Source organism: Lygodium microphyllum, chromosome 15, assembly GCF_053477565.2.
Source record: "Lygodium microphyllum isolate KBCC chromosome 15, Lygodium_microphyllum_v1.1.10, whole genome shotgun sequence".
Lineage (NCBI taxonomy): Eukaryota > Viridiplantae > Streptophyta > Polypodiopsida > Schizaeales > Lygodiaceae > Lygodium > Lygodium microphyllum.
In genome coordinates, this window is record NC_141149.1 from 49,035,494 (window position 1) to 49,107,582 (window position 72,089).

The 72,089-nt window shown below is 40.4% G+C and overlaps 1 protein-coding gene across 1 annotated transcript; it reads right to left on the minus strand.

Moving 5' to 3' along the window:
• Window positions 1-18,575: 18,575 nt before the first annotated feature.
• On the minus strand, window positions 18,576-47,621 carry LOC148024498 (cyclin-like protein). The gene is made up of 4 exons (XM_087694161.1): window positions 47,443-47,621; window positions 46,687-46,942; window positions 21,378-21,432; window positions 18,576-19,707 (listed from the first exon to the last, which is right to left on the minus strand). Exons 1-4 carry the CDS (start codon window positions 47,505-47,507, stop codon window positions 19,067-19,069), a joined length of 1,017 nt encoding a protein of 338 aa, XP_087550287.1. The 5' UTR covers window positions 47,508-47,621; the 3' UTR covers window positions 18,576-19,066.
• Window positions 47,622-72,089: the final 24,468 nt, after the last annotated feature.

Genomic DNA, 72,089 nt, shown 5'->3' on the forward strand with positions numbered 1-72,089 from the left:
ATGTTCCTCCAAATACTGCTAATTGTGGAAAGAAAACCCTCCTAGAAAGACCCTTCAAAAGGACAACAAAGTGTGAGGCTGATTATGTAGCACAGAGATACACTTGACACTACCATGTGTAAGGATAATCACAACCTTTAGTAAGGGTGACCTCATCAAACCTTGAGGGAAAGACAAGGAACGTTCTGACATACCAGGCAAGTCTAGTGATGAGAGCAAGGACTTGTTGAAAGATTTGATACAAGCGCATGTTGAACAAAGAGAACCAGTGAGGGAGGCCATGCTTGAAACAAGAAGGTCAAGAGACAATGCCAAGGATAGGCTTTGGACTTACAAATATCGTAGAAGACCACAAAAGAAGCCTAAGCCTTATAGACGAAGGTACCGATGGAGAGCCAACACGATGCCGCGATGGATATCCAAAGCATTGCTACGTGCTCAAGGGTATTATGCAGGTAAACAATGGATTTGGGTACCAAAACCCCCTACTAAATCACCTCTGTCAGCCGAAGTCCAGGACATATCAAGAGCAAAGAAGCGCAAGAGGAAATCTAAACGAGAATCCAAGTCTCAAGTCAAAAACATTGAAGTGACTGAGCCCCTCACGACTAAAACCAAGAAATGAAACGGGACTGTTCAAAGGATAGAACCTCAGCCTAGCTTGCTTAACAAGCGAATATCATATGTACCTATCGAGTATGCACAAAAGCCACTAGTGCCCAAGGAGCCTTTGATTTTCCAAGAGGATAATGAGCATCATAGGCACAACATTGCTCATGGTAAGGTTAATTGCTCAACAAAGCAAATGGCAGAATCATCTAATAGCCACAAGTAAATTGTCCAACTAATCAAAGCCACTTAGGAGTCCCAAGTCTCCTATACCCTCTTTCCCTAAACAGACACAGGAAGCACAACAACAGTCGTCAAGTGTAGCTGCTCAATCCCGATCTCTATCGCCATCTAAGCTTCCAAATTTCCAAGAGGTGGGACATGACACCACCCTTAGTTCTCAGCCTAAGGGTATGCTTGTGCAATCCATTGTGACTAGCTCATCAATTTGTACAAGTGAATGCTCAAAGGGTAGCAAAAGACACGACCACTTCTGATCTACCTAAGGACTTGGCACCGCAATCCACCAACAATAGCCAATCCACTAAACTAGTGGCTACCGGTTTCAATCAGGAATCAAAGGAGGAGCTAAACAAAGGAGAATTGACTAAGGAGCTAGACTCCCCAAGAGGAGCGACACTCATACTATCACAACCTCACGAGGCTTTTCAACATGTCATAGCTATGTCCCATAAGGACACACTAGAGAAAGAGAATGCTTATACCCAACCAAGCACATCAACGACTGACCTAGTTTGGGGTCCCAAGTCTTCAAGGAATACACCTCAATTTCCTAAGAAAAAGGGGAGGAAACAACAAAAACAACAACAGCAATTGCAAGTGGCGGCGGACACCAAGAAGATCGAGACCAAGAGTAGTAGAGCCGAGGAATAAAACGTCAAGTCCATCCACCAATGAACCCATCAACATCTCTCCTAGCAGGGGTGAAACCTCAGACGCTTCCATGTGTTCTGAGAAGTCAATGGAACCACTACCATCAATGGTTGCTTGCAACACTCAATCCACTAACAATAGAATTTGCATTGACCAATCAAGAGTGGATACAACACTATCACAGCAGGGTAACAAGACTATACCAATCACATCCAAGGGGAACCATGACACAATAGTAGCAAGGCCTAAGGAGAAACATGGAAACCCCGAGGGCATAAGCAATCCTAGCGTTGACCAATCTTGCTCATCTAGGCTGAGCCCCCAGCTATACTAAAGCCTAGGGAAACTCCTAGAACCTTGCATGAGATAGCAACCAAGCAAGCCCCCATTGAACATAGAAGTGTCGTAGAATGATTAACTAAGTTGGATGCTAAACTCAAATTATTCACACGTGTCTACGTCCTTGCAGACATGGCTGCATTCCCTAAGGAGCAGCTTGAGAAATACTTGTCATTTTCTCTATTCTGGGAAGAGCAAGAACATCTTGATGAGCACTATAACAAGCTTCTACATAAGCACGTGCAACTCATCTCTCTGACAAGGAAGCCGACGACTTATGCTTAACTGTAACATTCAACGATGTGCTTTGCCAACCAAATCTCTTAGAGATAGAGCAAGTAAAGTGACAATCAAAGGGTCAAAATCAATTTGAAAAATGTTGATTTGAAAACCGTGTTACAATGGTGAACTAGGAGCCCAGAGCATGACAGTCTCAAAGAGACCCAACCTATGTGGTGCCAACTTCCTTTCAAGTACTGACGCCATTCAGGGTAGGACTTAGCCGAAACTAGCCAAGAGAACTCTCTGGCGGCTGATAAGTTTCTCACAAGGAGGAGCTACATGTTGCAAGTAGACTCGGACAAGGCACCATGCTACTCGATGTTGCAAAATATATGTTGTTATTGAGTAGGCTACCACGAGTATTGGATGCGTGTGCCACACTCCAATACAATCTTGAGTTCTACAATTGGTTTTTATCCTCACAAAGTGACATGGGTTTATAAATGTGTATATAAATAAACAACGATTTTTGTGGCTATGTATAGATAATACCAAAAAAGCAAAGCCAGCACACACATAAGCAATGATAATCAAATGCAGGTGATATGCATCGAAGTCAACACCATGGGATTCATGTAAGTAACGCATCTTTGAGCTGCACCTAATTTTGGTTGAAGCATATGACTTGCATGTACTCTCACGATTTACCAAGTGAATGCAAGATAGCATAGGTCTTTGAATGAAAGCGTTCAATGTCCAAGTCACCACAAGACCACCAACCCCACAAAGAGCCATTACGGAGAAAGCAACAGAAATGCCACGAACAAAGAGCCATGATGGAAGCCCTATTTACTGGAATAGAAAATCACCCCTATAGAAAGCACACATTGCATTTGAGCATGGCCCAACGCATGGTCATTGGCTATTCTCTCTTTCTTGGCCAAACTCTACATCCGGCTCATTGTAGGTGCCACCTCAATTGTACCGATGTCTCACATGTTACAAAGAGGTTTGCAAAATCTCAAGTGTATATTTCCATCTCAACAACTGTTCCTCCAGCATTGAGGCTAGTAACATAATCATCTTTGTAATATCCATTTTTCACAACCTTTGGATCTTCACATTTCTCAATCCAAATGAAAGGCTGATAGCCTCAACGTATTGCAATGGTTGCATTCATTTCATCCACATTTTTTAAAAAATTAAAAAGAAAAAATAGAAAAAAAAAAGAAAAGAAGCACCCATGATCACAACACACCACCTAGGGGTCCTCAAATTAGGTACATACAGTGACCTTGGTCGGTTGGCTCCATCCCTAGTCCCCTAGCCCTTTACACATCACCCACAATTGTTCAGGACACATCAAAGGCATGACATACCTCAGAAGCTCATCTCACCTATGGTTAGACATATCACCCTAAACCATTTGCACAATTCTTTTTCGCACTCCATCTCAGTGTCATTGCAATCAACAGTGGTAAGCAAGGCATGGAAGACCATGGAAAGTACATTGTACTCTTCAACCACTACACGTAGCCACCAGCTACAAAATCCTAAGCCGTCAATGAGCTCAATTATGCTACATCGTGTTGTCAAAATCACAAATGATGTCTCAACAAGCCTTCAAGTATACTTCTCCTCAACATCAACAATTTTTTCCACCTCATTGAACCCTTGCTTCATCCACCCATTGCTATAAGGAACCAGACCAATAGTCTTCTAACTACGTAATATCTAAGTATACACGTGCACTCACTTAATATCTGTACCATGATATATACACAGTTTGGGTCCTCAAGTGCAGGACAATACTCTCAGCTTGCTTACAATTCGTCGACCTGTCTCCCAAACTAATCAAACTCCATGCACAATAAGAAGACTAACATTAACTCCTAGGGAGAGACCATATGAGAGGTTTTCAATCGCAGGTATTGAAGACTCCAACAAAAGTACCATTAGCTATTCATCAACACTCAACTCTGAATTCTTATCCTTTATCATCATGCAAGCCCACCAAAGAATTGTCACGTCCAGAATCCCCAAAAATCAACACCTATGCCAGTCATCAGTGCAATTTCCAACAAAGAACTGCCCTATCACCAATTCCAACAACCCTACCACTAGCTAACCAAGCCAACAACATGCCCCCAACAACCTTCATCCACACCACCACCAAAACTCATCCACGACAAACCACAGATGTCCCTACCACCCACGTCTTCGGTGCATGCCAAAGCCTACTACCCACGACGGTGAGTGCCATGGGACTGACGCTCGTTAGGAGGGGCTAATGTTAACCCTTAGACAAAAAAGGTGGAGAATCTGAAAAATCTAAAGCAGAAGACAAGGCCAAGACAAAAGTGAAACAGAATACGAAGGCGTGCCAAGAAGAATCTAGAAACACAATAAGTGTAGAAAAGTCCTAAATCAAGGAAAAAGCTACACGAGAAAATGTGTGAGTCTATACTTTTGTAAAAAAGCACAAGGAGTACCATGATTTATTTTAAGAGTGTCGAGCTCTCGCTCGTGCAATTTGTAAAGGTAGATGGGCGGTAGGAAGGAATCTAGGAAGATAGGAGGACAATGGAAAAAAGGGCCTATGGACGAACATGTAAAAAAGGGGATAAGGGGATGACCGTCCAAAAGGGATTTAGGGTTTTGTATATAAAGTTGAAAAGTGAATGAGAAGCTTATTCTTGTGTGTAGCAAAAAGTGGCTCTCCTCTTCTTCTTCTTGTTCTTGCTTGCTTGAGCTTGTGCTTGAGAGAGGGAGTGAGTGTGTGAGGGTGAGGGTGAGGGACTGGTGAGGAGAAGCTCTCCATCTTCTCCTCTCTTCTTCTCTTCTCTTCTCTTCTCTTGCTCGGGGCAATGGAGCTTGGAGCGCGGATCTTGAGGATGGAGCTTGCTTGAAGATTGCACTTGGATTGTGGAGCTACCAGAGTGCTCAAGAGAGGAGGTAACTCAATCGAGCATGGAGGTAAGCTTACTACACCCATAGAGATGGATGGAGTGTCGGCTATGTGAGAGGTAGCCATTAGTGCTTGGCTTGGAACACTTGAAGCAATAAGAGGTCCGTGGGTCTTGACGGTTGATCACCTCTACAGTTGCGATCAAAAAACCCCGACCAATCTATCAACCCCCAACGCAATAGATTGATACCCTAAAATCATCTAAGTCCAGAGAGCTTGGCACCCCAGTGGCTGCACGAGGAAGACAACGCACCATCTATGCCACTAGAGCCACCCTCGATACCCCAAAGCAGCACTGGACACACGAATCATAATACAAAGTTACTCTTAGATACACCACTGTCTAGTCCGCTACCCCTCGAACCATCACTGTCTAGCTCAATTCCACCCCAACCACCAGTAGGTCTTAGGCCTTCCTACGAGCAACGTTCATTTCTATCGGTCACCAAGGACCTTGATGGGAATATGGGAGATGACTTGGTGACTTGCATCAAGCTCTTGGATAACACCTTTACCACATTCGCTAGGATCTACGAAAGACTTGACCTTGATATTCATTCCTTATCCTGCACTTGGGAAGAATACGAGTTCATGACTGTAAAATTCCCCAAGGTTGCAAAGGAGTTGATCGATAATGGTGAAATTTTGAAATAGCACGCGCTCATCAGATGGCTAATAACATCATACTGCAAGCCCCAAAGGCCTGTGTCACCAGTTGAGCTTGAGAAACTCACTCGTCTCGCTAACTCTGACTCATCATTCTTGCAAAAATGGTGTAACCTATGCCTCCAATGGGAGAAACGGGGTTGTCAACTAATGACTCATGATGAGCAATGATGTGCCATTAAAACAACTGAGTATGACCCAACTTACGTAGCACCAACCTCTTTCAAGGTCTTGGCCATCACTTGAAACAAACACCTAGACAACCAAGTCTTGGCCCACCCTTACATTGATTGCATCCTTACAGAAGAGGAGCTACATGTGGCTAGCCGCATTAACTCGAGTGATTTTCTAACTGGTGTCCTAACTTACATTACCCAAGTATGCATTAGCCCTCATAATCTTGATCATGCCCACTTGGAATACAACCCTAATTTCTACGATTGGCTTATGCCAGAGTAGATATCACCACACTGTGCTCAAATGCCCTTGCATGTCCCATGCCCAATCCTAGGAAGGATTCTCATCATTTCCCGAGGGGGGGAGGGCGTAAGGTGATTAAGAAAACATAGGCAAGAAGGAAACAAAAAGTCTTAATCAAAGTTAAAAGCAGGAAAGAATTAAAAAAGTGTTGGAAAGAAAATGTCAAAAATGTTTTGGAATGAATAGGCTGCTATTAGAAAAATTCATGTCTCTAATTCAGCTTGTTTATTCTCTTCATGGAAGAAAAATCAATTTCCTACTTTATCGAAAAGCCATATGAGGAATACTAATGTTGGACTATGGTAAATGATAGGTATCCACAATGGCAGGCCAAGATAAAGGTGGCAAGCTCCCTTTCATGGAAGAAGAGCAAACTAGGTATGGCTTGAGTGTCAAGACAAGGGGCTTTAGTCATTTCACCTTCAAACACACGTTGAACCTGGACAAGGGCATCCTAGAGGAACTGGATGTGAAGTAGCTACTGGAGAAATGTGACCTCTGGAAGTATGTGGAGAAAGTGGGGCAAGCAATAGACTATGGCATGTGCACAAAATTCGTGAGGAGTTTTGATGATGCAAGGAATTGCGGCACAATAATAGTCAAGACGACAGGAGAAGAAGAATGTCAAGTGGAGGTGCCCCTAAGCGATGCAATGGTGGAGAAGACCATAGGTTTGGCCCCGAAGAAAGAAATATGCCCTCAGAGAGATGTATATGCCATGCTCGGAGTGAACAAGCATGATGTGCACACAGTGGATGGGATAAGTCTAGCAAACATCCCAAACCCAGAAGTAAGGATGCAAGCAAAGATTGCCCATGCTCTCTTCTCGGGACAGAGGTACAATGCATTGATGAACTAGTCACAGGGTCCCCTAAAGAAGTAGAATCGAACGGGTTTGTGTCCTGAAAACCATCAAGAACTCGGCCGCAGTCCTAGCCACGAGTGCAACACTAGCAAGAGGGGAATCCCCAACCTCAACAGCCATATCAGCATGTAAGAAGCCTGTCTCCAAGGCCTCCACAATCAGATTCAGTGGGGTCTTGGCAGTAATCATCCAAGAAGAAATATGGGACATGCAAAAGAAGTCGAGGAAGAAGTGGGAGAGACACCCCATCAGCCACCTCGCCCCCTAACGTAGAGCAATCAAGGGAGTGAACCATTAGTGACTAGGGAGAAAAGGAGGTGCAAACGACCCAGAAGGAGGCCAGGGCACAAGAGAAGAAGAAGGCCACAAAACCCCAGCAACAGAGGAGGGAGGAGATGATGAAAGAAGAATGAGCGGAACTAAAAAGAACCCAAAGAAAATCCAAAAGGACGGAAGAAGAACGAAGGAGGAAAGAGAAGGAAGAAATGAAGAAGGCGAGAAAAATCATAGAAAGGCGAGGAGGAGTGAAAACAGAGAGCAGAAGAAGAGGCTGAGGAGCTAAGGATAAAGGAGGATGAAGACATGGCGGAGGCCATGCATAGGTCTATCAAGGAGACCCATGGTGCTGGAGAGATGAACCCCTTGGGCCCATGACATGAAGGTGAGCCCACCGGCAACGCAAGAGCAGCCCCTATTGTTGCAGGAAGAGGCAAGGCCCCACTACATCCCCTCCCTTCAACTTTCGCGCCTCAAATCACCACCACCGCCACAACACAAGAGCCAACGCCTGCCATGGACACCACTCAGCTCATGTCCATGATGCAATTCCTGGTCATGAAAGTACAAGAGATAGTGCCAAAGACAGGAGCCAAAAGGCCTCGCCTACATTAGATGTCGAGTCAAGGCAAGACCCAAAGTAGCAAAGGTTGGAAGCTTTGATGAGCTTCAAGCAAGGGTGCAAAAAGTGAAAGAGATGAATGCAGAATTGCGAGAAAACCATCGCAATAGAGACCAGTCATCTGAAGAACAATGCCAAGATCAAGACGATGCCATGGAATTCAAGTTTATGATGGAGCTGGAGGAGAAGGGAAGGCTCGAGGAGATGGAAGCCATGGTGCAAGAAAAGGAAGAGGCAATCAAGGAAGCTACCAACAGGAGCTTGCAAGACAACCTGGAAAACGCCCAGCAAGAGGTGGAGGCACTGATGGCCATGGCCATGGCCAAAAGAAGATTATATTTGGCAAAGCTAGAAATCCACACGCAAATTACTGAAGATCTATCAGAAAGGCTCGCAGAACCCACTAGTAGTTCACCGTGGTTGAGCAAGGTAGAAGGATAAAAGGAGAGTAGCTGAACTGCCAAAACAAAGAAATGACCCAAATGCTGGAAGTGTGGAATGGGCAGGAGCAGGTGGTAATGATGTTGTCTCAAGAGATGGAAAAAGGCAAGAAAGATCTGGAAGAGAAAGCACAGCAATGGGAGAGACACAATTTTGAAAGAGTGTGAGGATTGATAGAGCGTCGAACAGTGACGGAGTGTGAGAGGATGCTCGCAGAATCTAGAGCAAAAGTGTGCTCAGACACTCAAAGGCAAGATTTTCTAAGGGCACGGTGCTTCATGTCACCCGAGTTGAAGGCAAGGATTCAGAGAATGAAAAGGAAGCTGGAGTTGATGACCAAAGCCTTGAGGTATGTCCTACAAGAGTGCGCACTCCCAACCGACACAGGCATAACCAAGGAGCAGCAACGCAATTACTTACGACAATCTGGCCTCTCCACTGATGAGCTCAGGGAACTTGGGTTCGAAGAACAAGAGTAGTCCCATTCACCCCTAGTCCATCCAACCCATGATGAAACAAGACACCAAGGAAGAGTCGAACTTCGAGCAGAAATTTGAAGAACCGCAAACCAAAGATCCCAATCCGCCCTTGCCTGACCTACCCCCAGAAGAGCCAAAGGGTGCCCAAGTCCCCAAATGTATCATTGCTGCCAGAAGAAGAAGACAGGAACTTGTGGAGCAAGTCTAGTAAAGAGCACAAGCACGGCCACGGCAACTTCCTGATGAGCCCATGCCATTATGCGAGGCCTCTTTTTCCTCTTTCTCTACTCTGTAGTAAACATTACCCCCTCCTAGTAGCCGAGTGCCAATCCCATGTCACTAATGGGTGGTGAGTTAGACGATGGTGATAGGGTAGCCGGGTGGCTTTTTGCATTTGTATACAAGCCCTGGTTGAGGATGTGTTGGAGGGATTCATGCTTAAAATTAAAGATGGTGTTGGAGTGAGTCCCTCCAGGGAGCTGGGTTTGGTGGAGATTGTAAAAATTACACAGCGCAACGAACAGAATCTGAGAAAGAGATAGAGATAGAGAGTACACAACAGATAAGAGGAGAATTAGAAAATCTATTTAGCTCCAAACAACTGATACAGAGATGGCTCTATCCACCCATGCGCTTCCACAATGAAGCTTAGATAGCGATCTAGACAGAAGATAGGTGAAGAGCTTAAGGCTAGCTGGAACAACTCTGACGGGGTGAAAGATAGATGATGGATGGATGTGAAGAGGTTGAGCTTTTATAGCCCATGAAGGCGGTTAGGTCGGCATGACCTAACCGACCTACCATATGGGCCTCCACTAGTCGGCCAAGGAATATTTCATGGAATATTCCAGGGACCCCTTTTAACTCCCTTACCTAGCAACTCGAGGCAATGTGCCTCGGGTTGCTACCAACTTAACTACTCAGTCCAACCCAAATATTAGACCCACAATGGTCACCTTTTTGCCATCCGGTCACATAGACCTCATTTGATATACAAGTTAGGACTCAACCAATGTCCGCGCTCACATTGGCTTCTCCTCATAATGGGGGCCTTACAACTTTGAGCACCATGGATCATTGGTGGCATCTTATGAGGGTGGGGCATTGAGCATATCTAACAAAGGTTTGTCTTTGAAATTGACAATGGTGTTAAGGCAAACCCCCATCTTAAGGTTGGCCAAGGGTGGATCTACCCTTGAAATTAAAAATGGTGTTGGATGGATCCTCCTTGGAGAAGCCGAAGATGGTGGACCTGTCCTCAAGGTTGAGGATATCGTTGGACGGGTTTCCTTCGATGTGCCCTCCCCTTGGTGTGACACGATCTTAACCTGCAAGATAAAGCTGTGCACTTCCTAAGGGGTGTGTCTGCCTTACTGTGTGGTATATGGTGCACGTGCTTGTGGGACTGGGAGATGGGTCTAAACTTGACCAAGCCCTTGGTGGTGTCTAACCTTGACCAAGCCCTTGGTGGTGTCCCACACTTGAGGACCCAGTTCGTGCATCATTGTATATGCGGTGTGTCGCTTAAGAGAGACATGTCTGGGAGAATGTACTGCCCTAGATGTGCCCTAAGCATGTGCAGTGGGGGATGGGGCTAGGTATGAAAACCCTAGGTGGTGTGATTGTGGCACTCAAGATGCTTTTAGGGGGGTCCAGTATTTCTACATTTTTCTTTCTTCCTTTTTTTCTTTTCTTTTTCTTTTTTTTTCTTTTCCTTCTTCCTTTTTTTTTGGATGAGATGATTACAGCCGGCATTCTAACACAAGGGTGTGCTCAAGCTATGCCCTGATCTTCCTCGAACGATTTGCGAGGTGGTCTTAGGGACTTAGTCGAAAAGGCGTGGCTCTACAGATATTCCTTGCTGCTAGCCTTCACATTAAGAGGTGTGGTTGACAAGAAAGGATGATTGCACCTCGTAAAGCGGCTATCACTCATGTCCTCAAGGACTTCATACAAAAAGAGGAAAGCAGGGTTGCTCTCATCATGAGCCTAGCCATAGTGCAGCTATCTATTCCTAAGTTAATGTCAAAAAAGAGTGGGGGGAGGTGGGCTTCCTTAGTTGTTGGCTTTTGCTTAAGTAAAAACCTAATGGTCCTAAGGTAGTTACACGTAGTTATAAATGCCAGATCTAGACACGAAGAGAAATCCTTGAGGAAACGGTTGATGGATGGGCGCAAGTCCCCTGCTTTGAAAGTCATGCATCCATCGGGAGTCTTTGTGTTGACATTGCAGATCTTTGAAAAGTCATATCTTCCATGCACATTCCTATCATAATCTACTCCATATCTATGCAGGTAGGGCATGTAGAGAGGATCATTCCGTTCCTCAGGTAGCGTGCCACAGAAGGCCATCCATGCATCAAAATTTGTATCCCAAATCCTCCTCCGCCACTCTTCGGCTGTGCCTCATAGCCTTGGACGATTTTGGGAACCCAATTTACCTTGTTTTGCCAATAATCTACAAGTTCCCACCTCCATTGCATGATTACGATGCTCTGCTCCTCAACCCATCGGTTCGCTAGGGTGTTGCCTAAGCGAATGATCCTTTCCACCACATCCAAAAGTAGGACTCATTCCAAGGCTCATGGGAGGAGAAGTGCAAGGCGGAAAAAAGGAAAATGCACCTCACAAGGGAACAAACCGGGAAAAGATCCAAAAGCATGGGAACAACCAGCAGGAGTCCAAGGCGCAACCATGGAAGCTGCAAAAGAGCCAAAAGCGAGAAGGCGCACCTCTAAATATAAAGGCACATCCAAAATCTTTGTAAAAGAGCGCCATGCTCCCTCTTGTGCAATTTGTAACCATGGACGGGCAATACGACTAAGCTAGGAAGTTAGGGCAAAGGGAAAAAGGACCTAGGCCATGGTTGGCCATGTAAAAAGGGGATGACTGCCCAAGGGAAAGAGGGCATGTATATAAGCCAAAAAGTTAATGGAAACTCTCACTCCTCATGTGTGGCGAAAAGCTTCTTCTTCTTCTTGCCTTCTTGTGTGTGCTTGAGTGAGGGAGTGAGAGAGTGAGGGAGTGTGAGAGTGAGGGAGTCAGTGTGTGAGAGTGAGGGATCAAGGAGAAGCTCCTCCCCATCTCCTCTCTTCATCTTCTTCTCTTCTCTTGTCTTGCGCGGCTACGGAGGATAGAGCTTGACGAAGAGGGATTGAGGTTTCTCGAGCTTACATCGAGGATCGTGGAGCTACCGGTGTGCACGGGAGAGGAGGGTACTCGATCGGGCATCAAGGTAAGCTCACTATACCCCATAGGTAGGGAGAGCGTGTCGGCTATGTGAGAGGTAGCCATGGCCGCTCGGCTTGAAACACTTGACCAATAAGTGGTCTGTAGGTTTCGGGGGTTGAGCGAGAGAGCTCCCTTCAGCATTGGAAAGGAAACATTAGGTCATTTCATTAGATGCAAGGATGAACAAGAGCTTGGATAAGAATTACCTTGGCAGTCCAATGACTCACTGGCTACTACTTACCCCATTTGCAAAGGTCTATTACTAACTTTGAGACTTATCCAAGACACACAAGATAAAGAGGGGTTAATGTCAGCAATTACAATTGATTCAGGATTAGTCATGATGCATTAGGAAGCAAACCGGATATTGACTTTCAATGGACACATGCATACAATGATGGATTGAACTAGTAAAGCCCATGCAATCTTTAATCACTCCAACAAAAGGATTAAGTTCAACAAGTAGATGAATATGAGAGATTAAGATTAGATTGGCATACCTCTTCAGTATTTGGGAAAGGTGGTTGAAGCATAACCCATTATGACACTAATTGCTCCATCAAGCAAGCACGGTTGGTTGGAGCACTCCAATGGATGAAGACTTCAAGCATTCGAATGCTTCCAATGATGATGGGGCTCCCGTGTTTGCTCCTGAACTTGAGTCTTAAAATGGAAAGCTTCAAATGGAGCTTTCATGGCTGTCCACAAAGATTCTCTACATGCTGAGCTCCATGTCTTCAATCTGGGTAGAAGGGGTAAAAGAGGGGGTTAAAGGAGCTTGAGGGGGCTAGGTTCTCAAGGCAAGAGGGCTTGGGCTGAGCTTCAATAGTCTAAGATAGCTTCAGGTGAAGAATCCATGGTTGTCCAAAGTGTCTAGCTATTATCTATATTTCCAAGTTCGTTCCAGGGGTCAAGAGTGCCAAGAAGGGAGAGGGAGAAATGTTAAAGGAGTGCCCTAAGGTGGCCAAGAGTGCCAAAGGAGGACAACAAGAGGGGAGCAAGAGAGCTGGAGCAGGTAGGGGCAGCCCACTACAAAATGTGCCACAAATTGCGGCAGCTACCCTGCATGCCTTCTAGGGCAACAGCAACCCCCCACTCCACTGCTTGATCTCAAGCTAAGGGGGTCACGAAGAAGGTTCCAAGGCTAGGTTTGGAGCAACTCAAACAAGTTCTTGGTGATTTTGGGGTTGGCAGCCATGACAGCTTGCAGGAGAAGAGAGAGAAGGGCTGAGGCAAAAAGTAACTAGGGTTTTGCCCTCTTCTAACTCCTGGTCATTAAACTTGGCTTGGAACCCCTAAATTTTGCATGAAAAGAAGTGACAACCCGCTAGTTTAGCCATGTTACCTCCAGATATATCTGAGTCTCCAGCCATAGCTCCTGTTTGCTCCAAAAAGTCGAGACCTGACTATGGTCCTTCCTGTTGTACCTATACCAGTAACTTGAGTAACTAGGGTTTTGGGATTTGAAAAGGGAGAAAGGGGAAAGAAGAAAAGGACCAAAGCCTAATGCTCTAATACCACTTGTAATGAATGAAGCTAAGAGGAGAGAGTAGAAAGAACTGAAGAGAGAGAAAGAGAGTAAGAAGAAGAGAAAAGAAGACTAGAAGAGGAGAGAGAAGGACAGAAAAGAGGGGAGAAAGAAGAAAGAAGCTATGGAAGCTGAAGATGAAGGTGAAGAATATGTTCTTGATAATAACTAGTTGCCTTAAACTGGGACTCTTATACCTTATATACCCCGATTAGTGTGACTAGGTGTCTAACCCCTAGTTTCTATGTATCCCACTCATTACAAGAATAGATCGTACAATCTTCTCATGTGTTGGTTGGCCATCCTCTTACAACATTACTCTATGAATCTCTATCGTTCTAATGGGCCACATGTGCAGTTTATCCTCATTAAAGATAACATCATGGTTGCGTACTACCTTCTTTGATTTAGGATCCCACAAGCAATAGCCCATTTCATGTGATTCTCCATAGCTAAGAAAATTGCATTTCTTAGACTTAGGATCAAGCTTACTTTGATTATCCCTAGGTGTATGCATAAATGCCTCACAGCCAAAAAACATGCAAGTGATTATAACTAGGTCTCTTGCGAGAGCATAACCCCTTTGGTATCTTGCTATTCAATGGCTTGCCAGGAAACCTGTTGATCAAATGCATTGTTGTCTTTACAATTTCAACCCAAAGTCCATTAGTGAGACCAATTTTAGAGAGCATACTATAGACCCTCTCCTAAATGGTCATGTTCATCTTCTCAACACCATTTTAAAGATTCTTAGGAGATAACTCTCTTAATACCACAACTTGCACAAAATTTCATAAAAGCATACAAGGTGTACTCTCTACCATTATCAATGCTCAAGCACTTAAGCTTCTTGCTTGATTGATTCTTTGTAAATGTCAAGAACTTTTGAAATGCATCCAACATATCATTCTTCTTGTGAAAAGAACAAGCCCAAACCTTCCTTGTGGTATCATCTATAAAAGTGGCAAAGTAAAATGCTCCACCAAATGAAATGGTGGCCATTGGCCCATACAAATCGCTATGAGCCAAATCAAGACATTGTGATCCATTCTCTCTTAATGTGAAATTTTCATTTACTTTCTAAAGAGACAATACTCAGAAAAACCAAGATCAGAAAAATTTAGACAAGGAACATAAAGCTTTCATTCTAGTGATTAGTAAATGCTCTAAATGGCAATGCCATAAAGAAAAAAATAATTGTTCAGTGACAGCTATACAACATGGTCTTTAACACTAGAAACATGCAAAGGATAGAAAGTGTGATATTTCAACCCTTTGGCTACTATAAGAGATCCCTTGTAAATCTTTCACACATGATCACCAAAGATCACTCTATAACCACAATCATCAAGCTATCATGTATTGATCAATTTCAAGTCTAGAATATAACATACATTCCACAATATAAAAGAAGAACCATTTCGCAATAATAAGTGTATATCCACAATGCCAAAAATGTTGCATTTGTTTCTAAGATCGACATATCCTCTTTATCTAGCATCATAAGTAGAGAACCACTCCCTATGTGGAGTAATATGAAATGATGCTCCAAAATCTATATGTCAATTCTAAGACATGCCATTGTTTATGGCAACTAAGAATGCATCGCCAAAAGAGGATAAAAACAAAATGTCACCATTATCATTGCCACAAGTATTCATCTCCTCAATTTTTACCTTGCTTGTTTCTTTGTCATCGTCCTTATTTGCCTTCTTGCCTTTTTTCTTATCCTTCCATTTGAAGCAGTCCTTTTTTAGGCGTCCCTTCTTATTTCAAAAGTAGCATCCTACATCATTTTTGTTACATGACTTGCTTCCTAACGTACCGCTCTCACGAGAGTTACCCTAGCATTTGACCTTCCCCTCACCATAAGTATATTGGAGCTCTTTGTGACGCTACATTATTCTTTTTATTCACCTCCTCGATGAGCAAGTTACCCATGTGCTTGCATGCATCAAAACCATGTGTACTAAGATCTATCCCCAAGCATCCAAAGCCAAGTTATTTTGCTCCAAACCTAGCCACAAATGCCTTCCAAATCACTACCAATGTGGACTATTGCAGTCCCAAATTGAGCCTCAATTGGACTCTGATCTAGATCCCGGCAATGAGTAGTATCTGTAGCAAGCATCAATGTCAAAGGAAAAGCTTGAATCCTCGACATTTGCAACAAAGCTTTACTCCTCGCACTCCTCACTCCAAGCACAAGCTCCCATGAACACCAAACACTACTCTGATACTAGTTAAGAGGGAAGCAATGGTAGAATGCAAGGTTCAAGCTATGGAGTGCAAGAGGGTTGAGAAAGAGAAAAACACAAGAGAGTTATGTGAGTACAAAATGAATAGTACCCTTATTCTTTATCTTCACCTATATATGACTATAAAATGTGTAAATATAGAAGGGGTGCCTACCTAACTATTGGCCATTGGCCTTTACCCCGACACATCATTGGCTTCTCGTGAAAAGAAACCATCATGTAAGAAAGACTATGCTAATATGCAAAGATGTTATGCTTAGGTGCCTTGATAATGGATAAAGAAATCATGCTAGATTGTGCACAATAGTCTTAAATGTAAGTTTGGACTAAATTTATCTTCTATCATCTTGATGCACATTATAACCAAGAGATTAATTAAGATTTATCCATGGCCAATCAATCTCTTGGTTACAATGTAAATCAAGATTTCTTCATGTTAATTAGTCTCTTGAAGTTGATCTTTACCATAGGCTTATTCTCCACATGTTGATTAGTATATGAAAAATAATGACTCCATGTTATGTAAATTTTGAGGTATGAAAACATGCTTCGACATATTTTCAAACTCGAGAAATCTTCGCTAAAAATTTGGATAAAACCATGTACACACATGCCCTAAATCCAAAACACTTATTTTTATGTGATCCACAATCAAGAAATTTTCCTCGAATTATTGCTTACATGATGCACCCAAGATTGGTGGCATTTGGAAGATTTCCAACAAATAAAAAATTAGAAGGTTCAATTCAATAAATCTCAAGTGTTACATTTGTTTGTGTCAAGATGATGGCTAACTATTGACGTTTGCATAACGTTTTTTCATTATTTACGTATGTTCATATCAAGGTTCAATAAATGTTGGAGTTTATTTACTATTAGAAGACAACCACACCATTTAAAGATTCCTAAACCATGCACATGCTTACTTTAAAGAAATGTACCTTTACATTTGTCTATCGAGATGATTACTAGCTACTGGCTCTAACATAATGATTTTGTTTCTTCTCAAAACTCAATTAATTTACTATCTAAAGATAACCACAATATCTTAATATGTGCTTGCTACATGCGAATTTGTAGTCGAAATAAGTATTAGTTTCAATAGATGTTGCTCTACCATACCACATCCAAAACATAGAGCCATGATTCATGATGGATAGATATCTAGAAATGGACAAGAGTAAAGAAAAACAACTTCTTAAATAGAAATTGGGCTTGGATAGTATCAATTTGTTTGTTCATCCCTTCTTAATTGTTATCTAAAAGATGTAATGGATGCCTATGTATTCATGCTTTCAGTGTGAAAATTATAATTGGAATTTATCTAAAACTTCTTGTGGTTGAGGTTTACAACAATTTTGATCGAGGAAAACTCCCTGATTAGAACCATAAAACGTACATCCTTTATTTTCCTAACCTTGTTCACTATACACCACTCGTTAAATAAGCATCTTTCAACAAGTGGATAATGGTTCTCTCTTTTAGATATAGCACTCCTACCAAGAAGCATCAAATACATTGCTTCGCTGCATTGAGCTGTAGGGAGACATTACAGAAGCTGTTTACCTCAGACTTTACGTGGATTCCAGATCTTTGACCACAGTAAAACAAAAAAACCCCACCCCAAAAAAGAAAAAAGACAATTTTCTTGCAAAAAACAACCAATGGAAATACTAAAACATGGCAACGGACAAGGTAACAAACAAAACAGAGAGATTGACATGCCTATATCCCCTATGTAATTTGTACAAATTTCACATAAAACATTATGCCTCTACAGGAGTTCAAACCCACCCAACGCTTCAGTAATTTGAATCGAGAATCTTTGACATAACAAACTTGTTTCACTAAACAATCATGTGAAATAAGAGAGCCATCAATTTGTGCATTCCCACTTTCAATCTGAAGACCACCATAGAGCAACAGACCTTACACAAGACTTTTGACACCTTCCATTCATAATTGATATGATCCACCAAAACCAATGGCTTTTCCAGTTTAGCAAATGATTGAAGCTGGAAGGACCAACCTGATTGTTAAGAAGGAAAACTATTTCATGCAAGCAAAACTAACCAAAACCAGTTCTTCTCTACAGCAAGGTCCAAAAGTCATACTGCATGAATAATTCTCAACAATACACATTGTAACCCATTATCTCCTCATCTTTGCATGTTTCAAAACTTTATCTTCTGCTCACGTAGGTTTTTCAATTTATGATGTTATCTTTGTACCATCACGAGTATGGTAATGAGAAAATAATGGAAAAGAAGGAACAGTGAAAAGAACAATCTTTTGTTTTTCTTGAGAAACAAAAAGGGCAAAGCGGTTTTTCCTTTTTTGGGCGGTGATTGGGGAGGTACATATGTTGACTAATCAGACCTTTGGTCGAAGGAAAATGTCACAGGCAACTCTAAAATATAGGACTATCTAAATACTGCCAAAGTAAGGCATCGGCCTCTAACAAGACCTTTCCATGAAAAGGCCCAAAAAATCTGCTGAAAGGGAAGTATGTTTCACTTCAACAAATAGGACTTGAATGTCTCATGCTGCTGCAAGAACCTTAACATACCCTCTTTTTAAAAAATTGAACAAGTCTGCCTCTACAAAAAGATTCCACAGCTCAGTTCCAGAAATAAAAGCTTCGACTCATGATTCAAATTGATCAAATATGATGAGACAATAAAACTAACCAATTGGTGCAATGACTCTATTGAGACTCCTCTGTGACTACAAGAGCTTGAATAAGCATATTTTTTAAAGTTAGTAATAAGTAATCTCTTTGGTTCCCTGCAGAAAGATTTAAGGGGAAAAAATCAGACATATATGCAAGCCGCACCTGGTGGTAGTGGTAGCACATTGTGTTTAAAAAACTTAAACCAATTGCTCTGAACTAGCTTAATTTCCTGAAAGGATTCACAAAAAATCTCCACCATTTTACAGTATCTTCTCAAATTTGAGTCATTCTCCTTTGTTGAGGCAAGCTACCTGTCCTCCAAGAAACACTTTGAAGGTACACAATATGAAGTCTTCTTGCCATTTTGAGATTGCTTACTCAAGACAATAGAGAAGGTTCATTGAAGGGGATAACAATTACGCCAAAGAAAGGTAAAACACCAGTCTCTGTTCCTGATATTTCTCAAATGAACTGTGTTAAACTGTTTGGTGCCTAGCCATTTCTCATGCAAAACATCATGCAGTCAGCAGAGCTTCAATCTGTGAAAGTGAGTCATCCTGCTTTGGTGTAGGACTGCGGTTTATTTCTTCAAACATGTCATGTGTCCATTTCTCAGCTGGAACTGTACTCCTACCTGGATTTCGCCGAATCAATTCAGACCGTACACCTGGACGGTCCCTGCCACCACTAAACCGACCATATCCTCCTCGGTGCTGATAACCACCACTCCGTCTATCAGAATCCATCCAGCGACCCCTATCTGGCTCATCCCCTCTATAACGATCCCTCTCTGTCCTTGACACATTCACGTCCATATGTCGCCTGTCTGACCGTCGATCAGTACCATCTCTCCTATCCTCTTCCTTTTCCAATTTCCCTGGCTGCACTTTGTCTTTTGCTTCATGATCAGCATATTTTCCTTCCAGATGTATCCCCTTTTCATCTGTAACAGATTTTTTCCTTGCTTCCAGCTCTGCAGCTTGAGACTCCAAAAACTTGTCATGAGTCCATGCATCATCTGACTTGCTTGGGCCACCTATTTGAGATAATGCATGGCGTCTGTCATCCCTTCTCCGATTTTGCTGATCAGGGCTCGCCTCTCTAAACCTGTCATTATATCGGGCTTTTGCACGGGGCTCAATCCAGCCACTGCGATCTGTGAAATAATAAATGCATTCTGTGAGTAGGCAATTGTGATCTTATTATGCTTAAAATGCAGTAACCTTACCACTTCCAGTAAGTTGTGGAAGAAAAAAGAAGACTATGGCCTAGATAAGTCAGTTCAGACAAAAACCAAGCTGCTGAAAAACCCTATGTTTTAGGACCGGCTCATGATACAGTGAATTCTTTTTGCTAGCAAGGCTCACATGCACCGATTTGGCAGCAATTCTGCATGTGTAGGATGTTCAGGTCTCAGCAGACAGCTTTATTCCATAAACTGCAGCTTTGACATGTGATTGCCAATGCACCCCAGGTGGTTTGAGCTCTGGTTCCTTCATAAAAAGGAGGTTCATACATGTACACCTTTTTTTTTTTGGGATGAAACCCACCACACTAAAGGAGAAAGTCTTCAGGAGAGCTAACGTTACAATCATTATCAGCACTGAGCAAACCTCAAAACTATCAGCGAACAGTGGATGATTGATCATTAAGGCATGTTGCACAATATGATAAACTTATCCAAAGAAAAGATTCTGAAGAGGCATGGCCAGGAAATCCAACAGTCACTTATGCAAACAGTAGTTTCAGTTGCCCACCAACATAAGAAGTGTCAAACTGCAGCAAAGGCAAGAGATGCAACCCCTTGGTAAGAACTGTTTTGTTTTAGAGTCTAAAGTTTAAACCTCAAGCTACAATGAGCTGATGGGCTGGGCAAGAACATCAGAGTCATCACACTGTCATGGAAGTCTCACATCCTGGATCTGCCAGCAGCTCCAACCGAGCATGAATCTGCCAGCAGCTGCAACTGAGCATGAATAGCATGCCAAAGTGATCTATATTATACCTGCTCAAAGGCTCTGCTATAGTGTAGACTTCCTATGGCAAGGAATTTTGCCTTCTTCCGAGTACATTGGTTGCCATCACCAAAGAAATCTAAAGGAAAATTGAGTGGAAAGCAGAGCTCCAATGACCATCACATGCTTCCTATGGTTGCAACATAGCTGACATCATGGTGGCCTTTTGAGCAAGTACATGAAACTGAGTACAAAGACTATACATGATGTGTACGGTTGCCTTCTTCCCAGTACATTAGTTGCAATCATGAAATAAATCTAAATGAAAAAGAGCAGAAAAGCAGAGCTACAATGAGACTCACATGCTTATGATTGCAACAAGACTGAAATCAGAGCTACAAAGAGCAGAAAATCAGAGCAAGTACATGAAACTGATAACAAACTTATATGGTTCTATGGCACACTCTTGAGGCTCCCAAATATTTTGCAGACTCAGTTGATGATTTTCCCCCTCACGTGTGTAAGGCCAACTCTGATGTGCTTGCATACTTTCAATCTTTTTGGGGGCTATGAATGAGAATGTACAGGAGCTTAAGCTGGCCACTGCACACAGAGATGGAGAAGGGAACATCACTCTCACAAGTTCAATAGATTTCTGTTATCACAAACAGAGGCATAAAATGGGTCACAGGACAAGGTTGACAGAAACAGTACTTCAAATAGTGGTTAAAACATAAGGGAAAGACTAAAACCTCAACATTAAGCACTTGCTTGAGCCTAACCTGTAAGATAGAAATGAAAGAAGCAAGTGCTACATTACGTGTATTTAAGAAAACTGATAACAATACCATTATTAAGGTTAAGTAGTTACCATATGCCTTCCGCTTGTTGTTCCTTCCCCCTGAGGGTGCAGTTCTATCATCATGCTGAGACATGAGCATACACATAAGCAAGTTGTAGATAAGCATAGGCATTGAGGTGTGAAAAGAATTTGCACTGTACAAAGAATAAATGCATGTCAAAGCTTTACAAAACACTCTGATTCAAAGTTTGACAGTCATAAAAGGTACTGAACATCTAAAGGCTCAACATATAAACATATTTATTATGCTACAGGTTCCCTGAAATACCTGCATAATTCCTCATATCAGAAGATCATATGGATTGTGCTAGGAATGGCATTCAAATATTGTCTACTAGAGTGGGAAACTAAAAGCTTGTAATTGTTGTTCGAATGGTTATTTCATTGGGATCTAGACAAGCAGCCTTGTCTATTGTGCTGCCTTGTATGAGGGCAATTGGGAGGTCTGTAACATATTGCGCTAAAAGCCATGCACCAGACAATATGTGGTCTGACGTAGCACCCAACAAGACTTTAAGAAGATGACCAACATTGCTCAAAGTTTTACCACAAGTTCCATATGAAAGTGTTAGAAGAAGTATGCTAAGGCTGCCTTGAACAACTCTATTCGTAGACTAAGAAAGGCAGGAGAACAGACAACCCGATGCATTCTTCTAGAAGAGAAAGCAAACAGGAGGAAAAGTACAGAGAGGCCTCAGCTGTTGCATCAAATCTAGCAGGCTATGCAGCAACAGATTCTTTACCTCTAGCAGGGATTTTCTGTTCACAGTCATGATTTATTTCATTCCTTTGCTGTGTCCATGTCCTATTTGTAAGACTCAATTTGAGTCAGATGGGGAATAATTTGGAGCTCAGGCACTGTCCGCATTGTTCGTTTCTCCCTTGTTAAGCCATCCAGACCCAGCGCCATGTCACCCAGGTTTACCTGGGAGGCCTGAATATTTCTATCAGCCCCTAAGGGGCATTTTTTCATAATTTGGAGAATTTTTCAGCAGGTCAGCTAGTATCATTCTTTTTGCCTACTTAGGCGCTAGGAATTCTCATCTCTCAATCATTCAACTCATTCTCTTCTTTGCCAGCACTCTTCTTCCTCATTGCAGGGGCATTTTTTCAGCATTTGGCCCATTTTTCAAAAGGTCAATGGCCAGCCAGATTCATTCTTCTTGCCTGTTTAGGCACTAGGCATTGAAACCAGCCTGCCTTCTCAAATAGGGTGGTAAATAACCTGATTTAACAATAATCACAGCAAGTAGATAAATCACATTAACTAAAATACACACTTTAATCTTGTACAATTGATAGTATGTTGGGCCCAAAATTGACGCCCACTATGGTATTTCTTTATCTTCAATTGCAAATGGATGGAAAACAACTGAGATTCACTAATCTCCTCCACTAATCCAAGTGTCTCTTGTTGTTATAAATGACCAGCAGGCCTTCAAACCAATTTGCCCCTTGGTTTGCTCAGAGATTGGCCTTCACCTTGCTCAATGCAAGAAAAATTCAGTTTCAGCCCCAAATTTTACATTGATTGGCTAGCCTCTTGAATCTCCTTGAAATCCTTCAATTTCAACTGCTAGAATTCAAGTTCTAGGCCTTCAATTTTGAGCACCATCCCAAGGTAGCTATCAAAACCCTAATTTCTGTTGTAAATTAGGATTTATAGCAAAGATTTTTCTAAATCACCACCTCTGATGACTCATATGGCTGGATTTTACACAAAACTTGAGAGATGGTTGTAGGACGAGAGAGAATGCTGTAGAGATAGAAATTTCAGAGTTTCATCATGAGAAAGGTTGAAAAACTACTTTTGCCATGCTCAAACAACTGTGGAAGCAAGCACCAATAGCTTAAGACAACTAGAAAGGTTGTTGCCCCCCTCCTATATGTTGTAACATGTCAACATCTATCACCTATACCAAAAGGACCTTAGGTTACTAGCACCTACACCTAGAGGGCTTCAAACTGTTGTCACTTGCTGTAGAACTGGTCCGTAGTGGCTACAGATCACATTAGCAACATCTCCTCGCTCCCTAAGAGCCTCCTCCTCTTTCACAATGACAAGAATAAACTTTCACCAACCCCAAAAACGTTTTTCCCACTTGGATGGGCAAGCTTTGCCAAGTGGCAACCTTCTAATCCCATTTACCAACATTATCCAACTTATAATTCTAAAAATTAATTGAATAATTAATTCTAGTACCCAAAAATTTGACTCCACCAACCAATAATCAAATTGGCTAGGCCAATTTATCCTCCAAGTATCCCTAAGTAGTTATTAGCCCTTAGAAAGTATTAACTAATTAATTAATGCCTAGTCTCTAATGTCACCCACTAACATTAGTGACTAATAAATTGGTCCTAGCCAAAATCTTAGATCGAGTACCACCTATTTACCTATCGCACATAACTTGTTATGACTTTGGCACCAACTAATATCTCAAGATCTTGGGTCCCACACTGTGAAATAATTGACTTACACCTCACATGTGCAAGACACCTTTGCACATTTGATTAATTTTAATCAAATGCTAAGCAAAGCATTAAAATTAAACGTCTTGTGATAGGCATTCTCATCACTCAATCACTGGTTCTTCTTTACCAACACTCTTTTTCCTCATTATCAACATTCTTTGCTACGTTCCTCTAATCCTATACCCTCACCTACATCTCTCACACTCACTCATGCAAGGGCTCCATCCATTGTAAGCAACCTTTGTTCTCAAGTTGCTTTTCAAGGAGTCTATTCGCATCATATTTTTTCTTTCTTTGCCTTCTCTCTTTCTCTCGCATTGCATTCAACTCCCCCATACACTCACATGGAATCATCACCAAGTATGCTTTGAGAAACCTTTCATTTTTGAGTTTTTTGCTCTGTTGCATTTTCCCATTTGTCCTTATACTAGCTTATATGTGACCTTCCTCATGGATTATGACATCATTAGAGCCAAGGAGAACCATTCACTTGGCCCCGAGTGAACCAAGATGATGCAGTAATCGCATGCCCCACTAAGCACAACCACAATTACCACCATATGGAGTAGCAATAGCTTGTCTTTTGCATCTTCCTTCCCTTCCCATGTGACAGCATGCAACACCATTCCTTCTCTTCACCTTTACATGCATGACCACCACTCAACCGCATCATGATGGAAGTTGTAAATCATGAGGAAATGAACTTATGTAACCACTACAATGTTACTAGACAACCACATGGACAACAACTACTAACAAAACACACAATACCCTTCATAGCCACAAATGCCACACCACTTGCCTATGTCATGAGAAACATTGCAAAGGCTAATGACATACATAGCACTCAATGCAAATCAAAAAGGTTGTCTAGGATGATCAAATGCAATCAGAATGCAACATTCAACACATGAACAAACCACACACACAACATATCAATATTGAGGACCAACATTAAATATCAATGAGTAATACGCAGCTCGACGACACTCAAATAGAGCAGTAAATGCTAGGAAAAAAACTAACTAAAACCACTCCGCATGCAAACCAAAATGGAGCTAAATGCACAATGCATAGCAACAAAAGATTTATTGTTACACAAAGAGCACCAAAAATTGAGCATCAACATAACTCCAACAACAAACCTGAACATTTGATACTACATTAGAATAGTAATACAAGTAGAATAGTGAAAGACACAAGATTGATGAGACAGACAATGCAGAATAATAAACACAAGAGAAAATGAAACTAGGAACATAATGTCAGAAGTGGACGCAAATAGAAGACCATTGTAATAGACTGCAAAACACAAGAGAAAAGAGAGAAAAGAACTACAACAAGAGAATTCGAAGATATGCTCAGGAAACAGAATCCAAATACCAAACCTGAGGGTCGCATACAACAATGAGTCGCCGGCTATATGGGCATTGGCACCAGCTCCCTCTCTCCAAGAGAACCTATTCTGGAAGACTACAAGAGATGAATGACTATGGAGGAGAGAGCTATGCAATAAATAGACCAAAACCAGTAAAAAGTCGGCCAACATAAATAATAAGAAAATATGCAAGTTAGTGAGCTAAAATGCCTTGTCAGCCATAATTTAAGCCTCAATAAATCAAGTGCCTATAGAAAGGAATCCACAATAACATGCCATCCCACAATACATGCACAAACTCATTCATGAGATGACTAATTTACTAACACCCTCTCTTAAATAATGGGTGATCTAATACAATACAAATATACAATGATAATGACTCATCATAGTCCATATAATGAAGACCATCAATATAGAACCATGGATACCCAAGCAATGCCTTAAAGAGAACCTGATATCAATGTCAATTGTATTAGCTCCTGATAATAGAGAAAAATCATAGTAGTTCTCTATGTCTGTCAACAATGCTTCATACTAGTACACATGACTATCTTGTCGGCAATGCCTTTGAGCATACATAACCATGGATTCCTTGTAGCCAATCACGCTGCAATGCCGCTACGCGCGCACCGTGTAAAAAAATCTAAAGTGTGGCTTTCTTATTGGTTTAGAGAGCCAATGTCATTTTAGACATTAGTATTAATGTCCATGGTTCAAAAATATTAGATTTTTGGACAAGTTTATCCAATTTATGATATTTTAGATATTATCTCTTGTAAAAATTCATAAAACTATAGACAACTTTTAGATTAGGATGACATGTAAAAGAAAGCATGTAGCTTTCAACTATTTTGAGAGGATTTTATGTAAAAAGAAAGATTGGCGAAATCGCCCGAGACGTGATCGTTGTTTTCAAGCAGTGAACAGCACTCTGAAGTGGGAGATAAAGGAGTGATCTGACTGAATTTTAGCTAGGTATCCTAGTATTTTACCCCCCCTTTCGGAGCCAATGGAAGCATTAGATTGGTGACCTAAACAGCATAGAGGAAGGTATTATTTTATACATGTTTTTGTCTACTAGAGTTTTATCTTCTCATAATGCAGAAATAAAATGACAGGCTTCATCTCTATTAGTATTCTTCTACATTTTCTGTTTCTTTCTGTGAGTATTCTTCTACGTCTTCTATTTCTTCGAACCCCTTCTCTTCCGTCTACTCCTCTCCCTGAATCTCCCTTTACCCTCCTGTCTCTTACCCACGTGGTAGACTTTCGACACCAAACGCACCGACTCCGTGTTAGGAGAAGTTTATGCTATCATCAGAGGTGAATTCTGAAAGATATTTGGGACTGATATCTTCAACCATATTCAAAAAATTAGCTACAACAGTGTTCTTTTAATTCATTTCTTACTCTACAAAAGACATCTTGTCAAAATATACAAGTATTACCTGCCTCTATGGCAGGGCAATGTTTGTAGATCATTCATAGATGCTTTGAATTGAATTAAGAGGAGTTTTTTCTCTTATTTCTTGGCTATGGTAACTTATCATTATCAGGAACTCAATTTTGAAGCTCTCTTGAAGCAAGTCTCTTTGCCCTACAAGCCTTGTAATTGACTCATAAGCTTTTGTCCCTAACACTCTACATTGAATGTAATCATGCAAAGTTGATTCATGCTATGGCATCATGTATGAATGATGGGATGCAAAGTTGTTTATGATACATGACAGCATATTGTACTTGATTTTATAATTTGTGATTGCTCTTACAGTCAAGAAAACAAACTTGATTTGAGTTAGAGCTTATGAGATAATACTCTTGTGATCTTTGCTAAGAACATGCAGTTGGAGGCTCTATTAACATCTTCAAGGACTTGGCTTGAAACCTTCAACCCTTCTCTTATCTCTACCATCTCCAGAGTCTAAGCTCTTGAACCCCCATACATTCTTTTCTCTCAAACCCCTGTGATTGACCGTGAGGTACCTCTTGAACCTTTAGACATTCACTGTAATCTACTTATCTCTTGAAGCCACATCTCCATCTATCTTGTCCAGTTTTCTTACCAAACCCCTGTGGAGACCTTCAACCCTACGCGCTGCGACAACACTCTTTGTCAAGAAATAACCCCTCACAAACCTCGATATCAATTCTAGCTCCAAGATTTCAAAACCCCTCACGAACGTTGATGTCAATTCTAGGTCCAAGATTTCAAAACCTACTTGACTTCAATTGATGTGGAAGGGACGTCCCTCTCTAGATCCTTTGCACCTATATATCTGTATAGATGAGGCTCACATGCCCCACCTCACCTTCCTCTCTATAACATCCCCCTAGTATCCAACCGGCACACAAGACACAATACAAGCCGAACTCACTATGAAAGGGACTAGACATCAGACTCACCTTCCAACCAAAGCTAAATGGGCTCACCCCCTAGCATAGGAGCTAGCACCACTCCAGGTCACAACCGCATCCCAAGGATTGGCATCCTATATCATAAAAAGCCCAATTGCAAGTACTATAAATAGAAGCAATAACACAAGAAGCAAGTTAATGCAAAACGCAAAAAGAATTAGAAGGATGGCAGCTCTACCCCTAAAAAAACAGAAAAGGCAAATGTGGTATCTAATGTTGTTATTAAGGAGATAGAAGAAGATAAAGATGTTGATTTGCTAGTTGCATCTTCAAATCCACATGCTACGACAGTAGAAGACATGTATATCACTAAAAGGGATGTGATAGATGCCTTATTGTCAGCTCATGATGGTTTGTCACAATCGTGAATTATTAACAGTGGTGCTTTATTTCATGTAACTCCATCTTTGGAGTATTTTTCTTCTTATACTGAAGATAACCTTGGGAAAGTTTATCTAGGCAACAACCATGCATGTGATATTAAAGGGCACCATACACCTAACTCTTGAAAACGGTCAGGAATTGATACTTCATGATGTTAGGTATCCACCTGGCATTAAGAAGAGCTTGCTTTCTGTTGGACAGCTAGACAGCGGGGGCTACTTCACTACCTTTGGTGGTGGAATGTGGAAGATACAGAAAGGGTTTGTGCTAGTCACTAGAGGTGGTAAAAAGGAAACTCTATATTATCTCTACTACAAGGCACTTCTTAGAAAGTTTGTTGCAATTGCTAAAGTGCAGTCACACATGGAGTTATGGCACAAGTGTCTTGCACACATGAGCCAACAAGGTTTACAGGCACTTTTTTCACTTGGAAGAGTCGATGTGAAAAACTCAAAACTTGACTTTTGTGATGACCATGTTTTGGAAAAACATGTCAACAATTCATACTCTCATGGAACCTCTAAGAAGGCATGTATCTTGGATTTAGTCTATTTTGATGTATGTACCATGCCAATAAAAACTCATAGTGGTTTTCGTTATTTTGTCTTTTATTGATGACTATTCTAGAAAGCTATGGGTTTACTTGCTTAAGTAAAAAAGCAAGGCATTGGACGCCTTTAAAAAGTTTTATGCATTTGTTAGTACTCAAAAGGGTTTAAAATTAAAATGCATAAGAACAAACGACAGGAGAGAGTATGGAACCGGTCTATGACTCACATAAAGCGGTAGTTCCTCCAATTAATACCTGGTCTTTTCACACACACACACAAACAAAGACCTCACTCCCTCACTCAACACCAGTTTGGCCCCAAGGACCGGCGTCCCCCTCGGTATTTTTTTATCAATTAAAAGATGGAAAGTTACAAAAATGAAATGTTCCAAGATACATATCTTGCGAACAATTGGTTTTCATGTTTTCTGAGTAAATCCCAACTGCATAAGGACAATACAGCATGACCAAAACAACATCCCTTTTAGGAAAGCATTTTCTATGACCATAACTCAATAATTCATGTGCAAAATTGCAGTCTGTAGGACTCTGTATTTACTGTTTTTTTACTGTCCAACATATCTAGGACAGCATCCCTTTCAGAAAAGCATTTTCTGTGATCATAACTCAATGATTCATGTGCAGAATTGCAGTCTGCAAAACTATATTTATTGTTCTTACTGTCTAACATATCCAAAACAACATCCCTTTTAGGAAAGCATTTTCTATGACCATAACTAAATGATTCATGTGCAGAATTGCAGTCTGCAGAACTCTGTATTTACTATCCTTATTGTCCAGCATATCTAGAACAACATCCCTTTTACCCTGGCATCATTCCATCAGTAAAACAGTCCCACAAACAGCGCTAAATCATAGCTAAAAAACCCTATTCCTGTGTGGCATGGTCATCACTTTCTTTAGTTCCTACATTGGAGAAGCCAAAAGCTGCTCCTGAACCTGAATAGTAAGACTCTTGCCTCAGCAGAAGAGCAAAGAAAACACAGAACTCTACATTCGATGGAATCAGCCCATCATGCAAAGCATTTCCTCTGAGAATAGAGAGAGACTTGACCAGAGGGAGCAAAATCTACCTCCATACATGAGTCAGAGACGCAGAAGTACTCTCCATAGCTGATGTACCTGCAGCAATCTGCCCTTAGCCCTTGAAAAACTCACTCTCAGATCTGCCCCTCCTACCTATTACGTTTTTTTTTAATGCTCTCTCTCTTTTGGAAATTTATGTTAGCAGATTAGACAGCTCATGGTTGAGTCTAGACTTGTGATTCAGTAGGCAGATTATTTAGGCATTTTATTTGTCATTGTTTATTGTGGATTGGCATTATTTGTAGCCAGTCGGCTCACCAGTCATATTTTAGGCATTTATTTGTCCTATATATTTTCTGGCTTCCTCCTCCACCATTCATTCATCACTGGACAGTTCTTGGAGAGAGGGAGGAAGTGCTAGTGCCTCCACAGCCGGTGACTCACATTGTATCTATATTGTCTCGTGTCTTGGTATATGGATTCCATTTCCCAAGCATACATATGAGTTCTTATCTGTATTGAGTTATCTCTTTCTTTTCTTTTGTCTTGTGTTCAGCTCTTTATTCCAGCACATGTTTATGCTTCTATTACTGCACCACTTCTAACAATTTGTGCCCAAATTGTAACACATGGCATACATGTAACAATTTTCTCGTTTAAACCTTCCAGTCTAAAATTCTCCATAATCGGTGCAAAATTTGACCTCGGTATAGACCAGAGAATTAATCCTCCTGCAAAAATGAAGATAATGACACAAACAGATTACGGGATTCAAAAATAGTAACTCCCTAAATTTTAGGGATGGTGACCCTTACATTCCTCAAGTTGTTCTAAGCAACTTTTATCATTGCAAGCACATCGAAAAGCGTAACGTGGCTCAGTTACGGTGACTTTTATTCTGTGAGCATTCTTACATGTGCATCTTTTATCTTGGCCATGCTCATTGTCCTACACCATCTCCAGTGGCTAAGCGCACAATCCCAAACCACTAGCATTCCATTCCTTAGACAAACCATTAGTCCAACTTATTCAAATGGTTGCCTCTTCTCACCATGCAAAGATCATGGCTTAATCCAAGAGAACTCTAGGGGTAAAAAGCAACAGCAACTATTTTAAAATTTTTATATAAGCAATAAAGAAAGCAACTGCAAAAAGTATCACCACCTGGTGACAGAGTATATATCTACAGAATTCAATAAGTTTTGTGATGTCAATGGGATTGAACGAGAGCTTATAGCTCCGTATAATCCGTCATCTAATGGTGTGGCTGGATGAATGAATCCCACATTATGTGAGAAAATTCGGTGCATGTTGTCTACAACTAATCTCCTATAATGGTTTTGGGGAGAGGCACTTTAAATCGCGATACATATTTGCAAGCGATCTCCACATCGTGCACTTTAAAGTGGCATCCCTGAGGAGGTTTGGTCTGGCAAACCTACTTCATATGATCATATAAGGGTCTTTGGCTGCGAATGCTATGTACATATACCTGTTGATAGCAGAATCAAACTTAACATGAAATCCCATAAAGGCATCTTCATGGGTTATGGAGATGAAGGTAAAATGGGCTATAGAGTTTGGGTTCCAAGCATGAAAAATGTGCTATGCGGCCAAGATGTGATATTTAATGAGACAAAGCTGCTGAAAAACGCCACATCTAATGACTTGGATAAAAAGAAAGTGAAATTTCAACGATCAACCACTTAAACAGCCATCAGCCCCACTGAAAATTCAGCTCCGTTTGATGTTGATTATGATAATTAGCGAATCATCATTGAGCCACATGAAAATGAGTAATAAAGGAATGCTGAAAATCAGTTTGGGCAACAAAATCAGCATGCTAAAAATGAATTACAACAATCTAAAAATGTATTATAGCAACCTGGACATGCAGTTCAGCAGCCAAATAATGAGGTTGTCGAAATTCCTTTGGATGTGAATCGATTGCCTGATAACACAGCTCGTTGGGTCAAAAGGTCTACATGTGTCAGGAGACCTATACAAAGGTTTGATCCCTCTTTGGGCTGCATTTTGCTCACAAACAAAGGTGAGCCTCTTACATATAAAGAGGCATTACCATGTGAGTTAAAGAAAAAGTGGAAGCTAGCAATGCAAGAAGAAATGAAGTCACTGTATCAAAATGATACATGGGATTTGGTTCCATTGCCCAAAGATAAGAAACCTATTCCTAATAAATGAGTCTATAAAATCAAGTGTGTGGATAGCAAACCCAAATACAAAGCCACACTTGTGGCTAAGGACTATACATAGAAAGAGGGGATTGACTTCCAAGAAGTCTTTTCATTTGTTGTCAAAATGACCACTCTTCAGGTATTGTTTGCTATCGTGGCATCTATGGATCTTGAACTTGATCAGATAAATGTTAGAACTGCATTCTTGCGTGGTGATTTGAAAGAAGAGTTGTACATGAAACAGCCAGAAGGCTTTGTTATGCCAAGGAGCACTTGGTGTGTAAGCTTAAGAGAAGCTTGTATGGTTTGAAACACACTCCTAGACAGTGGTATAAAAAGTTCGATGCCTTCATGCTCTCGCATGGGTTTAAAAGAAGCAATGCAAATCACTGCTTATATATAAAGAAGGTTGATGATGGAAGCCTTATTATACTTGTGATTTATGTAGATGATATGCTTATTGGTAAGCATAAAAGCCAGGTTAATGCATTGAAAAGACAGCTGAATTCAGCCTTTTCCATGAAGGACTTGAGTGCGGCTAAACACATTTGGACATGCATGTGACAAGAGATAGAAAGCAATAGCTCGTATTTCTCTCACAAGAAAAGTACATCAGCAAAGTACATGATCATTTTTCTATGGCAAATGCTAAGCCACTTGGTGTTCCTCTACCACCATACCTTAAGCTTAGCAAAGCAAATTGCCCAAAAGATGATAAGGCAGCCAGCTGTATGAAGGATATTCCTTATGCTTCAACTTGTGGTTCACTCATGTATACAGTGGTTGCAACTAGACCTGACATTGCTCGTACAGTGGGAGTTGTGAGCAAGTTTATGTCAAATCCTAGCAAAGCACATTGGGAAGCTGTGAAAAGCATCTTCCAGTACCTTAAGGGCACACAAAGAAAATGCATTTGCTATGGAAAGGCTACGTTAGATCTGCAAGGATATTGTGATGCACACATGGCAAGTGACTTGGATATTTGCCAATCTACTAGCGGATACATATTTACCTTGACTAGTAGGGCAGTTTCTTGGTACTCTAGATTGCAACAAATAGTAGCACTTTCTACCACTAAGGCTGAATATATTTCAGCCACTGAAGCTTTGAAAAAAGTTGTTTTGCTTGGCCGTTTGGTCAAGGATTTTGTGTCAAAAGATGACGTACCAGCGGGACAGTAGGATTTGCGAGGAGGAACACGGAGTGAACTCAACAAACATGGAGAAGAGAAGAGAAGAGAGAAGAAACTCTGATGAATGGCATGATAAAGTTCTGAATCATGAAGTGAATGTGATACAAGGGAACAAGGGTGTTGTAGCACAAGGAAGATGAAGAAGACAGCCACGAACCACGAACCACATGTCCTCTTGAAGGGGTGTGAGGGCAGTGGAGAGGCTGGAGAGAAGAGGTAACGGACTCAATGAATCAGCCGTATGGAATGAATGAGAGAGTGGCCTATAAATAGGCACAATCAATCTAGGATGGCACCCCTTTTGGGGGCTGCAAACCCTAAATGCAAAACGCAAAAATGCAAAAACACAAACTACAGGTGAAGAGCAAAGGGTTTCTTAACATTTTGGGCTGCCCACTAAAACACCTGTACTTGGATGTAGTAGCTAGAGTGATGTATGCCTGGCTAAGAATGCCATGTTTCATGCACGTACCAAGCATATTGATGTGCAGTGTCACTTTATCAAACAAGTTCTGGATGATGGCCTAGTCACGCTAACTAAGATCAAAACACAGGATAGCCCTGCAAATGTTCTCACTAAAAGTCTTGCAAAAGCTTAATATAAGCATTGCATTCGACTAGTGGGAGTTGGTTAAAGGTTCGCTTAGGACCTTTCAATGGGAGGTTGTTGGGTGTAAAGACCCTTACACTACTCCCGTATATATATTAATTTACACATGTGAACACACCCTTGCAAGTGTAAGTGTACCATACTCTTAAGTAAAAATACATTCCTTTATTCTTTGTGTGTACCACACTGATACACACCCATCTCTCAACTCTTCACTCTCTCTCTGCACTGAACAGTTGCACACACCTCAATTGACAAGTACAATTCCTGAGTGCTTTCTCTCGCACTCTTAAATAAGTCAAGGAGCAATTGCGAATGTAAACCGCAGTAGCCACTACCTTGCCCCAAAGGGTATAAGTAAGACCCTAATGCTCCAACATCGATCACGCCATCTTTAGCATGGTCTAATTGGCACCCTTCACCACATTGTTCTCCAAAGGTGTATTCAGATATATATACTTCACCCATATGCCACGAACTTAAGAATTAGTCTCTCTCTCTCTATAAATACTTTTCACTCATAGAAATGAGAGTGCACCTCACTCTTTTACTCCAAAAAATAAGGCTACACATACCAACTGAAGTCATCTATTATCAGCATCAAATACTTCGCCTTCCCAAGGGAGGCCATGCCCATAGATCTGCAAAGGTCAATAAGTTTCTACAAAGGCAGTGTAGAAGCCCTCCGAGTAGCAATTTGTGAATATGACTATCTATGTTGCTTGCCTCTCAAATAGCTAGGGCACAAAGTGTAAATAGGAGGAAAATCAAAAAGTCTCTTCACCATCTTCGTCCGAGAAACCCATCGGATAGCATCAAAGTTTAGATGACCATAATGAGTATGCCAAAGCAACCAAAGCTCATAGAAAGACCTCTCGGCTAAGGTTGTGAGCATGTAAAGCCCATCCTCTTGGGATCTTGTCCAAAGAATGGCACCTGAAGACTCATCCTCCATTGTCACTGCATCCTATGTAAAAACCATGCAGGTACCAAGCCGTGTAAGACCCCATAAACAAACAATAGATTAAAACCTAAATCCAATACATAGAGAACTTTGGCCAACAAAGGTTGTTTATCGGGCAAAGAAGGAATAGTCTCCACTCCTCGAACGGGAACAATATAGTTATCACCAATGGTGGACGTGCCCCCTTTGGCACTCATGTCCTAAAGCTAATCCTGTCTGTAGGTCATATGAGATGAGGCCTCGCCGTCCACAAGCCAAGGCTTCTCCTGAGTGGAAGAAGCAAGAGTTCTATGCTCCTTGGCAAAGACATGCACAAAGACACACCCTATTATAGGAAGGGTGGCCTTCGTATCATTCGCATCCTTCTCCTTTGGCTTTAAATAGGGATACTTTTGCCAACACTTCTCTTCAGGGTGAGTGCCCTTCCCACAATGTTGACACTTCGGCTTCTTCTCATCCTTCTTGCCCTCATGCTTCTTGTCCTTAGCCTACACCTTTTTCTTCTTCCCTCCACCTATACCTATAATAAATGCCTTGGTGGAGCCAAAACCACTAGCCCCAAGCTCTTTGAGTCGCTCGTCATGCTCCAAGACAAGCGGTGAAAGATCCTCCCATAAGAGTGTCTCGCAAGACCTACATGTGACAAGGCTGGTATAGAAAACATTGAACTAAGGAGATGGCAACTGAGTCAAAAGAATCGTAGCCATGTCTTCAAAGGATATCATTCGACCAAGAGAGGAAAGCCTTTCATATCCTCCATCTTAGTGATGTGCTTCTTCATAGAAGAGAAGTCATTAAGACTAAGCATCCACAACTCTTCTCAAGGGAAATCTTGCAAGCAAACATCTTGTGCTAATAAAAAGACGCAAGTTTCTTCCACACTTCCACTGCGGTCTTCAATCTGCAAACATGCACAAGGACAAAATCATGCAAACTCATAAAGAGAAAGGATTTGGCTCAAGAGTTGAGCCAATCCTACAAGGCTACTCAATCCATAGAAATCCCATCTGTTGAATCCTTCTTAGGAGGAGGGATAGAATGAGAAACAAGAGCCCAAAAATCGAAGATGTCGAGTATATACTCCACCTTACACGACCACAAAGAATAGTTGAAACCATCGAGTTTATCTTCTTTGGGTAATGAAGATAAGACAGCCACCTGCACTATGGTTATCAAGGGTGGCATCTTCACATCGGAGAAAGTTCTTTGTGACAAAATGAATAGAAGAGAGACGGGTGCAGATGGGAGTCTTCTCCCACCAACAATAATCATGTCTTTGCTAATAGGAGTGTACGGAAAGAAGCTTCTCCTTTAAGTCATCAAAGCCAGTAAACTAATAAGACATATTCAATCCTACAATCACCCAAAAAGTTGCGTTTGGATAGAGACAGCGAGGGAAAACAAAAGAGAGTCAACTATAATGTCTATAGATGTGCTAGTTGTCCGTAGAAACCTGTCGCCTGCCACCACAAGGGGGTCGCCTGCACTAGGAAGCTATCGCCTATACCAAGGAACAATCGCCTATAGCAAGAAATTTGTGTTTTCAGCAAAACACAAAAAATAGGGACCGCCTAATACCTGTATGTTGTCGCTGTCTTGGATGTTATCACCTAGCCTCTAGGAGAAGTCGCTTTGGCTGCCAGGAAGGTTGAACGAGCATTGAACCACCAACACGGGTTGTAAATGCAACAAACGCAAGCTGAAAATCTACATTTTGAAGATCTGGGCTGCTCCTCTACAATAAATACTTGCTCCTTTACAATAAATCTCCAAACTATGTCCTCACTTGGGTGATGATACCATGTGAGAGTGCACATAAAAAAAGAAACATGAACACAAAAGAGAAGCACAAAGAGAGAGAGAGAGAGAGAGAGAGAGAGAGAGGAAGCAAACAATGAAGGAAGAATATTGCACTGACTAAAGAAGAATGTTGATACAATGGAGATGGACTAATCACTCCCAACACACCCTCAATGTCAATGAGGACACCAGATTAGGCTGATGATGATGGCAGCACCAAGCACAAAGTGTTAAAGAGTGTCAGAGTATGCACATGCAAACGGAAGACTGAAGACTGCAGAGTGTGTCTGCCAAGTAGGGGGTCAGGCTATAGATAGCCAAGAAACCCACAATCTAGTCGACCATGGCAACAATAGGTGCCAAAAAGCTGGCTGACCAACATTAAATGTTGGTCAACCTACAAAAAATGCCAAAAATTTAGAAAATACCCCAAAAAAATCCCAAATAACAATGACAATGTTGTTAGCAGATATTAGTCAGCTCATGGTGTGAGTCTGTGTGCAGAGGCTGGGCATTTTATGTAGCATTTTATGCAGTATTTTATGGCACATTTTTGTGGCCATTTATGATGTATTTTTAGCATTTGTTGTTGGCCGACCTGCATTTTATGCTCCCCACTTTTGTGGCTATTTATAGGGCTCCTCCTCCACAGTCTTTGGTACTTCAGCCATCAGTGGAGATCCTTCTGGGAGAGAGGAGCCAGTGCTGAGGAGCCCACGCAGCCAGTGACTCACCGTTGTATGCTGCTGTCTCGTGTTCGATATGGATTCCATTTCCCGAGCATACATCTGAGTTCTCATCTGTCTACTGTGTTCATTCTTTCTTTCTTTCTTCTGTCTTGTGTTTCAGCATTTATTTCAGCATATTCTTTACGCTTCCATTGCTGCACCACTTCTGACATGGTATCAGATTTCAGGCTGCAACCTATTTGTGCTGTGTTTTCTTGCTGATTTCAGGATTTACACCCTTCTTGCTGATCAGGCGGCTGTCCTTCCTGCTGGCGACTGCTGATTTGCTGCTGGCAACAGTGTTTCAGCATTTGCGTTTTGCGTTTTTCTGGACAGATTTGCGTTTACTGCTGTTCCACTCTTTGCTGCCCGTGTTTCCTTCATCAAACTGCTGGCAACAGTCTTTAGCCCCTGTTTCTTCAGTTTGCAGCCTGCGTTTTGCTGTTTACAGCATTATTTTTGCCTGTTTTTCTGATTATTCAGGCCGTTTTTGCTGTTTTTGGCAGTTTTTGACTGTTTTTTTCACTTTGTGCAGCAGCTTTTGGCTTATTCTGGTCAGCCTTTGGGTTATATTGCATGTGAACTCACTATTTTTGGTGTTTTTTGTTGTGTTTTGGCTATGCTCACTCTCCAAACGACCTTCTTTTCTTCTACTTCTCTTTTCTACCTCCTCCAGATGGCCCCTCCGTGCACCTCAAGTGAAGATAAGTTACATGGACCTGATTATCTCACATGGAGTGCTGTCATGAAAGCTTGGTTTGTGCAGAAGCGGCTATGGTACATCGTCTGTGGAGCTCTTGCTCGACCTCTCCGTCCTTTTCCTCTTCCTGAAGACTTTGATGAGGACAACCATGAGGAAGCGGTGCTCACATGGGACTCGGACGATGCCCGTGCTTACTCGGCGTTGCTTCGGTGTATTTCTAAAGCGGTCTTACCGGCGGTTACCTCCTGTAGGACGTCTCCTGAAGTATGGCAGAAGTTGCAGCAGATGTACGAGGCACCTTCCACCATGCGGGCCGTCACACTTTATGGCCAGCTCCAGCAGATGAAGTTTGAGCCGAAAGATACTATTCAGTCTTTTCTTCTTCGTGTTACGCAGGTACAGGACCAGCTTCGGCACATGCAATCTGCTCTTCCCGAGGTGCATCTTGTCGGGACGGTCCTCTACAAGCTCCCCCCGGAGTTTGATGGAGTGGCCAATGCTTTGCGGGCACAAACATCATCGACTCCTGTCAGTTTTACACATATGACCTCGATGCTTCTTGAGCATGAGGCATCCTTGAGATTACAGGGGCGGCTTTCGGCACATTATGGAGGTGAGGCTTATGTAGCTTTAGAGAGGGGTGACGGGAAGAAGAAGTCAAAGGCCCAGTGTTACCACTGTGGCAAGAAGGGACATTTGCGGAAGGACTGCAAGAAGTTAGCGGCTTCCAGGAAGAAGGAGCAGAAGACGAAGAGGGATGCTGACTCTACCGATGAGTCCTCTCCTTCATCAGACTCCGACTCCGATCCTCCGATCAAGGAGAAGTCCAAGGCGCGGAAGGGATCCTCTTCTTCGGATCGCGGGAAGGGCTTGGTGGCCCCTTCCTCGGCTGCTTTCTAGTGGTGGTGATGCAGTCATCCCTCACGACTCTCTTGTGCCAGAGAGGGAGTGTGAGCGGGTGTTGGTGGGGCTGCAGTGCCTCATCTATATTTTGATATAGATGCACAAGATCCAGAGAGGGATTGTCCCTGACGCATCGATGGTATCTGGCAGTGAAATCCTAGAGACTGGTGTTGATTTCTGGGTTCATGATGAGCTGTTCTTCTTGACAGAGAACGAGAGGCTTTCGTCTGGAGCTCACATGAGGGGACACTTTGGTGGTTTGGCCAAAGGCCGGGAATCCATGGTCACATGTTCAGAGACATGTTTGGCAGATTGGCTTTGTTTGTCCTGAGTGACATAGGTGACATTACACAGAGAGCTGCTATGAGTCTTCTCTATTTTCAGGTGTTGTTGGTATGATCGACATCGACATCAGATACTCTCCGAGGCATCTTGGTGGTGGGCTGGCCACTTACCGCTTGGACATCCATGGTCCTTCTGGTGTTTCTTTGTTGTGTAGTTTATGATTCTCCATCATTGTACTATTTTATTGTATCAGATCACACATGATCTGAGAGAGGGTGTTAGCAGATATTAGTCAGCTCATGGTGTGAGTCTGTGTGCAAAGGCTGGGCATTTTATGTAGCATTTTATGCAGTATTTTATGGCACATTTTTGTGGCCATTTATGATGTATTTTTAGCATTTGTTGCTGGCCGACCAGCATTAAATGCTGGCCGACCTGCATTTTATGCTCCCCACTTTTGTGGCTATTTATAGGGCTCCTCCTCCACAGTCTTTGGTACTTCAGCCATCAGTGGAGATCCTTCTGTAGAGAGGAGCCAGTGCTGAGGAGCCCACGCAACCAGTGACTCACCGTTGTATGCTGCTGTCTCGTGTTCGATATGGATTCCATTTCCCGAGCATACATCTGAGTTCTCATCTGTCTACTGTGTTCATTCTTTCTTTCTTTCTTCTGTCTTGTGTTTCAGCATTTATTTCAGCATATTCTTTACGCTTCCATTGCTGCACCACTTCTAACAAATGTCCGACAGGTAGACGTAGATTGTGAAAGGTAGAAACTGGCCTAGGAATGCATACATGAAGCCAACAATTGAAGAAAATGCACCTAAACAACTAGAGCTTCTATATCTCCGTCAAACTTTAACAGAAGCTCACAACCAGGAGATAATAGACTAACATGACTAACATAGGCAAGCTAACAACCTCTATCTCAATCTCTTTGGCTATGACTTTGTTGCACCTACGACCTCACTCTAGCCCTCCTTCGTGCACGAGTCTCATTGACTAGTGGTGATAGCTCCTTACAGAGCATAAAGTAGACATCACTCTCCTCCTATAGTATGTCAAGGATGCCAGGTACCTTCTCTATATCAACTTTATCCACATTCACTTATAAAGGTGAATATGAGAGAAGTTACAACTGAAATGAAGATATAAGTCAATACATTTAAACAATCCAAGGTTAAACAAGTTCATCACCTATGAAACCTCAGGGAACAAGTTGTCCTTTTAAGAAGCTAAAGTTTATAATGACAAAAACCAAATGCTCCAACTAGATTATTGTAAGCTTGTTTCTCTTCTTAGTTGGAAAGAGAGCTCATATGCTCTAGTTCTTTTAGATAGGCCTTGAACTACGATCTTGTGAGAGGACATGAATAACAATGTATTTATATTTACATTCAAGATATTGAAGCTAGGCAAAAACAACACTTAAGTAGGTAGCATGATGCATTAAATTATCAAAAGTCACATATCAAAGTAAAAAGCACAGTTATAGTATTTCTTTCACCAAGAGATGAGTTGAAACTATGTCTCTTGAAGTCTAGCAATGGGTCAACCAAAATGAAAAGAATAACTATGAATGCTAGCAAATTATCCTCTATCCTCCTCATCATATAGAAGTCATTAGTATATTGCTCCTCATAGCATCAAGAGGATACAATACACATACAACAATATCGATTGGTTTATGAAATGAATCCCATTGTGAGTTCCACATTGCACATATCTCATCAAGCCTTAAGAGTAATAAATTGTAAGTAAAAGAACGTAAAGTTAAACAATAGCTAGATGATACATTAACAATAATTATTTATCAATGAGCACATCTCACATACAAGGTAACTTACTTATCTTGCAACAAGAATAGATTATCAAAAGTCACATACCAAAGTAAAAGCATAGTTATCATATTTCTTCCACCAAAAGAGTTGAAGCTACCTCTCTTGGAGTCAACTAAAATGAAAACAACAACTATGAAATGCTAGCAAATTATCCTCTATTCTCCTCATCATATACAAGTCATTAGTGTATGGCTTCTCATAGCATCAAGAGGATACAATACGCATACAATAACATGGATTGGCTTATGAAACGAATCCCATCATTAATTTCACATTGCACATATCTCATCAAACCTTGAGAGTAATGAATAGTGGATTAAAAAACAATAAGTAATTAATAGTTATCTATATATAAAGTTAAACAATAGCTAGATGATACATTAACAATAATTAATGAGCATTAAGCACATCTCACACACAAGGTAACTTACTTGCCTTGCAACAAGAAGCTATTTCAAAACAAAATCACCCCAATCTTATCCATGTACTTAAAGAAAACCTAAAGTGCATCCCTCCATGTCAATAATATGCAAGACGGTGTAAATAGGAGTAAGACTCATCAGCAATGCCTCTGTCTCAAGCTACCAACCCTCATTTAAGACGCTGTCTAAATGCAAGAGCCTTTCAAAAAACTCTCACGCTCCATATAAGGTACTCCTGTATACAATGGTCCATATCAAATTTAGACGAATATATATAAGTCTCTCTAATATTATAAACATATAGACAAGTCTTGTAGCAAAGAGCTTGAGAAACTAAAATACACTATTGGCTCAAAATACACTAGTGACTAATGGTCCCTTCTTTATAGAGCTTACAATACTTTTTGCTATCTTAAAAATATCGTCCATCTAAGATAATTTACTAATATCTTCAATGAGCAAGTCAACGCAATGTAAAGTATACGGAGTCCATACGATACTAGAAAACTCATCCTCAAAAGCATACATTCCATGGACACACAATTACTTTCCATTACCGCATGCACCACATTTTGAATTCCCTATATTCATAATGACTAATACATGCGATAGAGGTATTATTGGCCTTAAAGCATATGATGCTTTTACATTAAAACACCCAAACATTGTAGATATTCCTTATATGCATATCTGGCTATTCATTACATACGATCATACATCCATAGTTTACTCAAGTTTCTTTCAAGGACTCCAACTAAGCTTGCATGGATGTCTTTTTCCTTCTAACCTCTCAAATGCACAATACCTCAATTGAGAAACCTTCCTACTCGCATCTTATATAGTTAATTGCCCTAACAGTCTTTTCCTATTGTTATATCATAGCCACATTGAAAGGGATAATGCACCGAATGAACAAGTACATAAGCTCTCTAGTTGCCTTTTTCCATGGCTTGGTTTTAAAGCCCTAATTGGATACTTGTACGTTGCGACAAGTCTCTTTATTCGCTATAATATAGCAATGGAGTTCTTTTTTAATAGGACAACACGCATACGAATATACTTTATTTTGACTATTCACTTCCAATTTAGCTAGCCTTTCCTTGACTAGCTTAAGCTTTATCGGTTTCAAACGAAGTTGGACATGAGGATTCTTTCTCATGTAACCCAAGCCTCAATCACTTTCAATACCAAGGATCTAGGGTTACCATTACTTCCACCAATATATTTGTATAAAGCCCAATATCTTTGTTAGGCACACATATCAAATGGTCTTTTACATAGATTACACTACTCAATTTCTCCACTTCACAAAAATTCTACAATCCACCAAAGCCATTGTATTCTAATATTAGAGTGGCATGTCTCCAAAATGGGTTTGGTACCAAGACTTAAACAAAGGTATTAGAACTTAAAATAAATAAATAAAATGATTTTTTTATTAGAAAAAATAAAAAACATAAGAAAAAAATAAAAACAAAAAGGAAATAGACGAAGTAGAAGATGAGCTCTGGTAGGCGCATCATAAAGAAGAAAATACAAGAGACAAAGGCATAAACACATGAGATAAGGAGAAAAAAAAACAAATGCATTCTACATAACCATTTTTTAGACCGCAATATAAACTACTCAAAACGTCCATTTGGCAGTTTCATTTCAAATAGAAATGGGCCTATTATTTCAAACTATCTAGAATAGCATTTTAGTAATCATATGCTAAAACAACATTCAAGGTACTATAATAAATGCTACATATCTTAATGACCCAATTAATAGCCTAGATCCAACTAACATCAACAATCCACAAGTACCTCTCCGACATAACTTTAAACAACTTTTATCAATGTCACCTACTGTTCACTTGAGGTGCTCAAACTGTAGCCATGACTTAACCGACCTGCACTTCGCATGTGCACCTTAGGTTTTTACATACGCACAACTTAATGTTAGCAAAACTAAGCATTAAAAATGCATGTCTCTATACATAGTATTTCTAAACAGCGTTTGGTATAGTCCAAAACGACGTTTCAAACAATCCATCATAGAGTCAAAAATAGAGTTATACAAAACTTTTTGCCTCTTTTTCATCTCATCTCCTACGTTTACACTCATGCTCTCATCTATAACAACCAATGCCTACTCGCCCCTCATCCTCATCCTCATTCTTCTACTCTTTCTGCTTTATTCTTCTTCTTTCTTCCTGCTCTTCTTTCATTCATCCTTCCTTTTTATTCCTTCTTTTTCTTTTTTTTCTTTTTTGTTCTTATTTCTTCCTTCCTTTGCCTTCTTCATCTTCTTTTTCTTCTTCTCCTTCAATTCTTCTAAGTTAGTATTTTTCCTTCTAAAGTTTTTTTTTCTAAGTCATAGCGTCGAATCTACTTTGGAGGTATACAACTCTAATCTCATGATACAATGGATTCAATGGATGGAAAAGTGGCAACACAATTTTTACAGATTACTAAAATCGAGTAATATAACTGTGTAAAAGACCATTTGACATGCTTACCCAATAAAAATATCATACCTTATACAAATGTATTGACAAAAGTAACAATAAGTCTTAATCTTTAACATCAAAAGCAATTGGAGTTTGGGCTACATAAGAAAAAATCCTCTCGTATAACATCACATAGAATCGATGAAGCTTAAACTAGTCAAGTAGAGACTAAACAAATTGAAATTCGATTATTTTTAAAAAAAACATTCGCATCTATGTCAAATCCTAGAACAAAAAATACCCCATTGTCATCTTCTAGTACACAAAGGGACTCACTACATGGTACAAGTATCTATAAAGAGCTTCTAGAACAAACCATTGTAAAGACAACTAGAGAGTTCACATGCTTATTTATTCAGTGTGTCATCTCTTTCAATGTGACTATTACAAAATAATGAAAAAAGGACTATCAAGACAATGAGCCATATAGAGTACGAGTGGAAAAATCACTTTGCAGAGGCATTGTGCACATGAGAGCTTCAAAGAGGTTAAATTTAAGCCCTTGGATGAGACTTCGATCAAATATAGATACATGATATTATGTGATGGATGGTTATATATGAGCAAAAACTATATATACAATGTTTTAATGTCTTCATACAAAGGCACCATATCCATTAAGGTCATCAGTATATGTACCATAGATTATACTATCACAAGAGCTTTTATTTGGCATCACATATGATAAATCATCAAAGATATAAAAGCTCAAAACATAACACAAGTGATGACAAATAATGCAAGCAATTATGTATTCATGGGACGTATATTTGAAGATGAATTCCCTTAAATCATATGGATTCCATGTGCTTCTCATTGTCTTGACTTGCTCATTGAATATGTTGATCAAATACCTTGAGTGATTGACATTTTCAAGATATTAAGAAATATTATAAGATTTATAAAGAAAATATCATCAATCACTAGTATCTTTCGAGTCAATAATACATTTGAGCTACTAAGCTTTCTCCAATGAGACTTAATTATACGTTTATTAAATTAAATAGACTTATATAGGTCAATATAAATTTGATACAAACCATTGCATATCAAAAATAGCTCGCATGGAGTGTGAAAGACTCTCTAAAGACTCGCATAAAGACGCGGTGAATTAAATGAGTGTTGGTGACTTTAGACAAAGATATTTGTAAATACTCACTTCTATCTACACTATCTTATACATCATCACTAATATGAAGAGAAGTACTCCAAATTTTCTATATAAATACATAGATAAGATTAAGGACTTGGTTTGCTATAGTTCCTTACCGCAAGATAAGTTACATTATGTATTATATGTATTTATGAATTATCATTAATATCATATAGTTATTGTTTAACTTTTATTTATTTATTTATTTATTTATATTTATATTTATATATATAAAATTATTGATGACTCGTTATTCTTTTATCTATGATCTGTCTCTCTCAAGGATCGACAAAATATGTATACTGTAAAACTCATGAAAGGATTGATTTTATAAACCAATTCATGCTATTACATATATATAGAATTCTCTTTTGCAAAATAAGAGACAATACAATAAAAGTTAAAGGAGGGCTTTATAAACTACATAAAGTGCATTACAAAAGACGGCTTAGATATTATAAAAAAGATAAATTATGATTTGTTGACATTCCGCAATAATTATCTTCATTTTGGCCAACACATATCTAAGTTCCAAGAATCACTACTTCACGCGTCTCTTGGTGAAAGAAATATAACTATGCTTCTACTTTGATATGTAATCTTTAATAATCCGATGCAACATATTGCCTAGTTAAATGTTGATATTGTCTAACCTCAATCTCTTGAAGCACATTGTTATTCACATCCTCTTCTAAGATTGTAATTCAAAGCCTGTGGAGAAAAACTAGAGCACATAGACTCTTATACACTTTAAAAAAACAAGTTTACAACAGCCCAATTAGAGCGTTCGGTTTTTTGCCATAGTAACATTCAAATTCTTAAAAGAACAGCTTTGTCCTTTGAGTCTACTTATTTAACCTTGAATTGTTTCAACTTTAGATATATTCTCATATCTGTATTTCAATAACCGATTGTAACTTCTCTCCCACATCTTTGTCTCGTTCAACTTTACAAGTGAATATAGACAAAATTAATACAAAGAATATGCATAATCTCTGAGATACCACAAGAGAAATGTAACATCTACTCTATGCTTTATGATACTATTGACACTAGTTCTCAAGATTCGTGCACAAAGGAGAACCAAGGTAAGGACTTTGCATGTAGCAAAGCCAAAGTCAAAGTATGGATTAAATACTACTATTAGATTGCTTTATCATCCTCTTAGTAAAGGAGAGAGTCCTTGGATGAGAATATGGTACACAAATTCTTAAATGACACTTAGAATCCAACATAACACATAGTGATATGATCTATCATCCACATTGCATTTCTATCATTCTATAATAGCAAGCGGCGCAAATGCACATTACATTTAACTTTTTTATTACATCTTTTGAGTAATCTCTCAGACAAACTACCATTCTATGTCTAGAGCAATATCCTGCTACTTCTATATACCCCCCAAATTCTATCTCATATCACTCCTTTCTACGTATAATGCATGATTTCTTCGCACAAATTTTGTTGAGTTCTTCACTCAATGAGTATCATTGGTAAAGCTTCAGCAACATATAGTAGTTCTCCATAATCATGGCTACATTTTCCATAGCAATTTACTATCACCATGGCATTTGCATTATCCTCAAAAGTTAAGGCTAAATCTTGCTAACCAATATTTAACTTGTTTTACCACAATGAAAATTCTCCATTCATATGTTATATTAATATGCCTTTCTTGGCCTCTCCAATAGACATTAATATGAACAACCTCCCTTCCTAACTCTTCTACTCTTTGTATTTATCTTTGGAATCTACTCAAAATAACAAGAAAAACCTGAAAATAGTAGCCAGATCTTGGCACGTAAGTTGGATTCACGGGAACAGCATTTGGAACAGCATCTTCCAAGCTTGCATGTTGCTGAGATGTTGCATCACCACCTAAACCATGTGGAGCCTCTTCAAGTGGCAAAGGATCTTGCAGTCTGCGTCTGCGACCTTTCTCGTTGTCTGATGGGTTCAATGGCACATCAAGGTCATGCACTGCAGGCCTCTCGGTTGCAGGCTTCCCGTCACGTTTTGAATATTTGGGGCTGCACAAGCCCAAAGCAAAAAGTTAGTGGAAAACGTTTGAAACTACGTACGTATTAGAAAACCAGCATTAATGATGCTTCTATCGCACTTCATCTGGACTGTTCCATCACATCACAAATCTCCAAAACCAGTATGAAATTGGTTGTAAGATTAACGTACAGTTGAAGTACTTGAAGGCCCAGGTAAAAACCCTTGAAAGACAGCAATTGATACACGGGGCAGAAGATCACAACAGACCTAAACAAAGATTAGCTGCGACGTGATTATGGTGGAACCTACATCCATGTTAACGATGTTCTGCTTCCAGACAATTCCATGACAGACCAAGTATCATCTTGAAAGACAGTATGGACGGATAAAAAGATGGCCTTGAATCGATTTCTTACAGCTGACTTAAGAGGAAACCCTAAAAGATGCCCTGCCCAGGCATTTCCCGAAAGACGTTTCAGGACAGCGAACAAACTAAGGAAAAAGATGCAGAAGAAGACCAAACGCCTACCTCTCATCGCTGTCCGCAGGTCCAGCAGTCGAAGCGGCCTTGGAAGAATCGCGTTTATCACGCATCTTTGACGCCTGCTCTCGGATATCCTCTTCTCGACGATTGCTTCTTCTCTGCTGCTACCATTACTAACTTCTTGAGGCTTGCGGTCTTTCCTCATAAAATTTTCTACATTTCTAGTGGGAAAATTATCTGGCTTTTTGTGGAATTCTCAAATAAGCATATGTTAGATGCGAAATTTTTATTTTTATTTTACAAACGACCTTTTACTCGTCCAATAGCCACCTAGTGACAGGGCAGGAAGATTAGCCAGTCATGTGTGAATTGGGCCTACATTGCATTGCACCCTGCCATGGCCATGCCTAACTCTCAAATAGTTGGTATTAGTCCCCGGTGAACAAAAAGGTTGTAGAATTTGATCAGCATGCCAAGAGTTTGCATGTCCAACAAGGTGGGGAGTAGTCCCCATCCATATATGTCCGAGGGTGAACTAGGAGAGTAGGTAAACTTTTGAACATGTACATTCACAGTGTGCAAACTTGCCCCACCTACCATGGAGAATGTTACCACATGATTGGCTAGATGAAAGATCTCCATCCAGGCTACACACAATGTGTAGCTCATCTAAATATCGGGGATTACATCAATACTTGTAGTCAAGTAGTGCCCAAACCCTTGACCATGGATTTTTTTCACAATTGTAGAATGTCCTATCTTTGTGACTAGGCAATTGGAGCCATAAGTAACTTCTTACAATTGTAGAATAACCTATCTTGGTAACCATGCAAGTGGAGCCATAAGTAACTTCTTACATCGTACATCATGCAAGTTATTGCACCATTGCCCGCGAGAATGGAACCTATGACCTTGGGTTTATTAGACCATTTCATTACCGCTTGAGCTAGCAATTCTTCGCAGCATATGTTTATTTTGAATGCGGCCTCAAATTTTTCATCTACAATCACTTCTTCATCTTTCTCTTTATCTTTATATTTATCTTTACTATATATTATTTAGAGTTTTGGCCCCTTAGAGACAGATTGGACAAGCAAGCATGTAAATAGTAGCTCAAAGTCAATTCATTTTCACACATAATGTTTTTCAAAATACTCTCTTTGATTCTCGTTGTTATCATCAAATCACTACTAGTAACATCTATGCAATAGGAAATTGGTCCAAATTCCATGTCTTACGAATGGGTGTGAATTATGCACTATGGGCTGCTTGTATCCCCTTGACCTTTTTTCATGTGTATTGCTTTATCAATACCAACATATTTATGCCAATATCTTGCAAATATCTATTTTTTGTGGATGTCCACCTTATATGTAAGGGTGCTACAACAAAAAAGACAAAGTGGCATTGTTAGAATTAGGTCATACAACAACACATAAAATAAGAAAGTAAACATAACTAATAGAGAACTTACAAAGTCCTCCGACTAGGTCATATGACCACCACTCTCAAGGTGGTGCATGACTTCGTGCCCTCATTGCCTCTCACTGCTACCACCATTGCCCTCCTAGAAAGTTTGTAGCCTCCTCTTTGAGTCTCCCATAGTCCTCCTAGTCCAACCACTCAGGCTTCCAAGTCCGTTTTCCACTACCTTTCATGCATATCTGACCATTTGTGGGACATGTAAGCGTGCATTAATTTCATCATCCATCTAGTGGAGAATATAATCAGCCACTATAGGTACCAAGAACTCTTCATGCAGGGACATTATTACATAGTCATTACTGCCCTCTAGTATATTCTTCCAATGATTCAATATATTGTGCCTAAAAACTTGCTAGCACAACTTGTGCATATGCACAATCAACTTTTTTTGCTTATTATTCATGTGTATGGCACTAGTTTTCTATTATACCAAGTATTTGTAACCTAATGGGGTGGGTCTCATGTACGTCCTAGCAAACCTAGGAGTCACAAGAGTGAAAGTGTATATAGGTGTAGCCATGCTGATAGGTGACCGACGTCCACTCGGATCGATGGAAGGGGGACATTGTATCAGTGTCTCCATAGAAAACACCATAGCTACCCTCTTTAGAACTATGATAGGAGCAAGGAGTACCAACTGATCATGAGATCCTGATATCCATATCTCCATAGCATCCCCCAAACCACCCCTGGAACAACACTACCTCTATTGGTCAATTGAGGCATACTTGCCTCCCTTCGGTCAACCTAGAATATCAACTCCGCTTGTGCTGCAGATCAACGTATCAAAGCGTGCTAAGGAAAATGCACAAAATGCCCAAATGTCGATCGAGACAACTCTTGCAATGTCCTTGAAGTGTACCATCTTATCCAAAGACAAAAAATCTATTGCAACTCCTCTTTTGTGTACTATCGCCTCATCCTACTCTTTGAAGTGTCTCCTACGATCTACACAATAAAAAATAGATGCTAAGACATTCAATATGAAGGTGAAAGTGAAGCATGATAATAACATATGTCTATGAATTTGCAAGTAAGCTAAACAACATATACTGACATACACGAATAGTCAATGGTTCTAACAACCAGTGGATGTAAATATGATTGATCATATGGCTCCATAACAAGCTCTTCGTATAGCTTGGTATACATCGGAGTGTCTATGTAGAGATCTCCACAAAAAGAAAAGTCTATTTTACTCTCAAAGAATTTTTGTACACCTATCTCCTCTATTGGATTACCCATGCATGCCTCCTCCACATGCCGTAAGCTCTCTTCATCCTCCACTTCTTGTAATGACTTCCCCCCTTGCATACTCTCCATATCCACACTAGAGACATTGCTTTCATCATACACTCGAACCGTTCGATGTGTTATAGGCACAATAGACCACTAACGAGATTGTTGTGGATTGGAGTAGAAGACCACTTGTTTGGATCTATATTCATGGCATTCAATTTATGGAATTAAAATTTTAAAAAAAAGACTATGCACTTGCTCACTCACAATGACCTGGCAAGACAAACGTGTCTCATAATTTGTTCCATATTTTCTTGCAATCTACCTCCAAAAACCTAAATGGCCATTATTGAACAATTGCCCCTACTCCTTCCAATACCACTTTAAACCACTATACATCAAATGTAATCATGGAGAACTATGACAATCCACTAAAACCAATCTTTGTAAGTTGCAAAAGTACTCCATATCATGCACTACAATATTTGGACATGTGGCTATCATTGACTTTCTTGCTCAGAATTTTCCATGACATCACAATCTGTTATTGAGCACAAATTATCGATGTGCTCTACATAAAAATATCGCCCATGCAACCACACTATGTTGTAGACTTTGTACTACACATTGAAATTTTTGGGTTAGTTATCACTCAAATTTGCTAAATACAATAACAATGAAAGTATACATTTACCTTTGGATTACATCCCTTAGAGAACTCCCACTCCTCTCCATTAGGACTTTCTCCCCTTCATATAAAACTAATGTTAGTGCATCATGCAACTACCTTGCAATCATGAGCCACAACAACTCCTCTAGGCCCTTGGATATTAAACAAACCATTGATGTATACTATGTCGGAATCTTGATCACCATGCTTCTTGTTGCCTTTTGGTGACCTCGTACCTATTCAGTCACTTCTCTATGGATGCATGGTGCAATATATAAATAATGGTTCATTTCTCCTCAATGGCTCCATCCATTCTCTTCTCTATCCCATTTCCAATAGCCACGTCTCTAATTAGTTTGTCATCATCCTTCAACATCCATAGCATTTGGCTATATGTATCCACCATTGATAGCCACTCAAAATATGTATCAATGCCTTTGACACTAGCCAATCTTCAGCCATGTTGCCCTTTGGATGAGCTGGCTATCACAAAAAGCTTTTTAGGGTTTTCATGAAGTGCTTCAAAAAGAACATCCATGGTCCTACAATCTTCACATTATCCACCACAAGATGTACTAGGACGTGGATCTGTATCATGATCATGTTTATGGGTAAATACTTCTCAAAGAGACATATTATCTCCACTACTCCTTGCCTACAGATTCGCTTGAAGATATAATTATCTCTTTCTACAAGATCCATTGTACTAAGTTTGAAAACTTATAGATCGTTGAATGTATCTCTAGAGTGAGATAACCCACAATTGTGATTGGTAGTATGAACTACCATAGATTTAATGTATTATGTACTACATATTGATACAAAATAGAAAATACAGGGAGCACTTAATGAAGTCAATGATTATCATAGCCAGTATAAACCTAGCATATCTTGTGCCAATCGTGTGATTTTTCTATTAGTAGCTGGTCATCTTTAGAAAATATAGACCTAAGAGAACCCATCATATCCATCGATGTGTGGATAAACCTGATGATTTTCTTCACTATACGCTCCTCTCTAGTGGACAATACCCAAGGAGCATGAGGTAGTTGCACATGACTATCAAAGCTTGTTTGCAGCTAATATGCCTCCATCTTACATATGTCTTTTAATTCCATCCTTGCCCTTAGAGCATCTTTATTTTCCACCACAACAAGCTACTAATATTCTTGAAAATATGCGTGGGATCTAAAGGATGAAAAATAAGTTAGTGGATCCAATATGGCAACTCATAGAAAACTAAGAACTATTGCATTCTACTTAGAAGTGACTTTTTGTGGACCATTTTCCACTTATACTAGCTTTGGACATTCATCCTTGCAAGAGGTTGTCCAAGGAATCCTTCTCTCAAATCATGGCTCTCCCATAAGAATGTTATATGCCCCTGATAAACTATTTTATTCATCATTTGTAAGTTTCAGGAGTCCAACTTGGTCCACAAAATGAACATACATGGTAAGTTGAGGTGACTAGGCCTGCCACAACATTTGTGTCTAGTCAACACAAATATAATATGTGATGTTAGAGAAAGCAATGAGAAGGGATAGTCATCTACCTAAGCACTCCTTGAGACCCAAAAAGTCATGCAAGGTCCACATAAGAATAGCCCATATATTAGTGAACCACTTTCAAGATGCTTGCTCATGTTTTCAACAGTAATCCCCTCCTTCCACAACATCTTAAGCTTGTTAACAAAGATAGACATCCATATTCTGAGCATTTAGGTATGAGCAAGTTAGGATCATATGACATTTCTTCATAGCAATCTATGGTGAAATGTTGTACTTGGAAAGGACTACTAGCCATACACTGTAAGAGGTTGAGTGGAGTCTGAATGGATTCATACTCTCCATAGCAAGACCAACCCAAAGATTCCTTGCCTCTCATGCAAAGCTGAGAAAGGTGGAATCAATGCGACACCATGCCTGTTGCGAGTCTGTTGGCAGACGCTAGATACTAATTGTGGATTTATTTTGTGCATGCCACGTTATTGCTCACCATGCTTGAGGTGTGCAAAACATGTGGTAGATACATGGTATAAGCGAAAAGTGCCTAAGAACCTTTTGGGAGACTGTTTGACCCTACTTGTCTTATCAATGCCTATAAGCACCATACTTTGGACATGTTTCCATGGACTCATATTCTCCTCGAAAGAGCACAAACTCATTGACACACGCATGAATGCTATTGTAAACCATGTCTAGCTTCTCAACACTTATTTGCACATTATCACAAGACTCGGGCATCATGTTTTTAGATGGTGATATGTGACATTTTAGTAATATGAAAAATCCCAAAACATTAAAGAATTTAGAAAACTTCCTTATGTAGTAGAAACAAAGAGCATAGTACATACTTGAACAACTCAGTTACACTTGCTTTGCTCTATCCATACTTTGCCTATATACTTAGAGCACAAGGAGCATCTTTAAGTAGGATACCCAACACCCATCATATAATGGTATGGATGCCTTCAATGAATCAAATGACTTAACATATCCATGGGTTGTAATACATCAATCATTTCTTCCATCTCAAGCTCCAAGATTTGAGGAAGGTCTAGGTAGTTCCCCAATATCTTCTCTAATAGAGGGTGCACTAGAAAAAGCACCCTCTAGAGGGTTTATCAGCTTGGGTGCTCCTTTTACTGTATGCCCATGAATTCTTCTTATCAGTTGGCAAAACATCCATTGCTTAGGATGTATCAACATTCCCCTAAGAAGATTTTTCATAGATGAACAATGTTATTGAAAGTTATTTTAATTAAAGTTTGATTGTAAAGCACGATTAGTGTACACTTTACTCACTGCTAACTCAAAGTCCAAGATTAGTTGATCAATGATTTTTTGTTGAATTGCAAGCTTGCATTGAGTATAAGAACATGGGACATGCTAATTGAGATATGCCTCTCGATATCTATAATCATGGTCATCATCGTCATTGATCATTTTTACTATATAACATCCAATATGTTATTTAAATGATCACTCTCACCCTAAATCAAGTAAAAATCAACAAATCCAATAGTTTTTTACCAAAAACTTTAGAATTTAATGATAGGTAAGTAGGTGTTTTCGTTCGTATGCTAGGAGGTGTCTCTATTTTTGGTATTTTGATTTTTTGGACTATTCAAAATTCAAAATCTCTAATCTAACTATGATTTTAGGCTGAGGTTGATTCTTCTCATCTTGTTGGTCAATCCGGTCGATCCCTATCTCTCTTTCCCTCCCCTCCTCTCTCTCACCTGTTGGAAATGGAGGAAGAGAGAGTGTGAACACAAGATAATGAGCAAGTGTGGGCAGCAGTTTCACACTCAAAAATAGAAAAATGCAAAGTCCATTGAAATTATGCTTAAGTTGAGTGTGAAGTTTGAGGAGAAAAATGCATTAGAGTATAGTTTTGATGACTATATTCTTGTAGCGTCATCTATTGGTGCCACTTAGTTGATCGATGCACCATCCACTTACTCTCAATGTTGGCTTCTTGATTTGGGGTATTTTCTTTCATTTTACCTTGCATTGCCATTGGTTTCAAAGCTACCATACTGCTATAGGTTAAATTAGACTGGGAGATGACACCACATTGGATGAAAGATAATGTTAATGAAAAGTTTAGCAGCTTATGGAGTAGACAAAGCCTTTTTACAATGAATAAAATAAGCTTGTTTACTAGACTTATTCACAATTATCCAAATCATGTGATATTTTGTAAACGTCGTGGGAAGATGAGTAATAAAATCCCTAGGAATTTGTTCCCATGGTCCATTAAGTTCAGGTAGATGCATAAGTAATCTATTGCTCCTGCAGGAACCTTGCAAACTCATTTGAGAGGTACTCTCCCCCTCCATCTGACCTTAGGCATTTTATTTGCAGGCATGTTTCTTTTTCAACCATAGCTTTAAGAGTTTTGAAATGCCCAAAAACTTCACTTTTCTTTTTCATAAAATACACCCAAACTTTTCTGCTATAGTCATCAATAAAGGTGACAAAATAATGACAGCCTCCAAGAGATGTAGCTTTAGTAGTCCACACATCAGAGTGGATTAATTCTAATGGCTTCTTACTCTCTTGAACATGTCTAGGAAATGGTTTCCTTGCCTGTTTTCCAAACTGACAGGCTTCACATACCTTATGCATTTCTGCAACCTTGAATTTAGGCAATCCTGCAACAATATTTTGGGCCTACATTGATTTAAGTCGCTGTACATTAACATGACCAATGCGTTTATGCCAGATATCAATATCAGCAACTACACCAGTCCCATGTGCAAACATTGCTGCACTCAATTCAAACATGTCTGCATCCAACGTAAACATTCTACCCTTCTTCTTTCCTTTTGCTATCAAGCGACCTTTATTTTTCATATCCTCAACAAAGCATCCATGAGGATTAAATCTGACCTGCAAGCCCTGCTCAACCATTTGACCAACAGAAACCAGATTCTTGGTGATATTCGGGACATGAAATACATCAGACATGTATTTCTTTTTCCCATCCTGCATAGACAAAGGAATTTTTCCAATTTGCACAATAGGATGTGCAGTATCATCACCAGTCTCCACAAATCCTGGTTTTTCCATTTTCCTTGCATCCTCCATCCATTCTGCATGACCTGTCATGTGGTTTGATGCACCTGAGTCAACATACCATACATCGTTGTTTTCTTCTGCACTTGTCACAGAATTGTTCATGTGCTGCACCATAAACAAATGCTCATTTCTGTCATCACCCTGTCTACTAGAAGATGCATAATTCCCTTGTTGCAATTTTCCATTCATGATGTCATTCTGCTTTTATAGCAGTCTTTAGCCATATGACCCATTTTATCACAGTAGTAGCATTCAATATTGCTGTTTGCATTTTGGCCTCTTTGCCATCCACCACGACCTCTTTGGCTCCCCCTGCCTCTAGAGTTACCACGTCCTCCTCCATAGGACTAGTTTTCTTGAGTCTGCTGCATATTCTGATTTCTACCACGGCCTCCAGATCGGCCTCCTCTACCTCTGCCTCTACCTCTTCCAGCATTTGAGTAGAAGACAGTTTCTTTTGAAGTTCCTCCCGAAGAAGATGCACCACCATTTCTTTGCTCCTCAGAAATTAGAAGAGCAATCAACTCCTCAAAATCAGGAAATCTTTCACGGACGAAAATGGATGTTCGAAACTGTGTATAATCCTTTCCTAGACCATTCAAGGTCACAGAAACTAAATCATCATCTTCCACTGGTGACCCAATGGAAGCAAGTGCATCTGCAATCTTCTTCACCTTCATGTGGTAGTCATTAATGCTCATACTTTCTCTTTGCACATTATGCAACTCTTGCTTGAGCTGCATTTTCCTGGCTTGCGTTTTTGTGGTATACATTTTTGACAAAGAATCCCATGCCTCCTTTGGCGTACTTGCATCCTGAATATGCACAATCATAGAGTCTGAAATACTGATAGACAGCCAGTACATAACTTTCCTGGCTCTCTCATGCCATGCTTTAAATGCTTGCATTTGCTGTTGATTGGGAACATCAGGAAGAATTGGTTCTTCTTCATTTCCTGCAACAAATTCCCAATATCCTTTTCCCATAAGGAAATTCGTCATTCTAAACTTCCATGCTTGGAAGTTGTTCTTGTCAAGCTTTTCAGTTACAATCTGTGAAAGAGAATCAGACGCCATTACAGAACACTGCAAAAAATTCTGTCACTGCAAAAAACACAGCTTCACCCTCACAAGGGCAAATCTGCAAAACTGGCGAAAGTGGTATTTGACCACACAATCACTTCCTAGTGACGATTTTGCATAAACAGGAACCAAGGATGATTCTGTAACTCCCAATGTCTCTACACACAAGCATACGATGCAATTTCTGTGGTAACTTTTCATCGACCTGTAGAATAGTGGTCGCACAGCATAAAACAGGGCCTTTTCGTGAGTGCGTGCAGAAAACTTTCGCCTCCAAAACAGGCCCCGAAATGGCCTCAAATAAAAAAAACAGGGTCACCAAGGGCTAAACCCGTTCCCCGCAGCGTATACTGCTCTCTTGCTTCACCGCGAAGGGCGTCTCAACCTGAGACAATGCACTCTTGCACTTTCCAGCTGTGCTACCTGCAGAGACTTGCTCCCAAAACAGAAGAATGAAAGCAACACTGGTCCTCTTACCAGAACATTGTGAACTTGGCTTGCTTTCTTGAGCTCCTTACCACGAATAAGGCTCTGATACCATGTCAAGATTGTGGGAGAGAAGGAAGGAGTCTCACTTGTAGCTTTCTTGCTTGCACAATGGGGGAATATACACAAGGGTGGAGGCTGAAAACAGTTTTCCTCTTCTTAGTTGTGTAAGCCAAAAGAACTCTCGTACATAGAAATAGAAGAACCCTATATATGGGTCTCAAACCAAACTCAACTAATTAAGGTGGCATACTAACTGAGCCACAAACTAGAGTAGATAAGGATAGCTGTCATCTAGCTATTATTCATGGGCGGTGTACCAACCGCATCTACAACTGACAAGTCGGTGACATAAATGCACAACGGTCACCCTGGCATATCACAAGTGGAGCTCGATATCTCAACACATAGATCAAATGCTGAATACTATAAATTCCATACTACATTAGATGAATGCCACGAATCATACTCTCTTGGCCTTTCTTGAGCATCAGCAAACAATGTCCACTAGTAACTACATCAAATCCGTGAATACGGCCTCATTCTTTCACAACATTACCAAAATTGAAGATGTTTTATCATGGTTGGATCATTTTGATAATGTCGCCAGCTATCACGGATGGATGGATGAGGCAAAAGACTAGAGAAATTCATACATTACACTTGAAGGGCTAGATGCAACCTGGTATGTGCAACAACCAGATCATATTAAAATCAATTGGCCACAACTCAAACACTCGCTCATCAAACATTTTACAAATCAAAATATTACGTAGTCACCACTAAAATAACTAAAGAAATGTGAACAACAATCAAGAGAAACTGTGGCTCAATTCGCATTAAATTTAACCAGATAATAACACGGGCTGATCCTACTATGTCAGGATATATGAAACTCTTTTTCTTGTGGCCTCGGTTATGTTCAAATCTTGTCGGGCGAGTACAAGATCAAGGTCCACAAATCCTTCATGATGCAATACAGATTGCACAGAGGATAGAAGGGGCCATTGAAGATGCAAACCTTTGAGCAAATGGTTGTTGAGGCAAAGCCATTCGCATGTGCAAGCCTCTACAATTGAAAAAACAAATAATTTAGTTGCATTAATAATACTTAGCATAGGCACAACCTTAATAGCTATTTTATTAGACACTGGAGCATCGTTCTCATCAATTAGACATTCACTGGCACAAAAGCTACAACTTAGGATACAAGAAGCACACCCAATTTCAGTACTTTTTGGGGACACAAAGCATTTATATCACACTCACCAACAAGCCATAATACCAGTACCATTAGCTGGACATACACTTTATCATGCTGCATATGTACTTCCACACCAACTATTTCCAATTACATTAGGATGTGACTAGTTAAGACAACATCAAACCATATTAAATTTGAGGGATCAAGTCTTAAAACTTCCCAATTCCATACCTATTCCATTCACAACATTGCCATGCACTAACTATTTTCAGTAGGTAGCACCCGAACAACAATGACAGAAGGACATCCAAAGAATCCTGCAAATATATCCAAATCCTTTACCAGCAACTTCAAAGCAGACCACCATTAATGCACCTGTGTGTCATGACATTCCAACATACCCAGGACCACTTATAAAGATGCCAATGCGTAGAAGGTCACCTAATGAAGTTCAAATCATACATGATGCAGTTAAAGAAATGCTAGTTATGGGCGTGATAGAACCATCTAAAATTCCATGGGCAGCTGGGCCACATCTGGTGAAGAAACCAAATGGACAATACCGCTTTTGTGTAGATTATAGGTCCTTGAATAAAGTCACCATCAAGGATGCTTACCCCTTACCGAGGTTGGATGATTTACTTGACCAATTAGGCAATTCTAAATATTTTACTTCAATTGATTTAGATGCAGGCTATTGGCAAATTCCATTAAATCGACAAGATGATCCCGAAACGGCCTTTCACACACCAATAAAGTCATGCCTTTTGGGTTGACAAACCCTCTATGCACTTTTCAAAGAATGGGCAATAATTTATTCCAAGACCTCATAGAAAAGAAGGTACTTGTCATTTACTTGGATGACATATTAATCCATACAACAACATGGTCCGAACACCTTAGAGTTATGGAACAAGTGCTACATTGACTACACAAGTACAATCTAAAAATTCAACTTAAGAAATGTAAATGGGGAGCAACAACTTTGCAGTTTTTGGGCTACATCATTTCACCAGAGCAGGTATCAAGGTGGACCTAGCAAAGATATTGGCCATAAAAAATGATGCAACACCTACGACAATGAAACAATTACAAAGATTTTTAGGCATGATGGGAAGTTCACTCAAATTCATGCCAAATGCAGCCTCAGTTACATATCCCACTGAGGAAGTTACTTAGAAAAGGAGAAAATATGATTGGACAGCTGATTGTCAAAAAGCCTTTGAACAAATAAAAGAACAAATGACACAATCTTCACTTTTACATTACCTAGATTTTACAAAACCTTTTTTGTTGAAAACAAATGCATCTGACCAAGGATTGGGAGCTGTTTCATTACAGGAAACAAAAGAACAAGGATGGCATCCCATATGTTACATGAGTCGGGGACAAACAAGGGTAGAAGCAAATTACACTACAATAGAGAATGAATTATTGGTCATTGTTTGGGCCTTTGCAAAACTGCATCCTTATCTTCATGGCCTAGAACTAATTGTGGAAACAAATCATAATCCAATAATCACATTGTTGCACAAACAACATCCTCCAGGACAATTATTGAGATGGATTTTGGCCCTACAGGAATACCGTTTTAAAATCAAACATTGTAAAGGCACAAAAAATGTGGTTGTAGATGCATTGAGCAGGAGCATGTCAGAAATCAACAACACTAAGGTTGAAACAACAATGCATACTGAACTACCATCCACCCCAGAATAAGTAGCAATGGCTCAAACAACAAATCCTAGAATCATCAAAATCATTGATAATCTTCAATCAACCAATTTACATCCAGATCAAAAGAAGTATGTCATTCAAAACAAAGTCTTACACTATGTACAAAACAATCAACAACCCTGCATATACATACCAACAAAGCTGCAGCAAGTGTATTTGGATTACCATCATAGCCATCCATTGTTTGGTCATGCGGGATAAAAAAAGGTCCTACACATGTTGCAAAAAAGGTTTTATTGGCCCAAAATGAGACATACAATCACAAAATACCTTCAGTCATGTCCACAATGCCAGGGATTCAAAATGCCTACACATAAACCAGATGGCTTGCTACATTCCATCAAAGGAGAGCATTTGTTTCAACTAGCTGCATGGGATTTGATGGGACCTTTTCCTGAAAGCATCAATGGAAAAAATACATAGTTGTGCTTACAAAATATTTGACATGATGGGCCAAAGCGAAAGCCATTCCAGAAGCAACTGCAAATCAAATTGCCAAGTTTCTGATAGAAGAAGTCATCACAAGACACACCTGCCCAAAAAAAATATTATCAAACAATGGAAAATAATTCACCTCCAGCATCATGCAAATCATCAGCAAAGCAATGGGAATCCAACAAGTCTTTGCATCACCCTATCATCCCTAGACAAATGGCTTAACTAAAAGATTGAACAAAACAATAAAAAGCATGATTGCTATGTATGTGGATCCATCACGAGAGGACTGGGATAGATATTTGCCATATACTTTGCATGCTTATAGGACAACAATTCAAGCCTCAACCAGGATTAGCCTTTTTAGAGCATTATATGGCAGGGATCCATGGTGTCGTGCCACTATACGGACACAGTGTGAGAAATTCTGGAATGCATCATCATCCAACTTTCTTATTGATCAAGAGAGTCAATGTGATTTGAGTCATTAGTACTAGCATGAGTGGGCATGAATAGTCCAAAAATACTAGAAATTTGGACAATTTTAGCCTATTGTTAATATTATTTATTGTAAAAATCCAAAAAAGTTAGAAAATCTTATAGATTAGGATGGCATGCAAAAAACAAGTTACACTACAAGGATATGGAGGTATAGTGACAGCGCAGAAAGAGAGGGAGAGGGTGAGGGAGGGAGAGGAAATGAGAGAGGGAGGAAGAGGTTGTTGTTTTCTTGTTTGTTATAGTAGTAGTAGTTTTTTTTTTCTTTTCTTCTTTATTGTTGTTTAGTTTTCTTGTTTTTTTTTGTAGTAGTAAATTTTCCTTATTTTCTTGTTTATTGTTATTGTAGTAGTAGTAGTTGTTGTTGTTGTTGTTTTTTTTTTTTTTCCTTTTCTTGTTTATCATAGTGGTAGTGGTAGTCGTGGCCGTAGACATAGTCATGGTTGTGGTCATAGTCGTAGTCGCGGTTGTAGTCGTAGTCATGGTTGTAGTAGTAGTGGTGGTTTTCTTGTTTGTTGTTGTTGTTGTAGTAACAGTTTTTTTTTGTTTTCTTGTTTATTGTTGTCTAGTTTTCTTATTTGGTGTTGTTGTCGTAGTAGTGGTAGTAGTACTAGCTTTTTCTTCTTTTATTGTTTATTATAGTGGTAGTGGTAGTCGTGGTCGTGGTCATGGTCGTGGTTGTAGTAATAGTAGTGGTTTTCTTGTTTGTTGTTGTTGTTATTGTTGTAGTAGTAGTAATAGTTTTTTTTTTTGTTTTCTTGTTTATTGTTGTCTAGTTTTCTTATTTGTTGTTGTTGTAGTAGTGGTAGTAATAGTAATTTTTTTTTTTCTTGTTAGTAGCAGCAGCAGCAGTAGTGGTAGTGGTAGTGGTAGTGGTAGTGGTAGTGGTAGTGGTAGTGGTAGTGGTAGTGGTAGTGGTAGTGGTAGTGGTAGTAGTAGTAGTCTAGTTTTCTTATTTGTTGTTGTTGTAGTAGTGGTAGTAATAGTAATTTTTTTTCTTTTCTTGTTAGTAGCAGCAGCAGCAGCAGGAGTATATGAGTATAGGAGTAGTGGTAGTAGTAGTGGTAGTAGTAGTGGTGGTAGTAGTAGTGGTGGTAGTAGTAGTAGTAGTAGTGGTGGTGGTGGTGGTGGTGGTGGTGGTGGTGGTGGTGGTGGTGGTGAAAAAGGAAGAAGGAACGAGAGAGAGGGAATAAACATATAGCATAATAAAGAAAGAGAGATGGAAGGAGAGGAGATAATGAATGGATAAAAAACAAAGAAAGAGTGGTGGTGAGGTCTGGTGCAACACCACGAGAAGACGAGAAACACTCCGACATTAATTTGTGGGTGGGTGGGTGGAGACTTTACATACGTTAATTTTTGCTGGGTTACAAGAGAAGAAATCCCTTCTCAAACAATTTAAGAAAGAAAAAAATAATGATAACAAAAACAAATTGTTTGTCGAACAAAAACAAATTGTTTGTCATAACGTAGACAAAATGGAAAACAATGAAGGTCTTGATGTTCAAGATCGCGAGGCATGAAGGTCACGAACCATGAAGAAGATGGTATATCAAGGACACACCGCTTTCTTGCCAGAGGATCATGAACTCAAGGAAGGTTTTCTTGGACGACCTCCAACATGTATGAATGCCCAAAGATGGTATAAGCTGAAAACGGTCCACGTGGAGTCACATCCAAATGGAATGCAATGGTTCTCAGTTTTCTACGAGTTGCCATATTGGACCCACTTACAGATCAACCACTCGTTGGATCCCATGCATATTTTCAAGAATGTGGGTAGCTTGCTATGGGACGACATCACCGAAAAGAGAGACACTATAGGGGCACGAATGGATTTGAAGGAGGTAGGCAAGATGGAGGCGCTTTGGCCGCAGTCGAGTGCTGATGGTCGCATGCAGCTACCTCGCGCTCCTTGGGTTTTGTCCACTAAAAAGAGCACATTGTGAAGCAAATAGTCAAGTCTATCCGCACTCCAACGGGTATGATGCGTTCTCTCAGGTTTGTGTTTTCTAAAGACGACCAATTATCAGGGCTAAAATCCCATGATTGGCATAAGATATGTTAGGTTTGTACTACGAATGGATTGTAAGTGGCTTGTACATTTTGCTATTTCAAGTGTAGTCATTGTTCATAATGCTTTCTCATCTGTGGCAGTTTGTACTACCGATCGCAATCGCAGGATGCCTTACTCTAGAAATATGTAGGGCCATTTATAGGTTGTCGACTTTAGTGCAATGGATCTCACAGAAGGAGATTAAGACGTCCTCTATTGAATCCATGAGGCGGGGAGTAGTGGAGACGGTCTGTCTCTTTGAGAAATACCTGTCTACCAACATGCTCACGATACAAATCCACCTTATTGTGCATCTTGTAGATGAAGTGGAGATTGCTGGACCTGTCCATATGTGATGGATGTTCTTCTTGGAGTGCTTCATGAAAACCTTTAACGAGCTGGCTAGAAGGTAGCATGGCTGAAGGTTGGTTGGTGTCTGAGGCGCTAGTGTATATTTTACAATGGCTACGAATGGTGGATCTAGACAACAGTATGCTATGGTCGCTGAAGGACGATGATAGACTGATCGGAGATGTGGTGGTTGGAAATGGGGTAGAAAAAAGAATGGATGTTGCAATGGAGAGGAAAGTGAATCGCTTTTGTATTTTGCACTATGCCTCTATGGAGACGTGGCTCGTTAGGTACCAACAAGCTAGGCAAGATCGAGAGGAAGCGCGATCTGAATTTTGACATAGTACACGCCATCGACCGATTCGATATTCCACAGGTATGGAGAAGATGTCGCGGTTTATGTCAACGCGGTGGTTGTATGGAGCTTTGATCGTAGCGTTTCGCGAAGGGGCGGAGGTCTCGACCGAGGAGTGGGAATTCTTGAGGGAATGTAGTCCAAAGGTGATGGTGTATTTAGGGTTTGTTGTATCTATATTTTATATGCCACAACTAATTGAGTATTTCAATGTACAATACAAAATATATAGTGCAGTGTGGTCACGCGGACATAATTTCCACATGGAGCGTATTGACAAAATGCGCTCCACAACAAACTGTGGTATCATGGCAAGGTTCGAGCAAGAGAGCCGACGATGAGCAAATGATCCAAACATGGTTATAGATGAGATGGAGTATTTTGTGAACTTGCAAAGTATTGTTACGGTGGATTATCGTAGCTTCTCCACCATGATACTATTCTATGTGCAGTGGTTCAAAGTGGTACTTGAAGGAGCTGGGGCAACAGTTCGACGAGGTCCATCAGGATTTCTCGAAATAGATTCTGAGAAAAAAATGGACGGATTTGCACGGTTTGTGTTGCTGGCCCATTGTGAACAGGTGCACGAACTCATTTGTTTGTTAATTGTATTACGACATGGTACATGTCACAATAGTTAAATCTCTCTTGTACGTGTTTGTGAACATGTAATCTTCTATCCAGACCCTTGATAACCTCGATGGTGATATGTTATACCTTCAGCTCCCTGAAGTGCGAGAATATATGATCAAAACAATGTTCCGAGCATAGATGAGGACAATATACAAATAGAGGGGTCGATATTGCAAGGGGTGGAGGCCACCGAAAGCTTGGAGCATGTAGAGAAGCCATCATCGAGTAATAATGATGGAATACACGAGTCCAAGAATTCCTTGAGAACGAGGTGGACTCATCCTTTTGTGGTGACATGTCTATTGACCTTCCAATTTATGTCGAGTTGCGTCAGGAGATTTACATGGGACCATAGGATACTTCATACTTGAAACATCCACTTACTTAATTCATTGACTAATCGCTTCTAAGGGTACATAAGATATGCATTTTAAGTAAGATCATTTTTTTAAAGATTTATATTATCGTGCTTTGTATAATTTAATGCAGGTGACCTTTGTGGATACTTAGATCATCAGGATGAGTCGAGGGATGAGCGATGAGGAGTTGCAGGATATCTTCACGCGCATGTCTCTAGATTAGATGGCAAGATTCAGAGACATAGCGGACTAGGAGTTGTCTCGGACATCGTCGAGCCTCTCTATTAGATCTACTTCGGCGCGATCAGATGCTTCAATTTCGAGCAGACGAGGTCGACGCTCCAAACTTGGGCCAGACAGAGGGAGTGCTTCAGGGTCAGGGGGGTGCTGCAGAGATACAGATGCAGTGAGCCCGTGGTCAACTCGGGATACAGGTGCTACTTCTCGGTTTCGTGGCGATGCTTCAAGGTCATGGAGGTACTATAGAGATACGGATGCAATGAGCCCGTGGTCGACTCGGGATACAGGTGCTACTCCTCGCTCTCATGGCGGTTTTAGAGAGCGTGGCTCAGATGGTTGCTGTGGAGGCATGGACGCGGTGTCTCCATCTCGTCATTCTATTGGAGTTGCATCACCTCCGGGATTTGTCACACTTGTGGGAACGTCTACTCCAGTCACTCTGGCTTTTGCTCAACAGCCGTATGTAGATGGCACCCCTATGGGTGCTACTTCGATAGATACTACCTCGATCGGTACACCAGATGTACATGGATCTCCTGGATATGCCCAGGATCATGGTCGCAGGTGGGAGAGGACCCATCTTAGGCATACCCCAGAGGGTATGCCTACCTTGTAGATGATAAGTCATGAGCCATCATCATGAATGATGAGGGAAGGAGGGTTATGGCTCACATGAGAGAGTTGTGCAAACAAGTTTTTTGGCACAACGTCTTAGATCATTGGTAAAACATACTAGAGGGGAGCAAGGACTACATAGTAGCATCCTTGCATGAGCAGTTTTCAGTACTAGCTATAGCAGATAGGTTTTCTACGGGCTAGATGATGGAGTGCATGCGTGTATATATGTCACACAGACGATCGGACGCACGCAAGGCACTCAAGAGTGGGGCTACAAAGCCCGAGTGACTAGACGTGCATGACTGGTGCTGACTAAGGGAGGAGGCTACAAATTCTCCAGGATGTTGGAGACAAAAGCACGAGGCCGCGAGGGCACGACTAGAGGCTAGAGTGGTCCATCATCTTGGGAGTGGCAACCACAGGACATATCTGGAGGACTTTGTAAGTTTTTCTTTTGTTTTGCTTGCTTATTTTTTTGCAATATCCTTTGTACTGACAATCGTGTTTCTAATAGTTAGTATTTTATTTCCTTTGCAGCACTCCATTACAAATTGCGATCCGACAGGACTTGAGACTCGATATGCAGAGAGGCACGGTCTCACTGCATTGATCGACCGATTGTATGGATGTAGCGATCCTATAAGTCACTCATCTTTATTGTCCGTAGTTACCATGTTTAATTAGAATGCATTATTGTATGGTGGACTGATGTGTAGTTGTTTCTTTTTTTGCAGAGTCTGTTCGATGCTCCTTTGCGATGGGATGAGCTTTCGGATGGCGAGAATCTATAGCTCACCCTTGGATCCTTGGAGCTCACACACCCTTCTTTTTTTGTCACATGATCTGTGTGGACATTTTCTATGTAGTAGTGATATCTTGCTATGATTGTACCAGTCGCTTTCATTATGCAATCATGTATTTATTTCATATATCAGTGTTATGATTTAAGTACACTTTGTCTTTATTTACACAAGCATTGTACATAGTGCAGAAACTATTTTGTATGGCCCAAATAAAGCACATAGTGCTATATGTGGTAGGGCAGCTTGCCACAAAATTTTCCCCCTTTTCGAGATGCCCAAAACCTTAAAAATAGTGAAAGTCACCTCACTGCTAAGTATCTTGTCATTAAAGATTTTCTTCATGTCTGTAGATGTCTCAATATCGGACATCAATCTAACTGCTTTCTCTCTCTAGGCTCTTGCCTCTTTTCTCTCTTTTGAGCATCTTCCATCTGTCGATCTGGCCCTGGTCTCAAAGACGGTCCTTGCCTAAAGCTACAAATCAGCCACCTCCCAAGCATGTTATGGAAGAGGTCAGTGAAGAGCAAAAATAGATAGTAAATAAGAGGGCAAAAAGAAGGATAAGCAGCCAGGGTATAAGTTGCAGTCTGACATTGAGACATCCACAGATCTTAAGGATATTCTTGAAGAACATATCTTAAACAATCAGGTGGAATTCGCCTTGGGAGAGGTGCTTAGCATCGCCAAGCGAGAATTTCATGATTAGATCATGGTGATGCCATTAGTGCATTGCTGCAATTTGAAGAGGAAACTGGTTTGTTGGGTATTGGAGCTGAATGTGAGGATGAAGTAAGTACTGGATTATCTATGCAAGATGCTACTAATTAGTAGACAACATGTGGAAAAGAGAAGAAAGTGGCTGAAAATGCATTGTCTTGTAGCAATATGCATGGTGGATTAATATAGATGCAACAATATGGGGAAGAGACTCTAGGATTTATTCCTCGAAGTCATTACTCAAGAAATCATTGGGCCAGGGCTACCACTGAAACGGTAGTGAAGATAGGGGAATGTGAAACTCCTTGTGTTGCTTTACTTGACCATGGGTTTGAGATAAATGTCATTGAGCATGGATTGTCTGAAAATGATGCATGGTCTGTAGACACTGATCATGGTTGGCATATGAGGGCTGCAAATTATTCTTCAGGAGAGCTCTATGCTGCACGTCCTAATGTAAAAGTGATAATTAGTGATGTACAAGAAGAGTAACACTTCTTTGTGCAAGATAATTCCTCATATGCAGTGATTTTGGGACAGCCCTATATTATAGGAGTGTGTATGGAAACAAAGGTGCTTGATGATGGTTGCTTATGCAAGAGTTAGAAGCAAGGATGGGAGGAAAGCAATCCAATTTTTTACTATTTGTGTTAATCATCCTAGAAATCGTGATACGCTTTGGGAGTCTCCTTTGGCTCCAAATGCAAGGGAATTCAAAGACTTGGATTTTCTTTAAGCAGTGCTATAATGCGGGGCTATAGTAGTGCTGTTTAGAGGATGTACTCACCTCTTGATGGAACAAAGCATGTATTTACTATTGGTTATTCTCAGTTTATAGCAAATAGTTCATGTTGGTTTAAGCCTATGAAAGCTATGTGTAAGGCTGAATGCATATTTGTGAAACGGGTTACTAAGGAACTGAGAGCATTGGGGTTGTTAGCTGAAAATGAAGGCATTTCATGCATCTTTTATGGGCTGAATATTAATGACACTATGGCTGAAATTTCAGCAACTATACATACTGAAAATGAGGCTAAAAATAGTGTTGTAAGTATGTTCTTTGGAGATGTATGATGTCATAGCATTGTTTGTTCAACAGAAAGGATTACAATGGGCTGAAGCACTTGTGGAGACAAAGTATACGATAGTTGATAAAAAGGTGAAACCAATTGCTTTGCCACTTCCACCAAAAATTGAGGGTTTGTATGAAAAAGTGTTAAGGCAGCCAAGCTTAGGGGATCCTAAAGATATAGGTCATCAGTTTACATCTGAGACATTACAGGAATTGAAAGTTGGCATAAGGGTTTCTTTTGCATGCTAAAAGAGACTATTTTATGAGGATGTTGGCTAGGCATGGAAAGGCATTTACATTTCAACCAATTGAAATAGGTTGTGTGGATCCAAATGTTGTCTCTCCTATGGTAATATATACTGTGCCACATGCACCATGGAACTTGAGGCCTATTCCAGTGCCTAAAGCTTACTTGCCAAAGCTGATGGATTTGCTAAATGAAAAGATTCACATGAAGATCTTAGAGCCCTCTTCAGCCCCATACTCAAATCGTTGGTTTACTGTGCCCAAAAAGAATGGGGCTTTGAGATTTATTCAAGACATGCAACCGGTCAATAAAGTGACAGCAAGAAATGTGGGTGCAGGTCCTGTGGTTGATGAATTTGCAGAGGCTTTTGCAGGTAGAGCGATCTATTCTTTGGGTGATCTTTACTTGGGGTATGATCAGTTTTAGCTTGTAATTGAAAGTAGGGATATCATAACCATAAAGACTCCCTTGGGGTTAGTTCGGATGTGTATCCCACAGGGTACAAGAAACTCAGTGGCACACATGACAAATGCAATGAATAGGGTACTCAAGGATTTTATACCACAATTGACAATGCCCTTCTTGGATGACGTTCCAATCAAAGGGTATGCAGTGGATGAAAAGAATGAAGAGATGGATGGGTGTAGACAGTTTATTGCAGACCATATTGTGGATTGTGAGAGGATTTTGACACATCTAGAAGAGGTGCATTTAACTCTTTCTGATGTATTTGGAGTTGAAGAGGTTTTGATTGTTGGGCATATGTGTGGGCCCTATGGGCGAAGACCATCACCAGCAGAAATAGATGGGATTGATAGAATGCAAGATGTATGCACGAATGTATCAGAGGTGCGTAGATTCTTGGGTGCATGTGTGTTCTATTTGGTATGGATTCCTCACTTTGCACATGTAGCCGATGCTCTATATTAGCTTCTGAGCAAAGGTCAGAGATTTAATTAGGAAAGGAAGCATCAGAAAGCAATGAAGAAATTGAAGCAGCTTTTAAAATTTGCTCATATATTGAGAAAGGCGGACTATTCACATGGAGAGCCTATCATTATTACTGTTGATACAAGCCCAATCGGGATTGGATGGGCAATGGGGCAAGATGATGAGGAAGGGCAAAGATATGCAATTCGCTTTGGTGCTAAAGTATTGAATGAATGACAAAGAAGGTATCCGTATGTAAAAAGAGAATTATGGAGAATTGTGACAGCCCTTAAATGTGATAAAGAGTATTTTATGGGTGCTCCTGTAGTCATTGAGACCGATTGTTTGTTGGTATTGGGTATGATGACTAGTTGTGCTACCTCGGACATTGCTATGCTCCGGTGGATTGCATACATTAAATCTTTGAACCCTGAATTTCAACATATTGTAGGAAGAGATAACCCAGTGGGTGGCAGACATGTTATCTCGAGCATGCTATGAGAATGAAGATGGAATGATGGATGAGGAGGAAGAAGACGACTTTCTTGTGGCTGAAAATGATGTTGTAAGAGTGAATTTAGCAATGCAAGGCATTGCTACACCATTAACAGAAGCTTGGACAACAAAGAGAAGACACTTTAGATGTTTTGCATCTTGTGTAGACGTGTTTCTGGAAGACAAATATGCAGGAGAGTGGCTGAGAATTGGTCAATATCTCAGTACATTAACAAAGAGAGATGAATGGTCAGATGAGGAGTTTAAGAAGATCAACAGGAAAGCCTATGGGTTTTTCTTAAAAGATGGATACTTACGGAAACATGCTAAAAAGAAATAGGGTATGCCATTGTGAGTTTTGGGTGATAGAGCTTTACAAGTAAATGTTATGCAAGAATTTCATGAAAGCTGATAGAGTTTTGGGTGATAGAGCTTTACAAGTAAATGTTATCCAAGGCTATTAATGTAGGATAGGGTCTAAGGTAGTATTATAGGAGAGAGAGTGCTAGAAAAATTTGAAGCCAAAGGAGCACTATAAAAATTTGAAGCCAAAGAAGGGGGTGCTAGTGCTCTCTCCTGTAATACTACAATACTACTTTTGGGCCTCTCCTACATTAATTTGAAAAAGGTATCTCTCTATCCAAACTACTTTTCACATTTCTTTCTCTATTCTCTTATCAATGATTTTTAAAAAGACACCTCTTTCTTGTCTCTCATCGATAATTGTTTTTATCTCTCTCTCTGAAATGAATGAAGCTGAGAGGAGAGAGAAAGAATTGAAGAGAGAGAAAGAGAGCAAGAAGAAGGGGAAGGAAGACTAGAAGAGAAGAGTGAAAAATAGAAAGATAGAAAAGAGGGGAGAAAGAAGGAGGAAGCCATGGAAGTTGAAGATGAAGGTGAAGAGTATGTTCTTGATAATAACCAATTGCCCTAAATTGGGACTCTTACACCTTATATGCCCCGGTTAGTGTGACTGGGTGTTTAACCCCTAGTTTCTATTTATCCCACATGTTACAATCCATCCCCACCCTTAAGGTTTTTGCCCTAAAAAACAAAGAGAACTAGAGGAAACTGATGGGTGGGCTTAGGGAGTGGGGTGCAAAGTACTACTTTGAGCCACATTACAATGAAAATGGATGGGTAAAGACTAGAGGGACAACAGTTGTTCATGACATGCCTGTTGAGGTAAAATTGTCATAACTTTTGATAGGTTGCTCCAAATGGGGTGTGTCGATGTCAAAACTAAGCTTATGATGAGTACTTTTAGCCTAGGTAGGATGCACATTCTTGAGATTTGGGTACGTACAAAATTGTTCTAAAATTGTGTGCAGTTTGCAGGAGGTAGAGGGTGGTCAAACGGGGGCATAACCAGCTAGTCTTCAGCCCATTGGGCCTCTTGGAGGTGAGAAAATTCATTGATAATGGTGGCTGGGAGCCAAGAGGGTTCTTCCAGGGGTAGGCCTTGCCATTTGATGAGGTACTCCTTGATGGATAGAGATCTTAAGTGCTTATCTTGTTGCCCAATGATCGCCTCAGGGATATACTGAATGATACCTTCTTCATCTTTGGGGGGAAGTTCTTCCCACATAGTCCACTAAGGTGTCAATGAAGGCTTTAACTGGCTAACATGAAATACATTGTGGATTTTAGTGGTAGGGGGAAGCTCTAATTGGCAGGCCAAGTCACCAACTCTCTTCAGGATCTGATAGGGACCATAGAAGCGTTGGGCCAACTTGTTACTGCTGCCCTCTTTGAGAATGGAGTAGCAGGATGCTAGGCACTTTCAAGAGGACCAGTTCCTTGTCCTGGAATCGCAAATGCCTTCTTTTCTCATCATCATAGAGTTTCATGCGAGTTTGTGCCTTTTGAAGATTCACTTTGCATTGCTGAAGTAGGGCCTGCATGCGATCCACAACTCGGCCCTGACTCAGAGGGTTGATCTTATCATTGAATAAGATTGTAGGGAGGGGGACCTTATACCTGTATAATACCTCCAAAAGGGAAAACTCCAATGCTAGAGTGGGTTGAGTTATTATAGGCAAACTCAGCCAAGTGGAGCCACGTATCCCAGTTGTATTGTACATCATGGCAAAGGTTCCACAAATATATCTCAAGCCATTTGTTTACTCTTTCAGTCATTCGGCCAGTCTGAGGGTGGTATGTGGTGGATGGAGCAAGCTTGGTTCCCATAGATGTGAAAACTATCTACCAAAAGTTGCTCATAAACTTAGCATCCCGATCATGTAGTACTATGGCTTGTGGTAAGCCATGCAACTTGAAGACATATTCCATAAACTGAGTTGCCACCTGAGAGGTAGTGTATTGGGTCTTAGTGGGGATAAAGTGGGTAGCTTTGATGAGGTGATCAACTACCACATATATACTATTCCA

Bases quoted from the DNA above. Each gene is read 5' to 3' on its own strand.
- LOC148024498 (XM_087694161.1), bottom strand. From the start codon at position 47,507: ATGCGTGATAAACGCGATTCTTCCAAGGCCGCTTCGACTGCTGGACCT. The intron at 21,433-46,686 runs GTTTTTCTTGTT...CTCATGTCTCAG, and splicing joins GATCTGGCTACTATTTTCAG to CATGATGATAGAACTGCACC. The intron at 19,708-21,377 runs GTAACTACTTAA...ATTATTTCACAG, and splicing joins CAACAAGCGGAAGGCATATG to ATCGCAGTGGCTGGATTGAG.